The sequence below is a fragment of the Lactuca serriola genome, chromosome 2 (assembly GCF_051521515.1).
Source record: "Lactuca serriola cultivar US96UC23 chromosome 2, Lser_US96UC23_V15, whole genome shotgun sequence".
In the NCBI taxonomy this organism is placed as follows: domain Eukaryota; kingdom Viridiplantae; phylum Streptophyta; class Magnoliopsida; order Asterales; family Asteraceae; genus Lactuca; species Lactuca serriola.
In genome coordinates this window covers 125,239,634-125,311,722 of record NC_136409.1, presented here as the reverse complement: position 1 = coordinate 125,311,722, position 72,089 = coordinate 125,239,634, and the positions used below count along the sequence as shown (strand labels likewise).

General features: G+C 35.8%; 2 protein-coding genes, 2 long non-coding RNA genes and 6 other non-coding genes across 11 annotated transcripts; 3 read left to right on the top strand and 7 right to left on the bottom strand.

Annotated features, from left to right (window-relative positions):
• Positions 1 to 23,000: 23,000 nt before the first annotated feature.
• LOC145086764 (2-oxoisovalerate dehydrogenase subunit beta 1, mitochondrial) lies at positions 23,001 to 25,962 on the top strand. Its single transcript, XM_079024606.1, has 13 exons — positions 23,001 to 23,380; positions 23,667 to 23,778; positions 23,931 to 23,966; positions 24,067 to 24,126; positions 24,208 to 24,265; positions 24,355 to 24,452; positions 24,515 to 24,604; positions 24,708 to 24,776; positions 24,853 to 24,939; positions 25,167 to 25,262; positions 25,349 to 25,426; positions 25,533 to 25,619; positions 25,696 to 25,962. Exons 1-13 carry the CDS (start codon positions 23,175 to 23,177, stop codon positions 25,729 to 25,731), a joined length of 1,113 nt encoding a protein of 370 aa, XP_078880732.1. The 5' UTR covers positions 23,001 to 23,174; the 3' UTR covers positions 25,732 to 25,962.
• A 3,397-nt stretch (positions 25,963 to 29,359) lies between these two features.
• LOC145086763 (uncharacterized) lies at positions 29,360 to 36,634 on the bottom strand. The gene is made up of 5 exons (XR_013700624.1): positions 36,232 to 36,634; positions 31,027 to 35,188; positions 30,646 to 30,719; positions 29,800 to 29,866; positions 29,360 to 29,508 (listed from the first exon to the last, which is right to left on the bottom strand). It is a non-coding gene; the product is annotated as an uncharacterized LOC145086763 (long non-coding RNA).
• On the bottom strand, positions 35,272 to 35,365 carry LOC145090967 (small nucleolar RNA Z221/R21b). The gene has a single exon (XR_013701886.1). It is a non-coding gene; the product is annotated as a small nucleolar RNA Z221/R21b (small nucleolar RNA).
• Positions 35,478 to 35,580, bottom strand: LOC145090966 (small nucleolar RNA R64/Z200 family). Its single transcript, XR_013701885.1, has one exon. It is a non-coding gene; the product is annotated as a small nucleolar RNA R64/Z200 family (small nucleolar RNA).
• On the bottom strand, positions 35,616 to 35,693 carry LOC145091079 (small nucleolar RNA SNORD18). The gene has a single exon (XR_013701967.1). It is a non-coding gene; the product is annotated as a small nucleolar RNA SNORD18 (small nucleolar RNA).
• On the bottom strand, positions 35,776 to 35,855 carry LOC145090952 (small nucleolar RNA Z199). The gene has a single exon (XR_013701872.1). It is a non-coding gene; the product is annotated as a small nucleolar RNA Z199 (small nucleolar RNA).
• On the bottom strand, positions 35,930 to 36,014 carry LOC145091073 (small nucleolar RNA SNORD24). Its single transcript, XR_013701961.1, has one exon. It is a non-coding gene; the product is annotated as a small nucleolar RNA SNORD24 (small nucleolar RNA).
• On the bottom strand, positions 36,063 to 36,163 carry LOC145090959 (small nucleolar RNA R12). The gene has a single exon (XR_013701878.1). It is a non-coding gene; the product is annotated as a small nucleolar RNA R12 (small nucleolar RNA).
• A 4,487-nt stretch (positions 36,635 to 41,121) lies between the features above and the next one.
• LOC145086762 (uncharacterized) lies at positions 41,122 to 48,949 on the top strand. Of its 2 annotated transcripts, none has more exons than XR_013700622.1 (3): positions 41,122 to 41,702; positions 42,472 to 42,615; positions 48,534 to 48,949. It is a non-coding gene; the product is annotated as an uncharacterized LOC145086762 (long non-coding RNA). The 2 variants fall into 2 exon arrangements; XR_013700623.1 differs by lacking the exon at positions 41,122 to 41,702 and adding an exon at positions 42,002 to 42,234.
• A 17,201-nt stretch (positions 48,950 to 66,150) lies between these two features.
• Positions 66,151 to 67,485, top strand: LOC145089556 (uncharacterized). Its single transcript, XM_079027978.1, has one exon. It carries the CDS (start codon positions 66,151 to 66,153, stop codon positions 67,483 to 67,485), a length of 1,335 nt encoding a protein of 444 aa, XP_078884104.1.
• Positions 67,486 to 72,089: the final 4,604 nt, after the last annotated feature.

Here is a 72,089-nt window from a genome sequence, read left to right as displayed (position 1 = left end):
TTTAACATAATAACATGGCTCGAAAAATGGTCGAAAGCCCTTAAACCAACACAAAACCTTTAAACTTGTTTTCTTTCTAAATTTTGTATGTGATTTGTATTTGTGTGTCTACTCAAAGAGAATGACATTTTTATAGTATACTATCCATTAATTGCTTATTAAACATATTATATAAGTTATAAAACCCATCATGATGTGTGATTAATTACTTTGAAAGTGAAAAGGTGTGGGGGTTTCAAATGCATGAGGTGCTTGGAAATTTGTGTGTGTATGTGTGTGTGTGTGTGTGGGGGGGGGGGGGGGTTCAAATGCATGAGGTGATAGGAAAAATGTCTCCTTTATAAGTATAGTATGAGTAGGCGTATTCTCGTGCGTTGCACAATAAAACAAATATATGGTTAAAATATGTTGAAATTTATAATTTCATACATGGTTTTTGGTCATTTTTTTATATATAGGCCTATTAAAATTAGAACCTACGACCCTAGAATATTATAACTAGTCCTGGAACATGTTATGTTGGTTTTTAATATTTTAAAACCGCTCCTAAAATTGTCGATATTGGTCTTCTAATTTTTTATTACGGAATAAATTGATTGACTATTACAACATATGAAAAAATAATTAACCATATAAATTATTGATAATGTAAATAAACGAATTAATGGAAAAGTTAAAATTATAAATAAAAGATGTTTATAATTGATATCAAAATATTTTGTAATAGATTCTAACCAGACTAATAATAATTATTAAACCTAAAGTGAGTTTTATCCTTCATATGTTATTAGAAAACATAAGTTATAAAACAATTAAACGATTTGTATTTTGTGAGAGTCTCGTGCCATTGTGTTTTTCATTAGCATAACATAAAATTAGAGGTGCAAATTGCAATGGCTAAATCTTATTTTGTGACATCCCCAAAATCACGGCCAGAAAAGACCGGTTTGTTTGTGCTTTGTTTAAAATCAGAGTAACATTTTAAATAAAAGTGTTGCGGAATTTGTCCCAAAACAAAATATGATAAAGATTTATCAAAAGCATTTCCATAGAAATGTATTTCATTAAAAGACTTGGGATGTCATGTTCGTACAGATCAAAAGCATAAACAGTACAATATAAGCCTTACTACATTATTTCATATCTACAAGCCTATATCCGTAATCACTCGTCCAAACATCATAACTATGCTCAAGCGCCACTACCTGTAATACATAAAACTGAGTGGGTCAGGCTTGGGAGCCTGGTGAGCACATAGGGTTTTCAACCCACAATAAATAAGTTTATTAACTTCATTAAATTAAACAAACCCGATTACCCGTTCCCGTTATCCTCACATTACGTCCCTAAGCATCTATCATAAGGGACCTATCCTAAGGATTATTATCGGGATGGACACTACTGCTAAGGGGATTCCTCAGCAATAAATGTCCTTAAGGCAACCATGTGGGGGATGGAGTACATCTGGTGAGCACACAGTTCAAATAAACACACAGTTCGAATAAACACCTACAGGTTGCGAGCCTGCTAGTGTTCCACTGGACTGTCTAGAATAGTCTGTGGTCGTCATCTATACTCTGCTAGATGACTGGATCATCAATAACATCTATAACGAGGCCTCTCATCGTTTTATCTTGTCACACAGCAACTATTACATCTACCCATGTTTTACCCAACACATTTTGTAGATATAAAATACATATACAGATTAAATCATTGAAAACATGTATTAAACGTTCATCCAGCATAGATAGCAAGTATTCAGATAATATGCACACATAGCACGTAATTTATATAAAATACTTCATATCTATGTGTAAGCTGAAAGTAACTATGCACTCACTTGTTAAAGTGATGATTCCAAAATCGGGCAGCGCTTGCTTCTAACGATTCTATTTTCCTTCGACGAAACCTAGCATTATTATCGCTAAGTTTTAGTCTAATATTTACCGTGACCAACTATTAGTCTTAGTATTATTATTATTATTATTATTATTATTATTATTATTATTATTATTATTATTATTATTATTATTATTATTATTATTATATAAGCGTTTAAACAATATTTTCCAACCACTATGTACAGACAGGGGCCAGACATAAAACACCGGAGGGCAGGACCATTTTGGCATATAGCACTTCTGAAATCCAACAACCTTATGCGGCCATTTAAACCAGATTCCCCATACCGCGAGTAGTTAAAAAAATATTATAACGACACTTATATAAGTTATAATAATAGCTCAAATATTTATTATATGTTCATAATAACAATACTAATTTTAAATATAAGCTATATTAAAATAAGGTAAGCATAACTTACAAGGGGGTTTTAGCTAGGAGTCGGACTCTGCAGGGGCAGAACTTCGTCGCTGAATCTTTCTAAGAAAGATTCGTGCAGCGCTTCAGCGCTCACCTTCTAAGGAGAGAAAGACTCTTGAATCAAGAGAATGGTGCAAGAAATATGAGAGCCCAAGGCTCTTATTTATACTAATTGAATTTTCAAAAACTACCCTCCATAATTACTTAATGACCTTTTAGTTATATAAACAACTAAATACCCCTCTATAATACTATTTTAAATGGATTTAATGATATTTGTACTAAACTAATGTCGAAAGAACTCAACATTAGTCTTATAATGACCGCATCGTCGATACCTTTCTAATGATATATACATATGTATATATATGTGTACGTATACATGATTTATACTTTATTTTAATACGTAAATATGCTATTATAATTTGTAACTCGTTCATACGAACTCCGTTTTTGACGTTCTTTATATCCACGCGTAGGTGGAGACGTACTCTACAACTTTCGTTTAGACTCCGTCGGCTAATTTTGACTTTATTTTTAAAGTTATATTTTTAACAGGCCGGGACATGATTGATCCGTTAAAATCTCATAACTTCTTCATCCGATTTCCATTTTTGTCTGTCTTTTTATCGTTACGCTACTAATAACGAGATCTTCGATGTACATTTAATCAATTGGTGTCATAAGAACCATTAACTATCATAAGTTAAAAAATTATTGAGTGGTAGTTGTTAATTAGATGTTAGTGAAAAGTTATGTAAGTTTAAATAGATATTAAGGAATCATTATTATAAAGAAATATGAAAGGACATGGAAGTTTCAAATGATTGTGGTGATAGAAAAAATGTCTCCTTTATAAGTATAGTACTAGACGAATGCCCGCGCGTGGTGCAAAAACACCTATATAGTTAAAGTCTTTAGGAATATATATTTTTTTAAAATATAACAATACCGTTGTTGTTAAATTTAATATAATAATTTATATACTAAATTGGTATAATATATTGATTGTTTTGAATAATATGATAATATATACATCTATTATAACTTCATAATCTCAATCGTTTGAATGACTTCTACCCGCGAGTTACATATGAATAAAATTAAATATAATATATGGTTTAATTTTATTTATATTTTTTGTTATTGTTAATTAATTTTTTAAAATTTATTTGCTTAATGTTTTAATTTCTATCATTATTATTTAAAACATCAAACATTATTTTTTGATTTCAAAGGTAACAATATAATCATTTATATAAAGTTATTTTTAACTATTGTTATTGTAAGTTATTTTAAGCTACTTATTTGGAAACTTTTAACGATTATAAAAACTCTATAGAAAATATTTTAGTTAAATTGAGATTACAATTTAGTTTTTGCATTTATCACTACAATTTATCACTTTTAATTATTTACAAAATATTCTTTGATTTTTTAAGTGGAACTGAAATTTATATTTAAGTTAACATTTTAAAGCGCAAAAACACCTATATAGTTAAAGTATTTACAAAATTTATGTTTTTTAAATATAACGATAACGTTGTTGTTAAAATTGATATAATAATTTGTATACTAAAATGATATAATGTATTGATTATTTTGAATTATATGATAATATATACAGCTATTATAACTTCATAATCTCAATCGTTTTAATGGTTTTTACCCTCGAGTTACACATGAATAAAATTAAATATAATATATGGTTTAATGTTATTTATAGTTGTTGTTATTATTAAATAATTTTATAAAATTTATATGCTTAATGTTTTAATTTCTATCATTATAATTATTTAAAACATCAAATATTATTATTTTTTATTTAAAAGGTAACAATATAATCATTTATATCATGTTATTTTTAACTATTGTTATTGTAACTTATTTTAAGCTGCTTATTTGAAAACTTTTAACGATTATAAAAATATCTTTAGGAAATATTTTAGTTAAATTGATATTATAATTTAGTTTGTGTATTTATTACTACAAGTTATCACTTTCAACTATTTACAAAATATTATTTGGTTTTTTAAGTGGAACTGAATTATATTTAAGTTGACATTGTAATCTTATATTTAAGTTAACAATTTAAGTATTTTGTCTAAACTATTCAAAATTTGTAGCTTTAAACTGATAATGGTTTACATATAAAAACATATTAAATCTAATAAATCAAGTATAATGTGTTAAAATTTAAAGACATAACTTTGTAGAAGTAAAGATATTATTATAAAATTCGAATTTAGTTTATTTATGACTACACTTTAGGTTTGATATGTATTTAACCTTATTAACCAACTTATAATCATTATTAAAAAGACATTACAATTTATCATTTTTAACTATTTACAAAATATTCTTCGGATTGTTTAATTTAAACTAAAATTTATATTTAAGTTGACCCTGTAATGTATTATTTAAATTAATAATTTAAGTATCTTATACAACTTGTTCCAAAATTGTATCTTTATAATGATAATGGTTTACATCCAAAAATATATTAAAACTAATAAGTTAAGTATAAAATGTTAAAAGTTAAAAAAAAAAACATAACTTTATAAGTAGAAGTAAATATATTATTTTAATATTGAGATTTAGTTTATATATGATTACATTTTAGGTTTGATATTTATTTAACCTAATTAACCAAATTATAATTATTATTATAAGGAAACTGAAAAGTCATGGGAGTTTCAAATGAATGTGGTGAAAGAAAAAATGCATGAGAGTTTCAAATGAATGTGGTGAAACGACAAATAATTCTTTTATAAGCATATAATGAAATGATAATGAAATGAAATGATGATTAGAAACTACTTGGAAAATATTTTGGGAATTAATTAATAGTTTAATTAATTAAAGGGTTGAATATTAATTAATAAGTAGTTGATTGAATAGGAATATTCCAGAACCCTTTGTGGATTTGGGTTGGACAAATATTACCTCATCCCACATGGGATGAGGAGTGATTTTTGAAAATGCCTCTTGTCCCACATTGGATGCAAGACATCTAAGGAACGGATCCATGGCTATAAATAGCATTGTAGGGATCCAATTATTCCTTTCACTATGGTTTGAAATTTTTTCCAACCCTCTTCCTCCCTTTATAGTGAAAGAATTCCTTATGAGTTTGTCTCTCATCCTAGTTGACTTTTTAGGCTCTTTTTAGTTCTTTGGGTGAACCAAGAGAGGGATTATGGTTTGGATCCTTTCATCTAAACAAGTTGACACGCAAAAGATCTCAAGCTCGAAGGTCATTAACTGCACATGAGGTATAAGGTTATTCCTTGTTTATGTTTTTATATGGTAGTAGTAATAACATGAAACTTAGATCCTTAGGTTACATGAAGACATATGATTTTGTTTTGTTTCCGGTAGCATGATCAATGTGTTTAGATGCGTAGATACCCTAACATAAATGCCTATTCTGCCTTTTTATTCTTTTTTGATTTATTTTTTTTCTTACAATTATTTATAATATAAAAAATAAAATAAAACAACCCCACCTTAACTACTTTATCCTAATCCTTCCCTTCTAAACCCTTTTTCCCATAAATTTTTTGACAGGCAAAATCATCACTACCATCGAACCATCACCACAATCCAACCATCGCCCACCACTGTAACGCCCGTAGATTAGGGCTAGTCAATTTAAAGACAATAAGCGTCAAAAATGACTTTTTGATGGAAGATTATTTTGAAGGAATAATCTTAACTAAGTTGAAGTATATGTTACAAGGATTCCGTACATATAAAGAACGCCGAAATCCGAGTTATAACGAAGAAGTTATGACATGTCGAAGTTTCTCGACAGAACCGGCACGACACAGCAATACGTAAAAAGTGAATTTACGTTAGATCTATATTTAGCCTTAGCGATCTAAAAAAAGTCGTAGAGTTCGTTAAATCGTGAGCATGCATAAAAAGAACGTCCAAATCTGACTTCGTATGAGGAAGTTATGATTTTTCTAAGTTTCGACTTAGTGGTATGCAGTCCGAATACTCGATTTGAGACCGAACGGTTTTTAGCCGAAACAATCTAAACAAGAATCGAAGATCTCTTTAATAGTAGTGAAACAATAAAAAGATAGGCGAAAACGGACGTCGGATGAACAACTTATGAATTTATAACGGAGTTTTCCTGTCCCGGCCTACTAAAAATAAATAATAAAAATAAATTCAAAATTAGCCGACGGAGTCTAAACGAAAGTTGTAGATTGTAGTTTCACCTACGCGGGGATATAAAGAACGTCGAAAATGGAGCTCATATGAGGAAGATATGAATTTTTAAAGTTTATTAAATAATTAAAGTATTTAATTTAAATATAAATTCGATATTATCCGAAAGGGGTGAGTCACCGGCCTTATCCACATTACGCCTAGCGAAAATCGTGAATTCAGCCCCTATATAAAGGGTGTGAGGCTGCCTTATTCCTTTGCTCATTTTCTTTTCTCTCTCTCCCGTTTTTCCTTGATTTTCGTGCAAGAAATATCCTGAAGCCCCGGTATCATTCCCGAGACCCGAAGCGAGTCCCGAGGACCCGAAGATCCCGAGAAGTGAAATTCCCGAGCCGAAGCTCTCCCCGCGAGAAGCCCGGTTTTTGTGAAGATCTTCCAGATCTACCGAAGAATACTACTTCTACAAGTCGTAGTGCTGTCCGAGCATCGTCTAATCAAGTGAGTGTGTAGTTACTTTCTTCTAACACATAAATATGAAGTATTTGCTATGAAATACGTGCTATGTGTTTATATATTATTTGTCTATTTGAGATGGGCGTGGAATTGATGTTTTATACAGGTGATAAATGATTTAAACTGTGTAAGTATTTATATCTACAAAAATGTTGGGTAGAACATGGGTAGATGGGATAGTTGGTGACTATGGAGTTAGCGCCTATTGTATAAACCTTAGCGACGCAGTGACTTCGTGCCTATTTGATGAACCTTGGCGACTATGGAGTTAGCGTACGTTGAGTAAACCTTGGCGACTATGGAGTTAGCGCTAGTTGAGTAAACCTTGGCGACTATGGAGTTAGCGCTTGTTAAGTGAACCTTGGTGACTATGGAGTTAGCGCCTGATAGCTATGGATTTAGTACCTGATAAATAAACTTTGGCAGCAATGGACTTCGTGCCAATTCCTTAGGTAAATCCTTAGGAATAAATGAATGAAGGATAGGTTGTTCTTAGGGTAAAACCTTAAGAAGATAATGGGGATGGGTAATTGGATTGATTGTTTGCTGACTAAATATAATAATTATATTATTGTGGGTTGAAAACCTTATATGCTCACCAGGCTCCCAAGCCTGACCCACTAAGTTTTCTTTTCATTACAGGTAATGGCATCAGGGTATAAGTTGGTGGACTTGACGAGAGATTTTGGATTATAGATCAGTAGTTATAAATAATTGTTATAAGGTCTATTTTATATTGTTTATGCTTTTGGTCTGTATCGGAACATGACATCCCGATGTTTTATTATTTAATGAAAATACATTTTCTTTAATAAATGCTTTTGGTAAATTCTTATCATATTTTGTTTTGGGAACAAATTCCACAACAGTTTTCTTTAAACGATTACTCTGATTTTAAAAACAAAGCATAAACAAATCGGTCTTTTCTGGGCGTGAAATTGGGGATGTCACAGTTGGTATCAGAGCATTTGTTTAAGTGAACTAGGAATATGGATTTATTTCTAGACTTAAACTTAGAATGCTAAGCGATGATTGTGAGTTAAGTGTGTCCATTATATTTTAGGTAGTACACCTAAATTGACACAGGCACTAGGTTATTTTAGGAAAGATGCCTTTAAGTGCTAAATGTTATATGTTTGCCATATATGATATTATTTGTTCGGATCTATGGTCTGTATCCGACCGGGTCTGGAAACCTTATGTGTTTAGGATTCTAAGCGTACGTCTACGATATTAGAACTAGCATGTAACATTTTGGAGTGATAAGGATGATATATGTATCTATCATGAATGAGGATCTAAAATCACCTTATTCGGTGTACAGATCAAGAATGGCAAGAAGTAGAAGCGGAGTTGGAAACGCAAATGAGAACAGGAATCAACCACCAGTGATTGAGCAAATACCTGATGTAGCTACAGCACTCGAGCCAATGACGATGGCTGGTGTACAAGCAATGATGCAGGCGATGTTGGATCGTCAAATGGAGGAGACCAGGCGGTTGCTTCGACATAATCGTGAAGAACTGTCAATTCAAGTGGAAGAGCCCGAAGTAAATGGAGGGCACTTAGAAGGGGGAACTACAGTGGAACCGTTGGTCAAGCCAACCCACCAATAGTTCGCCAAAACAACAAGGATGTAGGAAATGACGGACGTGGGTGCAAGTACAAGGATTTCATGGCATCCAAACCACCGTGTCTTTCTGGGAGCCCGACACCGGTGCAAGTCATGGACTGGATCTCCGAAATGGAGACAATGTTTGAAACTTGCGAATGTAACAACAGATAGAAGACCACTCTTGCAATTCCTCTGTTAAAATCCGGAGTACTAAGCTGGTGGAAGTTACTGGCTGGTTTGATGCCCAAGGGGGAAGCTAGCAAGATGTCTTGGGAAGAGTTCGTGGTGTAACTGAAAATGCAATACTGCTCTGAGCAAGATCTTCTGGAAATCAATAATGAGTTCCAGAATCTGAAGAAGGGAAAATTGAGCGTCATTGAATATGCTACGAGCTTTACGGAGAAGATGAAGCTTATTCCATACCTAATTCCGACTGAACTTTCCAAGGTCAACAAGTTTGTCAATGGATTACCAGCGGACTTTGGTCCGATAGTTAAGCAAGCAACCACTCTGAAGGCCGCCATCTGGGCAACCAAGAATGTTGAGACCCAAATAAGAGAAAAGGGTCTGGAAAGAGCTGAAGTTGGAGAGAAAAGGAAACCTGAAGGATCTTCAATAATCGACAAAGAAAGAAAATTCTCAAAATCTAGGGGAAGAGATGAAGTTAAGTGGTGTGAGAAGTGTAAAAAGAAACACTTCGGGAAATGTAGCGAGGAGATGACTTGCTACAAATATGGGAAGACAGGGCACTATGCCAACAAGTGTGCACCTATCAAGAAGGTGTGCTACAGATGTAACAAAGAAGGGCATATTTCTAAAGACTGCCCAAAGAAAAACACACCTCCACAGCCAAGGACATTCCACATGCTCCTCGATGAAGCAGAAAATGATTGGAGGATTAAAAGATGAAGACTTCATATCTATATATAAAGTCTGTATCAGGAAGTGTAGCCTATTAGAGGCATAGTATAGGGTAAACTTGAACCTTTGTGTAATCGTTTCAAGAAATAATATAAACCTGGGTTTTGTTATCTGATGTGTTGAATGATTATTTGATTTATGTATGGTGACTTGGTTGACTGCGAGACAATACTTGGGACGAGTATGAGTAGGTGTGAATGGTAGTAGAGATCTATACTATCGGAAGCATAGGAATCACGCTTGGATCAGGGAAAGTCACATGGTTACCAAGAAGCTAGTAATTGATTTCGTTTTATTCAAGTTTGTCATTACCCTTGTTTCGGTAATGGCTAATAGGATGATGGTTATTCCGACCCTAGTGGTCATATTAAATTGAGTCCAACTACGATGAGAGGTCATCGCGACACGACTCATTGGTCTGTTACAATAGATAAAAGAATGTATTTATCCTAAGAAGAAGAAGGAGTCCACAATAAGGATTTATTTTGTAACTTAAGGGTTTCGATTGAAAGTCCAACATAATGTGAAGAGCAGATGAAAGATTGAGCATCACGGTTATTAATTAGAATGGAAAGTTAACGTATGGAATCATTGTTCAAGCCCTGTTTCGTTGATGATTCTGGGACGTAATCATCCTAAGGGGGAGATGATTGTAACGCCCGTAGATTAGGGCTAGTCAATTTAAAGACAATAAGCGTCAAAAATGACTTTTTGATGGAAGATTATTTTGAAGGAATAATCTTAACTAAGTTGAAGTATATGTTACAAGGATTCTGTACATATAAAGAACGCCGAAATCCGAGTTATAACGAAGAAGTTATGACATGTCGAAGTTTCGCGACAGAACCGGCACGACACAGCGCAACGTAAAAAGTGAATTTACGTTAGATCGATATTTAGCCTTAGCGATCTAAACAAAAGTCGTAGAGTTCGTTAAATCGTGAGCATGCATAAAAAGAACGTCCAAATCTGACTTCGTATGAGGAAGTTATGATTTTTCTAAGTTTCGACTTAGTGGTATGCAGTCCGAATACTCGATTTGAGACCGAACGGTTTTTAGCCGAAACAATCTAAACAAGAATCGAAGATCTCTTTAATAGTAGTGAAACAATAAAAAGATAGGCGAAAACGGACGTCGGATGAACAACTTATGAATTTATAACGGAGTTTTCCTGTCCCGGCCTACTAAAAATAAATAATAAAAATAAATTCAGAATTAGCCGACGGAGTCTAAACGAAAGTTGTAGATCGTAGTTTCACCTACGCGGGGATATAAAGAACGTTGAAAATGGAGCTCATATGAGGAAGATATGAATTTTTGAAGTTTATTAAATAATTAAAATATTTAATTTAAATATAAATTCGATATTATCCGAAAGGGGTGAGTCACCGGCCTTATCCACATTACGCCCAGCGAAAATCATGAATTCAGCCCCTATATAAAGGGTGCGAGGTTGCCTTATTCCTTTGCTCATTTTCTTTTCTCTCTCTCCCGTTTTTCCTTGATTTTCGTGCAAGAAATATCCTGAAGCCCCGGTATCATTCCCGAGACCCGAAGCGAGTCCCGAGGACCCGAAGATCCCAAGAAGTGAAATTCCCGAGCCGAAGCTCTGCCCGCGAGAAGCCCGGTTTTTGTGAAGATCTTCCAGATCTACCGAAGAATACTACTTCTACAAGTCGTAGTGTTGTCTGAGCATCGCCTAATCAAGTGAGTGTGTAGTTACTTTCTTCTAACACATAAATATGAAGTATTTGCTATGAAATACGTGCTATGTGTTTATATATTATTTGTCTATTTGAGATGGGCGTGGAATTGATGTTTTATACAGGTGATAAATGATTTAAACTGTGTAAGTATTTATATCTACAAAAATGTTGGGTAGAACATGGGTAGATGGGATAGTTGGTGACTATGGAGTTAGCGCCTATTGTATAAACCTTAGCGACGCTGTGACTTCGTGCCTATTTGATGAACCTTGGCGACTATGGAGTTAGCGTACGTTGAGTAAACCTTGGCGACTATGGAGTTAGCGCTAGTTGAGTAAACCTTGGCGACTATGGAGTTAGCGCTTGTTAAGTGAACCTTGGTGAACCTTAGCGACGCTGTGACTTCGTGCCTATTTGATGAACCTTGGCGACTATGGAGTTAGCGTACGTTGAGTAAACCTTGGCGACTATGGAGTTAGCGCTAGTTGAGTAAACCTTTGCATAACATACAAAGTTCTTGGTTTGCATTCAGTACCTCATTTTTCGCACGAATTTGAGCTCTAGTCAACACACCTTCTTGTAGATTACCAATTACCTGTTCTTTTGGATGATTTCGTGTCCATTTCTCGAGTGGTGGAAAATTTGGATCAAATTCTAATGGTGCATCTTCATACATATCTTCATTTTCAGATCCTGCAACAGAAAAGTTATCATTAACTTCATGAAATTCTTCATTTGTATCAAGATTAATTGTCTCTGTTTCATCATGCTCCCCCTCAACATGATCTGTATCTTGATACTCCCCCTCAAAATGATATTCTTGTTGATTTTGCGAATGCTCCCCCTCAATTTGATGTTCTTGTTGATTTTGCGAAGGCTCCCCCTCAACTTGATGTTCTGCCTCCCTACTAACATCTGGTGTGCTTTCACAAGTTATCGTTGATTCATCAGTATGTTTTGATGATTCTGATGTTTGATTATCATGAGCATTATTTTCTACATCAATTGCCCTGTCAGAAATTCCAAAAATTAATTCATAATCAAAATCATTTATTTCAGAATTATCAATTTGAGTATTTGAATCCACAAGTATTGGTTTATTATCGAATTTACTATCAATTTGTTTAAGATAGTAATCATCAAATGTTAAATTGAAAGTTTCTTCAATTTTTCTTGTTCTTTTATTTAGCACTCTATATGCAACTGAATTCTGTGAATATCCTAAGAAGATGCCTTCATCAGCTTTAGCTTGAAATTTGGACAAGTTATCTTTGAGATTCATGATAAAGCACCTGCAACCAAAAACATGAAGAATTTTACATTAGGTTTCCGATTATTGATTATTTCATATGGAGTAACATTAAATCTTCGATGAATGTATGATCGATTCTGAGTAAAACATGTTGTGGACACAGCTTCTGCCCAAAGATATTGAGGTAGATTCGCATATGTCAACATGGTTATGGCCGCTTCGCATAGAGATTGATTTCTTCTTTAAACTACACCATTCTGTTGTGGTGTATATGGTGATGAAAAATTATGCGAAATGCCTTTGCTTTTGAGAAAACTGTCAAGAGTTTGATTTTTAAACTCAGAACCATTATCACTTTTAATTTTTCGTACATTCTTCTTCAGACGAACTTCAATCTTTTTGATAAAATCAATCATCGTCTGAGCAACTTCAGATTTCAACCTGAGAAAAAACACCCACGTAAATCTAGAGAAATCATCTACAACAACTAAAATATACCGCTTTTTGTTTATTGTTGCAACAGTTGATGGTCCACATAGATCAATGTGAAGAAGTTCCAATGGATCAACTATTTTTGAATCTATCACAATCGGATGACCCTTTCGATGTTGTTTTCCTTGTTCGCAAGCTGCACACAAAGAATCATTGTCAAATTTTAGTACTGGTAACCCTCGAACTAAATCATCAGTTACAAGTTTATTTAGATTTCGAAAGTTCAAATGTGACAATCTTCTATGCCAAAGCCAGCTAAGATCATTGGATGCTTTTGATAGTAAACACACAGCTGGTTTTCCCACAATCGGTTTGATGTCCAGTGTAAACATATCACCATATCTTTTGGATTTGAGGAGTATTTCATTCGTCTTTGCATTTGAAATGATACTTCCTTCATCATTAAATACCACTTGATTTCCAGTACCTACAACAAGTTGTGATACACTTATCAAATTATGTTGAAGTCCTTCAACATATGCAACTCTGTTTACTGTGAAGTTTCCATTTGTGACTTTCCCATATCCTTTCACTTGACACTTGTGATTATTTCCAAATTTGACTACTCCAACATTTTCCAAGCTTCTGTAATCTCGCAAATTTTCCTTTCTTCCAGTCATATGACGAGAGCAACCACTATCAATGTACCATTTCATATCATATTGCTCGTCACATATCACCTGCATTTATTGGAAAAATTTAGGAACCCAAGACTTTTTGGGTCCATCATTAGTAGAATGAAACAGATTTTTGGAATTTAAAAACCATGTTTTCACTTTGTTTGTAACAGAATCCATTATATCAACATCATCAGTTCTAGATATTGAAATATAGTCATTCAATAATTTTGAATTTCCATTGATTGTAATCTTATCCTTCACAACATTCGCATTTTTGATAACTGGTTTCCATTTTTGAACTGGAACTTGCGAAGTATGAGATGATGTACTAGCAATTGAAGAATTATTTGTGAACTTATCAAATGCACTTTTGATTTGTTCTTCTGAAAACTTCCCACTTTGATATTTCTTTCCTTTTCCTTCAAACCAATGATTGATCGTACTTATATCATATTTTCCTTTTGTGTATGAAACTTTGGTTGGTTTTGATATTGAAGGATTTGGAAAATTTGGTTGTTTTGGTGAAAATTTCATTTTGGCTTGAGTTGAGTTCTTCAAACTTGATGAAGCATTCGTGAATTTGCCAACATTTTGAGACTTTTGATTATTTGCAAATTTTTGCGAATTCTCAAATTTTCGATTGTTGTCAAATTTGCGAATATATGGAACCTTGTCAACAGAGTTTATTTGTTTATGAAAACTTGATGATGTTTTTGAAATTTGTTCTTTTTCATCTCTTGATTTTTCATTAGACACAACTTGCCAGAATATTGCTTTTCTTGCTTTTCTTTTTGAAACATTATTTTCTGTTGAATAGTTTCCAACCATCAATTTGAATTCATGATAATTTAGTTTCACTTCAACCTTTGGATTTTCATCTTTTTCAAAAATTTTGTTTGATTTTTCACCTTTAACCACCCATTTTTGTGCTGATTTTGTTTTTGAAACACATAAGGATTTTGGGTTAAATTGTTTTCTTCTGTGCTTTGATTTGCGAAAAAACCTTCAATTGTGGACTTTTGGTTATCTTTTTCAATCATTTTATTAAACTCAGGATGAACTTTCTCAGCATTTCCAGTAGTGACAAAAACTTGATTTGGAAAAATGATTTTATCAGTACATACAAAATTTGGAAATAACACAGTGTTAGTTTCCATATAATGTGCGCCTTTATCATTTAAAATTTTGTCAAATTCTTTTGTATCTTCAAACATTTGATCAACCACAACCCTTTGAGGTGTTTCTGTTGAAACTTTCTTTTCTTCTTTATTTACATCTGTGTCATCAGATTTCCAGCTGTCAACTTCCACATTATCAAACTTACAATGTTGCGAAGTTGAAGGTTTATCAATTTCATCCTCTATTATTGAATCAACTATTATTTCTTTACCTTTGATCTTAGATGTGATATTAATGATTGACAATTGAGAACAATCAACCTCTTCTTCCTCTTCTATCTCACTGATTTCACTTATATTATCAGAATTTTCATCAATATCAGCATAATTCAACTGTGAGGAAAGAGTTGAATTTTCAGTCTTTTTTATGATTTTCACTTGTTCACTCTTTGTCAAACTTTCATTGACAATGTTAACCAACTCATCAGCATTCAGAAATTCATCAATTTTGACAATACCATAAGTATATCTATCATCAGGTATTTTGTCAAATTGTGCAATTGTGCTTTCGCAATCATAAGAAACAACATCAACTTTTTCACGTTCATACTCAAGAAAAGGCAAAAGTTTCCTATGTTGTTCTTTGCTAATATCAGAAGAATGATGTAAAGCTGTTAATTTTGCATACAGTCTTTTTGCAGAATTACAATATATGTTTCTTTGTGCTAGTAATAACCTAACATCGTTAGTAAGATTATTCCTATCACAATCTATATTTTTGACTTGCAATTCCAATTTCTCAACTCTGCTCTTCTTTATTTCTAAATCTCTTCATGTCTCACTAAGTTGCACATTTAATTTCTTAGCTTCATTACTAGCAGACACAATAACAGAATCAAAATAAGCCACATTATCATCAAATGAAACAATTTCAGCATCATAAGCAAATAAAGGAATATTAAAAGATTCAAGAATTGCACGTACCTTGGTTGTCATGGGTGACTTGTCAGTGGATTTAGACACAAAACATCTCCCTGAAATGTTCTCTTCACAATCCTCAAAACTTGCGAACATTGCTCCATGTGTGGGATGCCTCATTTCCTCATCATCAGATCCTGAAGACCAGATCTGATAAGTTCCACTTTCTTCTTCAGCAGCTTCTCCCTTAGCAACTAATGACACTCCTTTGGTCTTTGCACGTAATTCTTCAATCTTCTCGGAGTAGTATGCTTCATCTTTGACTTTTTCTTTCTTCTCTTCTTTCTTTCGCAACATGTAGTCAGCTGCGAAATGATTCGCACCATTGCAATAATGACAATAAATTCTTGAATCACCTTTCAACTTTTTCTCTTCATTTGCATTTTTCTGTTTTTCATCAATTTTCTCCATTTTCTTCCTTTCTTCTCCTCCAGTCTTTGTGACAACATTTTTCGCATCATTCATCTTTCCTTTTGGATTAAACGGCTTTTTGAAAAACTTTTTAACTCTGTTGTTTGAATAAAATGCTACAGCTTCATCATCGGAGTTCATCAAAAATCCTTCTTCATCTAAACCATCTTTTTCATCAGTTTCTGATACCTTTGAAACAAGAGCCAAAGGACCACCAATCGCTAGTTTTGATTCTTCATACATTTCTGAGACCCCACATTCATGTGTTTTCAGTTGATTGTAGAGATCATTCAATGTAGTTGTATCAAAACTTTGTTGATTCTTAATCATCATGCTCACACTTCGCCATTCCTTGCGAAGACCCATAATGAAAGTTAAATTGAATTCCATGAGAGATCTAGTGATACCATACCTATTGCAGCGAAACATAAGCTCATTCAGATGATCATAGTAACTTTCGAGAGTTTCTGCATCCTTTTGTCTGAATTCCTTCAGTTCAACCAGACATTGCTTCACATAACTGATCTTCGTCTTTTCGCTACCTTGATACTTTTCTTTTAGAGTATTCCAGATGTCTTTTGCTGTTTTACAACTACGAATGTAATTGTAAACCACAGGAGGTAGAGCACCTCTTAGTTCCCTCATGCACCTCTTCTCATTATTCTTCAGTCGTTTTTGTTGTTCTTCAACATCAGGAGATGCAGTGGATGATCCAAGTTGTTGAACATTAGCAGGAGCTTGTACTGTTCCATCGATACAATTCCAAAGTTCTTCATCAATTCCATTTAAGTAATCTTCCAATCTATCAGCCCACTGATCATAGTATTCTGGAATCAACATCGGAATTTTGGTTGAGGAACCAAGCAAGTGAGAGAAAGAAGTCATTGTATTCATATTGAAGTTCGCCATTGATGAACACAGAAAATATCTGAAAACTTTGAAAACTTGATGAATTTCAGAATTCGATCAAATGAATTGATCAAAAATCACTAATCGATTACTCGACTTAACAATTCAAATACAGAATCGATTCAAATCTGAAGATCAAAAATGATTTTCAAAACCAAAAATGCGCGGAAAATTTTGAGTTAATTTTGCAACTCAAAAAGCAAATGATTCTTATATGAAAATCAGATCTAAGCAGTTTGAATCCTGCTCTGATACCAATTGAAGAGAATTGTAATCGAGAATTAAGAAAAGAAACGATAGATTTTTAATGATGAAAGATGATGAACACACGAAGTAAATATTAATCAGATCTCATTTTCATTAAGACTGATTACAGAATAAGCTGAAGAGAGATTTCGTGTTTTGCTATTCTTCTCTACTTCAAGCCTAAGTCCCTATTTATAGGGAGCATACAAAAAATATACTAAGTCTATACATTGACACTTCGCATACTACACTTCGCATACAAAATTGACTTAGTAAAATAACATACAAATGCGAATCATTACACTACACACTATTCGACTTTTACAACATACATCTACAGGGTCGAGTTGCCGGAGCTGTTTGGGTCGATCAAGACCGCCATGGTCGAGTATTTTGATGAGCGCTTTGCGGCTCTAGCAGAGACAGCGGCAGCCGCAGCGGCAGGGGGAGGAGCTAGTCGGGGCTTTCAGTATCGGGATTTTGACAGCACAAAGCCCCTACTTTTGATGGAGTTCAGGATCCGATTGTCGCTATGAGATGGTTATCGGACGTGGAGGGTTGTTTCTTCACGTGTTCATGCCCTGCGGATCAGAGGGTGAGGTGTGCTCTGAACCTCTTGATGCTCGGGGCGAAGGATTGGTGGAGATTGACCAAGGGGTCATATTCTGATGCACAGCGGGCTACGGTTTCGTGGGATCAGTTCAGGGAGATGTTCAGCACTCGCTATGTTCTGCGAGTCAAAAGGGAGAGGTTAGATCAGGAGTTCCTGGAGATGAAGCAAGATTCGGAGTCGGTGATGGAGATCACCAAGATGTTCACTGAAAGGGCGATGTTTTGCCCGGAGTTTGCTTCGGAGCAGGCTCAGATGTCCCGATATCTGAGTATGCTCAAGAGGGATATCAGGCAGTTTGTGTCTACACAGAGGAGCGAGACCTTGTTGGAGTTGCAGGAGGCCGCCCGGCGGCGTGAGTTGGAGATTGAGTTGCAGATGAGGGAGTAGAGGCAGGCCTCGGCACAGTCGCAACCGGCGCCGAAACGATCCAAGACCGTTGATTCTAGATTGGGAGATCAGAGTAGCCGCACTTGTGGGAAGTGTGGGAAGGGTCACACCGGAGTTTGTAGGTCTGGTGTTTCATGCCGCAAGTGTGGAAAGGAGGGACATTACGCGAGGGATTGTCGTCAGTCAATCCCAGCCCAGGATATGAGGATTTGCTACCAGTTTCATCAGGTTGGTCACATGAGGGCCAACTGTCCACAGCTGATTGGGAGGTCGGTGCAGGCTCCAGCACCGGCCACGTTAAGGATTACGGGTGGAGGTCAGGATGGAGCAGAGCCCCCGAGGGCTCAGGGTCGTGTCTTTCAGCTTACAGCAGAGGAGGTCAGGGCAGTGCCAGATGCAGCTGCGGGTATGTTTCCTTCTGGTTATTTTGTTATCTTGCGATTATTGTGGAGTATTGCATATGCTGGTCTTGTTTGCATGATTTATAGTGTTGTATTGTTCGCTTTTTCGTCTGGGTTACCTTTTGGTAGAGGGTTTTATAGCTAGGAGTTGTTCGCTTTTTCGTCTGGGTTACCTTTTCGTCTAGGTTACCTTTTTGTCTGGGTTACCTTTTCGGGCTTACAATTGTGGTTTAATGTTTTTCAGGTACTTCAGGAGACCGTGGCAAGGCGAAGGCGTGATCATACCGCTCCTCATGTTTATGTTTTAGGATATGGTTCCGGGAAAACTCTGATAATAATTGTATTGAAAACCTTTTTGTAATGATTTAACGAAACTGGGTTGTTTTGAAAAGTTTAAATTGGCTTAAATTTTTAGAGTGTTACACTATATCCATAGAGTTCTAGAAGGCAGATTCACCAATCAACTTTGCTTTTCCATTGCGCCAAACCATTGTTGATTCAGCAGCAATAAGCATATAGGTGAGATCTATAAGGGTCACGTCGCGGTTCATCATATAGTACTCTCTTACGAACTCACTATACGGGTTAGGAAGCGACTGAAGAACCCAGTCAACAGCCAGCTCCTCACAGACAACGGATCCCAACATTCTTAACCTATCAATGTGTGACTTCATCTCTAGGACGTGTGCACACACCGACTTTCCTTCTTCATGTTTACTTGCCAAAAGGGCTTGAGTGAGCTTGAACTTTTCAAGTCTTCGAACTTGTGGGTTAGGGAGAATAATTGGAGGAGGTGGAGGAAGTGAAGCATGATCTCTTGTTCCTCGATCGAATCGTGGAATATCATCTTCATGTGGAAAGCTTGTTCCATGGGATTTAGGAATACCATAGTTGTCATACTTTGACGTCTACGAAACGGGAGAAAACAAATTCAAGTTAGTTGATTGATTGAGTCCTTAATAAATCACCCAAATGAGATATTAATGCTAGGACCCAACACAATACGCTACAACCTAGAAAAGGGATGTCGTAATCTAGTTGCAGAATATTTGAAGGTAAGTGAATGACGATTCACTAATTTTCCACCATGAAAAATGAAAAACAGTTTAAGTTTTAAATCTATTGAAAATTCCTAGATCTTTTGAGATTCATTGAAATTTTCAATGGCATGTTTAAATCTCGATATGCCCCTCTAGTTTGTGACTGGGATGCCGAGGATCACAAAGCGGGTGTGAATAACCATGCAAACTTACATGGTGCCCCCACATGTTACAGTCACCTATTCGATGTGTCGGTTAACCACACACGCTCCACCGAACTATGAGAAACATTGAGTCACCCTTCGCTACCTTTGCTTAGAACCATTTAGTGTGCCGGTTAACCACACACGCTCCACTAACGTCTTCGCAAGGGTACAAAGTGTAATTTCATGGAATTGCATCAATTCACTTTTGCCTAAAGTAACTAAGATTGGGAATTTGTAAAACATTTAGTTACTTTTGTATTTCATTATACTTATAATGGAAGGTTTCTGTCCTATCCTACCCGTTCAGCTAACGACCCTCCACTAGTCAAGAGTGCGGTGGGTAAGAGTGGATACCCATTCAATCGCCATTTTATAGGCAAGTTCCTTAAACACACCTTATAAACCAACTTCGTGAATGAGGCCTACTAATGGTAAGACTGACTTTTACTCATACATATATATAATGTTAGACTTTTAATGTTATATATAGTATAGGGTGTATTTTACACTTTTAAAATACTAGGTGGTCAAATTTAACAATTATACTTTTAATATTAAATTGTGAACCAAAACTTTATGGATTTATTAAACCTCTTTTAATTATACACTTTAATTAATTAATAAAACCATAAGGGTGTGATTTGAACTTTTCAAAACAATATTATGGTTTTAGAATTTAACATTTCTAAATTAAACTTTTAATCAACTTTTAAATTCCAAATACTTGAGGGCAAGTTTTGAAACATTTCAAAACATTAGGGTTTCAACTATTTAAATTTCAAAACCAAAGTTTTTTAAGTTCAAATTTAAACTATAAAACCTAAAGGGGAAAAATTGAAACTTTTTCACAAGTAATTCAAATCTAAATTACAAATAATCAAACTTTATCTAATAAAACAAATGATTAACTAAATTTTGACAATTATCTTCTATTTTGGTAAGGATAATCACCAAATATTGATAAAATTCAGATTTTATAACAAAAACACGTTTATGGTAATTATCCAAAGCCAAAACAGGAAGAAAATGGCGAATATGAGCTGTCAGACGCTTTGACTCGTCGAGTCTGGACCTGGACTCGTCGAGTACAGCTGACTCGGCAAGTTCACCAAGTGACTCGGCGAGTCAAACACTCAGAAGCAAAAAATTTCGATTTTCAGTGATGATTTCGATCAAATATGCATCAATACAATAGAAACCAATCAAGGCTCTGATACCACTGATGGGTTATAAGAACATCCTATGTGCTCATGCAAACCCTAATGCTTGGATTTAGGTTTCTCTATTGTACATGCAATTCATCCAAGACTTTAAACCCTAGATCTAGCATACAATTAACCATATTAACTTATGAATGGGGTTTAGATCTTACCTTGATTGTTATGTAGCAATAATAATCTCAAATCCTCCTTGTAATGACTTTAGAAAGCTTAGAGTCACAAGTGTCACTCCTCTAATGGCTTACAAACACCAAGAGCAAGAGGATGAAGAATAAGGAGAGAGGAGGCTGCCTAAAATCGTCCAAAACCCTAAAGGAACTCTGCACCACGTTTTTGGGGCTTAAGGGTACTATATATACATGTAGGCTATTAGGGTTTTCAACTAGGAAACCCTAATCTGACTACTTAAGCCCTAAGCAGCCCATGGATTCCTTTGGTATATCCCTTGGACGATTTCTAATGGGCTTCCCCATAGAATTCGTCCAACATATATATTATTAAGTAATCCATAGCCCAAATGCAACTATCTTATAATTACAGTTCCAGTCCCTTAAGTTTAATTAATCTCTTTTAGCCACAAAATTAATTATCAATTAATTCTTGACTAATATTAATTAAACAATATGATTTATCATTTAATATATTATTCTTATAATATATTAATAAATCATAATTAATCCTCTCTCTCTCTCCATAATTCATCCTATCAAGTTGCTTTGGTGAAGGCAACCTAAAAGGACCATGCACCATCGGGTCAAGTACATACCAAAATAGTTATGGACTTAGACACTAATCCAACAACTTCATGGTTGTAGATCGTCACTATGAATGGTTAGAGAGGAAAATGGGGAAGGGATAAAAGGGTGGGACCCATAAAATTTAATTAAAATATTTTTATTAGCAAATGGGAAATTAAGTTATCTGACAACAATTTAATATGTATTTGAAGAAATAACCAAAAAAATGTTGTTAGCAAAAATAACCATTTGGATCGGAATGAACATTCTGGACTAAGATAAAACACTTTTTCTAATAAAAAAACATTTTAGATTTAAATTTCGGACCAACATTCCGAATTCCAGATTGAAATTTTGGATTTCGGAAAAAAAAAATTGAAATATTAAGAACAAGTCTAAAATCCAATGAACAATTTCCAAATTTCGAGGAAAAAAAATCATCTTTACTTAAATCTAATAAAAGAAATTAAATAAACATAGTGAATGTGAAAATATATAATATTATATACTTAAATATTTTATTGGAAAACGATAACGTTAAACATTTCAGACGTAAGTGTGATTATTTTTTCAAAAAAAAGTTGAAAAAACAACAAACATTAACTCTATAATTTGAAGATCAAACTCGGAAAGAAACATTCTTTGAAAAAAAGAATGCTCCAGAATATGAACAATACTATTGAACCAGACAAAGAAGGGTTATTTAAAAAAAAAAAAATGGTTATTTTATTTGAAAAGCTCATTTACATAGATTAGATTATTTAATTTCATTTAATAAATTAATTAGACATTAAAAAATAATTGTTTTTTTAAAGAGCATTCTAATCATTTTATGTTGTTACAAACTAAACATTGCAACTTTTAACGATAATCCTAGTTAACTTTTGAATATAAAAACCGAACATATTTTTTGACATATGTATAAAACGATAATCGGTCAAGATTCATGTGCTTATGCTCCACCCTTTCAAAGTATTAGGATAGTTTATATAATTATATACTTACTCCGAAATCATTTACAATCATCTAACAAAAACATGTTATTTTTGTGAATGTCCCACTTGTATCCTCATTTATTTATAACTATCTTGTAATTAAAGCTTACATTTTTCAGGATTTCCCTTCTGTTGACTTCCCATTTCACATGTGCAAGTCTTAAAGGAATCGTAGTTGTTGGGCTTCCCATACCGGAGAAAACCAACAAATAGAACTGATTCCTTCAACCTCCATAGATTTAGTCATCTGTTTGTTATCAAACACACCCAGAAGAAAAAGAAGAAGATGGCTACAAATCTCCGGAGATTTAAGCGATTTGGTTCCGTATTCATCAACAATTCTTCTCCTCTCAGACGATTATCTTCGTCTTCCGCCGTTTTGGGTTCTGTTGATGGTCAGGTGCAACAACCAGGAACTGGAACGGGGAAATCTATAAACCTTTACACTGCAATCAATCAAGCACTTCAAATAGCTTTAGATTCTGATCCTCGGTACCTTTTTCACTTTTGCTACCTCCTTTGATTATAATACTCTATGTCTCAATCTGGATATATTATTCCTTCCTTTTTCCGATTTTGGTCCATAATCATTTTTGTTTAATTACTCGATTCCTATTTCTGATTCTCCACATGTGGGCCGTGTAGGTTTAATAGAATCCCCTCTTCCGAATGGAATCGTAAAATTAGCATGGATTCTTAACTGATTTTTCATTTCTATTACCATATCATAACAAATTAAGCTAAATTGGGAACTAAAAATTCACATTTGGAATCACAGTTCTTATATATTTGGGGAAGATGTGGGTTTTGGTGGCGTCTTCCGTTGCACAACTGGATTGGCTGATCAATTTGGCAAACATAGGGTTTTCAACACCCCTCTATGCGAACAGGTAACTCTATCAAATATCAATAAAAAATCTCTCATTTCTCCAAGATTCTTTCGTTTCAAATCTCTCCATTATTCCGATACAAGTTATTCATGGTTTCCTGCTCTTCAAATCGTTTACTTTTCAAATTTAAACCAATTTGTTATTTACAACAGGGGATTGTTGGATTTGGAATAGGTCTAGCAGCAATGGTTAGTTCCTTAAAATTTTCTACTCCAAAATCCTTTTTTGCATCTTTTCATACAGCTATATTATATTATATAATTATATAATATAATGATTTTGTAACAGGGGAATCGAGCTATAGCAGAAATCCAATTCGCAGATTACATTTTTCCTGCTTTTGATCAGGCATGTATCTTTGAATTCTTTATTCTCCACTATGCTAATTTCTCACAGATTCACATCCAAATCTTTCAACATTTTTTGTAGATTGTCAATGAAGCTGCTAAATTCAGATATCGAAGTGGTAACGAATTTAATTGCGGAGGTAACCAAAATTATCAAAAAAAGAAAAAAAAAACTTTCCTTTTTCCTTTTTTTTTCGATTATCAGAATTGATTATTTGTGGGTTATTAGGTTTAACAATAAGAACACCATATGGAGCTGTGGGACATGGAGGCCATTATCACTCACAATCTCCCGAAGCTTTCTTTTGCCATGTTCCTGGTCTTAAGGTACTCGAACATTTGACCATTTTACCCTTATAAAGAATTTCTTACGAAAATTTTTCTCATAGGTTGTTATACCTCGAAGCCCAAAGGAAGCAAAAGGATTGTTGTTATCAAGTATACGTGAACCAAATCCTGTTGTGTTTTTTGAACCGAAGGTCATTCATTGCTTTATAATTTTATTTATTTATTTATTTATTTATTTTAATTTGTATTTTTATTCATGTGAAGTAAAGTTTTTATAATTTTTTGGAAGTTTAGTGGCTATACCGATTAGCTGTAGAAGAGGTTCCGGAAGGGGATTACATGTTACCTTTATCAGAAGCTGAGGTAATTAATTATATTTATGAATTTCCAAATTTACCCTTTTGGAAATTTAATTTTTTTTTTTTTTTTGGAAAATTAGGTTATTCGAGAAGGTAGTGACATAACCCTAGTTGGTTGGGGCGCTCAGCTTGCCATCATGGAACAAGCTTGTGTTGATGCTGAAAAGGCAAGAATTTTTTTTTTTTTTTTTTGAACAAAAAAATAAATTATTAATGAAAAGGGACGATTTTATTCAACGTTGTTTTTTTTTTCTGATTTTAAGTAGTGCTAAACTAATTGGTTGTTTCTTTTCTAGACCGGATCAATTGTCTGAACAAGAGTAAATGACCATTTTACCCTTATGTTGCAACAAACAATTTTTTAATTTTTTTTTCATTTTTTAAATTTTTACAGGAAGGAATCTCTTGTGAACTTATAGATTTAAAAACATTAATTCCATGGGACAAAGAAACAGTGGAAGCTTCAGTGAGGAAAACAGGAAGATTATTGGTATAAGATTTATATTTTTTATATAAAAAAAAATGTTGATTGTTGAATAATGAATATACAAATTTTTTATTTTTTTAAATTTATAGATTAGTCATGAAGCTCCAGTTACAGGTGGATTTGGTGCTGAAATCTCTGCATCAATTGTTGAACGTTGTTTCTTGAGAGTAAGTTACTTAATTAGACAATATATTTTATATAATTTTTAAAACCAAACATTGAATTTTTTTTTATTTTTATAATTAAAAAAAATGGATACTTTTTTTTTTGTAGTTGGAAGCACCTGTTGCTAGAGTGTGTGGTTTGGACACTCCATTTCCTCTTGTTTTTGAGCCATTCTATATGCCTAACAAGAACAAGGTTAGAATTGTCTTTTGTCTTTTTTTTTTTTTTGACTTTGGTAATTGTTATTGATGTACTTGGATCGTGGGTGTAGATACTTGATGCGATCAAAGACACGGTTAATTACTAAAACGCCCTCGGTGATTCTTCCATGCAAAAACCAGGATGAGAGTGCAACCACCCGTTGTAATATATGTATTTTCTTTCTTGAAAAAAAAAAAAAAAAAAAAAAAAAACATTTTGTATAACTTTTAAATTTACCATCTTTGATCAGCAAAACATGTTAAGTGGCATTGACATGGAGTCCATGTTCTTTTTAATATATTTTCATAAATCTTATTATTATTATTATTGTTATTAACTTATATTGTTCCTGTTTTATTTTTCCAAAAAATAATTAGTGAAACTGGGAAATAAATGGGATATACCTTTTTTAACAAATCATTCATCAATTAAAGACCTAAACTACAAATAAAAATTAATAAAAATTCATAATTTGTTGGATAGCATTTGATATTATCCTTAAAATATACTAACGGGCTATAAAACGATAAACCTTGGGACAAAATAGATTGTCCGGTTTGATTACGTGTCGAGTCAATCAATAGTATTTCTAAATTCATCAACTGCATCTTATTAATCGTTCGAAGTATTTTTTTTTATTTTTATTATGTGTTGTGAAATATAGATATTTTATAAAACTGTTGCGACATTTTTATCATTGTTGCATTTGAGTGTGCGTGGAAAACATTATCCGTGTTCGAGAATGCTTCCTCCAAGTTGGTTATAAATAATTTTGAAGACAAAAGTAAAGTCGGAATAGAAATTTGTATAAAATAGATAAATTACTGTATTGGCCCAAAAGTTACAGTAAAAAATAACTTGTTAAAATGCTTCTCATAATTATTATAACAGTGCTTTATTTCAGAAAAATAGAATTTCATTACTATAGTTTAACACTAAAGAATAAAGAAATAAGAAATAAGAAAAAAAAATGATTCTCATTCCACATCTTTTATTAACAAATGGAAAATGAAATTTTGCCTAGACCGACTTGTTATTTGTATTTTTAATTTTTTTTTTTATGATTTTATTACTATCGTTGAAAACTGATCGATTTTATTTTGCTAATTGCTCTTTGATGATTCTAGCTTCAGTTCCGTGTTTTTTTTTTTTTCCAATTTTCACCACCTAAACATGAAACGAAATTTTGGTAGCATTTTAATGAAGATAAAGTACAATAAAGGTTTAAATTGCAAAATATCATAAAATAACCGAACGTGCTGACTTCAATTTAACATATAAACAACTAGAAAAACTAAATATACCGAATACCGTAATTAGGATTCAAATTCCCGACCATGCATTGCAGACAAAAAAGAACATATTCCTAACAAAAACATGCCCAAAATCGAAAAAATTAAATCCGAAATTTGTAACAAAACGAAACATATACAATACAATAACATAAAAGATGTTGTGTTGGATATGTTTCCTTGATATTCAAATATTGGGTCTATTCCTTTTGGAAATAACTAATCTATAATTTCCTTGATATTCAAATAATAGGTCTATTCCTTGTATCAACAAATGATACAAAACACAAATTGCATATTTTACAAACAAAAACGTGTGTAAATGGGTGTTTGGCTTAGCTTTTCAAACCCCAAAAGTCTTTTTTGGAAAAGTTACAAAAAGTCAGGATTTCCTAACTTTTCCAAAAAATTCATTTTCTTTGTATAAAAAACTTCAAAAGTGACTTTTAAAACTAGTTTGCCAAACATCTTTTGTTTTTTTTTTTTTTCAAAAATGACTTTTGGCTGTAAAAAATTAAGCCAAACACCCCCTAAATTTTGAGCTCGAGCTTTTTTTCATCACCGTTATCTAATAAGATAATGTTATAGGGTATACTGGTCACATCCTCACAATCTATAAGGAAGTACTTATCATTCCACGTCATTGTATTGCTTTCACTTTATAATTTATTTAATTAAAATAATGATCATTGAAAATAAAAATAATTAAAAGTAATTGTTTTTTAGACGGCAGATTATGTCGTTAGTAAGAATCTCTTTATCCATGTTCGAATCTTGGCTTCTACTCCGAGAAGGCGAGAAGTATTACCCTCTACCAATTAGGTTAATCCGGCAAATTAAAAATTTCTTAATAAACTTAAATAAAAATACATAACAAATAAAGAACTAATATTATAATTTTTTGTAACATTTTTTCATGAATTGTCTTTTCTCCACTAACATCTTTTCATGTCTTCACCCTCAAGATCATAGGTCGATATCATCAAAACCTACATATTAGTCGAGACTTATTCATGAAATAATGTTTGTTGCTCACGCTTAGTTTCCTTTTTAAACTCGGTCTTTAGTTTTTGCGATTGCAGATGTTCGTTAAAGTTTTCTTTAAAAAAATGTAACTCGTTTGGTTCCAATACGTTTTTCCCTAAAGATAATGTAGCTCGCCTCTTTTCATCCCTCCCAATCGGTCATCAAAGTGGTTCTTTTGGTGAAATCTCGTTGAGGTCGAATGTAGTTTGGGCATAGTTTTTTGATTTGGATGTCTCAGACCCGTTTTTTGTATCGAGTAGATTGCGTAAGTACATCTATATTAAGTATCATTTTGGAAATTATTTTAGAACTTCTCAAGCTTTGACATGGGTAAATGCTTTACAGGATTCAACTTCATGGCTTAGAGCAGACGACACAATAAAAATGGTTGTGAACGTGGTACTGCGGGTGAAACTTGAAGGTGTATGTACGAGATGATGTCGACGAGCTGTGTGAAGGCGTTGTGATATGTGATGGCAGTGTGCGACGTCGGCAGACTATGTAAGGACGGCGTCGATGGTATATGGATGATAGGAGCGTCGATTTTAAAGATGCGAAGGGGGAGATGAGAAAGAGAGGAACAAGTTTAGGTTAGGGTAAGACGAAGAAACGTGTCTTTTTTTAAATGGGCTTTTACATTTGACTGAATCATGTGTTTTTCTTTTTCGGGTCCTTTATGAAGAGGTAAACAAACAATCTAAACCTGTTCAAATCTGCCTTTTTTTAAGAGTCATTAAATGGTAAACAAACAACCCCTTAGACAATGATCCATGGTGGTGTGGTGGTATTGTTTTCGAAAACAATTTAGTAAAAAAAATGCTTAATTTTTCTGTAACGCCCCGATTCCCGAGTATCAATTTGTGGTTATTATTTCTCATTATTTCAAGGTCTACTCGACGAGTTAGTTGCCTGACTCGCCGAGTAACAGCGTGTTGGTCCACGTGTTTAAGTGACCTACTCGCCGAGTCCAAGAAGGGACTCGACGAGTAGGAGCTGGAGGATGAAACCCTAATTTTGGGGTTTTGCACACTATTTAAAGGTCCTTAACTTTCCTTCCCAGCCTCCCTTGTCACCTTCACGTCCAGAGAAACCCTAATAGCCAGCTAGTCTCTATTCTTGAGTGTGTGAGACCAAAAAAGAGTGTATTGGAGCATTTCTTGAAGAGTTGAGAGCTTGGGACAAGAAAGAGCATGTAGATCCAGCCTTTCCAGTATTGTGGCATCAAGATTAAGGTATAAAGCTACCACCTTTCCTTTTCATTGCTTAGATCTCCAATTTGTGGAAGAAAATGGTCATTTCTAGGGCAAGATAGAGTCATTTTCGGGTTTGAGCTTGTCACAAGGGCAAAGTTTCAGATCTTGACTCCCCTAGGCTTTGTGGTGTAACACCGTAAATTTCAAAACAATTTTTCGCATTTCATAAAAACACAAATTGTTTAACATTCATAAAACATTAATGTTTGAAACTCAATCCATGCTATATAAAAATCCCAAGATCTGATGACATAAAAATCCCGTGTGTGTGTACTGATCAAGCCGGCGCCTTCCCACGGTCATCACTAGTACCTGAAACAAATAACACCAACACTGTAAACATAAAGCTTAGTGAGTTCCCCAAAATACCACACATAACACATATTAGCCACTCGAGGCTATAACTCTGTGGGTCCGTGGACCCTACTCTGTGAACCCTCTGGTTCTAACTCTGTGAACCTTCTGGTTCCAATTCTATAACATGCACAGCATAAATCACATAGAAATAATGCAGTACAACACATAACATACATATAGCATACAAATACTCTGTCACATAACTCTGATTACCTACTCGAGGTAAAGTATAGTAAGAAGACTCACCTCGCGTATCTCGATAACTCGCAAATCCCGAAATCACTCGCGCTCGATCCTCCGAGCTATAATCCCCCTATAACACAATATATCTCTAATTAACACTTTCACAACTAAGGTTGACTACCCCTATCAAGTCAACACTGGTCAACTCTGGTCAACGGTCAACGGTCAACGGTCAACGGTCCACTTTGACCGGACTCGGCGAGTGCACTAGAGCGACTCGGCGAGTCTATACGTGTTCACTGACTCCCTAGGATCCTCTCTTGACACGTCGAGTACTTCGCTGACTCGACGCGTTCCACCTGGCATGAATCGCGGGGCCACCACGACTCAACTCGCCGAGTCTCAAGAACAACTCGGCGAGTTCCAGCTTGACTCAGTCCACCCGTCAACCCTCTCTGACTCTCCCTGACTCACTAAGTCAATCCCTTAGCTCGGCAAGACCACTCGCTGAGTGGTTATGGACAATCTTCATGCTACTCACCGAGTCTGTTCATCGGACTCGGCGAGTCTATGCCATGCATAAACTCAAACTCACTCCTGAGGTCAGATCCGTTCCATTAACTCATAAATCCAGTCCTTCCAAGCACATACATCACGTAAAGTTACAATCTTGGTGCTCATGCAAAGGTCCAAAGGCCTTATTTGATGATATGGTCTCTAGAATGCTATTCTAAGCTCATGGCCTCCATTAACACTCATAAAGCTTGAGGGAAAAGAGTCTCAGGACCTCTTTGGGTCCAGATCTAAAGCATCAACACAAGAAGAGGCCAATTACTCCATGAATCATTCCACAAAGAAACCCTAACTCTAAGATTTACACCAAGGACTGAGAAAGGAACGAATGGTTACCTCAAATGAAGTCTCTGAGCTCAGGAATCACTGGATTAGCACCTTCTTTGGTCTCCTCTTGCCTTGATCCTCTTCTATATGCAAAATCACCCACAAATAATCAAGGATCTTCCTCTTCTCTCTCACAAAACGCTCAAGGACTCTTTAGGGTTCTCTCTGGGGTTGGTGGCCGCAAATGACGGCCATAAGCCCCTTTAAATAGGTCTCATATCCTGGAAATTAGGGTTTCATTAAACAGCATGGACTCGCCGAGTCCACCTTTTGGACTCGCCGAGTCCGGACGCGAACCCTTGCCCAAACCGCGATCATACTCGGCGAGTTTGAGCTCCAACTCGCCGAGTCTCCTCACAAAACACCAAAAATTAAAAGAATAAATAATACCTGGAATCCGGGCTGTTACATGTGGACAGAAAGCCTCAAGCTTTATGAAACTTTGACCCTCCTTCATGTCCAAAACCTTATCTTAATGCTAGTTATGAGTGTTTTAGTTCCATAGATCCTTGCATGCACGTAAAGTTAGCAACTTTACGTGATAACAACACCCTAGGAGCCTAGATCTACAGTTTGGAGCCTTGGTTTCACGAAGAAGCTTATGTATGGATGAAGGACTGAAGGGACTCGGCGAGTTGCATGGTCAACTCGGCGAGTCCGATGCAGATTGTCATGGACTCGGCGAGTTAGATGAGTGACTTGGCAAGTCGGCTAGGGTTTTCCCAACCTTTGGAATGTATGAACTAGGCGAGTTGCAAGGGAGACTCGACGAGTCGGCCAAGGAATTTACGACCGCAAACCTTGGGAACTCGACGAGTCACTCTAGTGACTCGGCGAGTTGGCGAGTTATGCAAGGAACTCGGCGAGTAGCTAAGGGTACTCGACGAGTTGAGGTCAACATGGACTATTGACCTTGACCGTTAACTTTGACTTTGACCAAGGTTTGACCAATTTGACTTTTGAGGATAATTGGTAAGCGGGTATTTATGAATTGGATCATTGATGGTTATAGGTGTTGGAGTTTGGGGCAGTGTTTCGAGAGCGTGATTTCGTGGTTTAGTCCGGCATTGCAAGGTGAGTTATCCTCACTATATCAACAGGGTCTAAGGCACCAAGGTCGACCCTTATCGGATTTGTATCTAGGTATTTGCTTGATATGTTTATTGATCTGCTAGATCTGCATCCTAGTATATAGGATGATGTTATGTGATTGACCGGTTAGGTCGGTATCCTGGTTATAGGATGGTTGTTGTGTTAGTGATCTGTTAGATCGGTATGATTATCTGTTATATATATGCTAGCGTATGATCTTTATGTGCACATGATTGTTTAATTAGTATGGGGGTTCAGTTGAGGCGGGTCCTGCTTCGTGCTGTAGGCCAACATACCCAGGGCAGACCGAATAAACAGCAGGTCCAGGAGGGCACCTAGTCAGGCCGAAGGCCCGGCGAGCGGTCCGCATAGGCTGAAGGCCCCGAGAGGGCGATCCAGACGTGTTGAGGCTCGGAGAATGGGCCAGATAGACTGAAGGTCCGGTGCGGGCGGTCCAGTCATACTGTAGACTCATAGAGTGGACCAGGTGGACTGAAGGTCCGGTGCGGGCGGACCAGTCACATTGTAGACTCGTGATGCATAGTTGTTATGTTATTTATATGTTTATATGATATGGTTATCTGTATGGCGTTGGTATTTTTGGGGTAACTCACTAAGCTTTCGGGCTTACAATTTCAGTTTATTGTTTCAGGTTCAGCGGATGGCCGCGGGAAGACAAAGGCGTGACCGTACACTTCCTCGATTGATGATTATGATTTCTGGAAACTCTGATATTTAAACTATTTTGAAAACAAATTATAATAATTGAATGGTTTTAAACGATTTAAAAAGTTTTAAATTGACTCGAATTTTATGGATGTTACATTTTCACATAAATATCGGTTTTCAAAATAACTTTTGAATTTGTAACAAAATCAAAAGTTAGACAAAACTATGAAATTGGTCCATGTGGTATTTAAAAAACTTTAGATAGGGTCCGAAAAGTTTTCAACTTGCATTGATGGTCCAAAGTCAAGGTTTTCTTTTGATTTTGGTCCCTGGAGAACTTGAAAAGACTGTTTTGCCTTTTTTATTTCTTATTTTCTATTTTTTTTATATTTTCTTTAATAATTTAATAATTAAAAATTAAAAGTTAAAGAACTGGGCTCTCTCTCTCTCTCTCTCTCATGAATAGATGAATGAAAGGGCCGTTGACTTCTGAAGATAATCAACATTTTTAATAACTTTTCGATTTAAGCATATACTAAAAAGGTGTAAACTTAGGTCTTTGATTTCAACAGAAGGGAGAAAGGGATGAAAGGGTGTTCATCTTCACCAAAAAGGACAACCACCAAATTATCAGAACACCGTCGTCGGCCACCAGTCACCTAGAAACCTCTAATCTGAAACACCTTTGATTTTCAGACAAAGACAAAAAAAAACCCTACGATCTGAAAATGACACATAGTCGACAAATAGATCTCCAGATCCTCAGTCGAAAAGTGATATCGCTACCCATCTCGTTTTCGTTTTTGCTTGAAGCTGTTAATTATGGTTTTCGTTCAAGATTTGGATTAATAATCAGTCGTCGCCGCCTAGCAATCAGCCGCCTAAAACCCTAGCAATCAATTGTCGCCCCCATTCCGACGAACGCTAGGGTTTCAAATGGTGATGTCGTCGGATCTATCTCTAACCCTAATCAAAATTTGTCTCCACAACCGAGATCTAAAGACGAAACGAGATTTAAAGGCGGCATATCGATTTTTGGAGTGTATTTGCTTGTTTGTGTTTGAAGGCAAAAAATCAATTTCTTTCCACTGAATTCTAGCATTGATGTATTAGCTATAAGATGAACACAAGATCTTCATTTTCATATTTCCCTTGATTTCTTCATCTTCATCTCATTCCCAAATCTTCATCTTGTTCGGATGATAGTGGTGATATTCTATTTTTCTAAAAACCAAAAGGATGAAGATAGGTTTTGTGGAGAGAGAGATCGGTGGGTGGGGTGGGTGGGGGATAATATATTTTTGAATAAATTATGGAAATCATTCTTATGGTTTAGTCAAAGTTGCAAGTTTGGTTCCTAACTTTTTTTTTACACTCGGATCGTCCCTGTGGTTTGATTTTGTTGCATTTTCCGTCCCTTACGTACATAAAATTAGGGACCAAACGTGCAATTTTGACCAAACCATAGGGACGAAAAACGCAACAAAATCAAACCACAGGAACGATCCAAGTGCAAAAAAACAACGTTAGAGACCAAAATGCAGTTTTTACCAAACCATAAGGACGATTTCAGTAATTTAATTTATTTTTTTATTTTTTAATTAAAATAGTATTAAAAAATTATAAAAAATACAAAAAAAAATAAAAATAAAGACATAAACCTCTTTTCAAGTTTTTTGGATTAAAATCATGAAAATATTTTGATTTTAGACCTTCAATACAATTGAAAACGTTTTTAAAACTCATCCAAAATTTTTTAAATACCACAAAGATTCTTTCCGAAAGTTATTTCGATAAAAACAATGACCCAAAGTGGTGTGGTGGTACATTGTCATCTTAATTATACAAAGATAAAAAGTCGAAGACAATCAAGTTTTTTATTACTTTTGTCTACACATTGTCTACTTCTAGACACTATGCCTTACTCCTTGTATTTGGAAAACAATGTTATATGTCCCCAAAACTTACGAATATATTTTAAAAGAGAATTTGTTTTGTCACCAAAATATTTAGATGCACATGTTCCTCTTTCGGCTTCTCATTCGTAATAAAAATTATATATTGCATCATTAGATATTTTACCTCTAAAAAAAACATTTCTCTCTTAATTTCATTAGAAATTGTGTTTTTAATTATATTACAATTACATGTTTAAACATGTTTATAACAGAATTATGTTGATGAACAAATGATAAGGTATGGATTCAACTTCTCTAACTTCATTTTGCTTATGTTTTAATATCTTGGTTTTAAAGGCTTTATTGATATTATTTATATAACGGTGTGATTCTAGCCATGACATTTATAAATATTGTTGTTATTGACTTGGCTTTTTAGGAAATAGGTTATGGGATAAATATTTAATACGATAGAAAAGAATTAACAAAAACCGGGTAAATTTTACCAAAAATGAAACCCAAATTTGATGAAAAACCCAAATCTGAGATCGAATAAAAACCCTAATTTTTGGAATTAAATTTTTGCCCCCAGAACAAAGCCATCAAGAAATCGATCATAAATCTTTCCCCTTGTAGCCGAAAGAAGAGGCAATATAACGAAACCACAAAGAAACTACAAAATCGTAATCAATTTTTACATAAGAAATCAATCGATAAACCAGATTAAAAAAATATATTTATAATATTTCAATACATCGCGATTTTTTAATCATGAAAATAGAGGACCCATCAGAAACCAAATATTTATCCCCAAATGCTTATAAAAGCTAATCGGTCCGCATCATGGTTTAATTTCTACCAAGAGAAATTCCATCATCTGGATCCTCATTAATCTACAAATTATGATTCGAGATAGAAAAAAAAATACTAAATCAAAACATTTTTTTCAAAAAATAATTTTTTTAATAATAAAAAAGGGCTCAGAAACAAAATATGGGTTATGAGAAAGTTTATCGATCACAATGAATATCAGAGTGGTGCATGACTTTCCTGTTTTATCATCATTGCCCCTTCATGAAATAAATAATCGTATTATATAAGAATGTTTTCAAAATCATAATGAAAGTTCAATCTATTGTAATAACAAAAAAAGAAAAAGAAAAAGCTTGGAATGTTTTTTCACATCTGCTCAGATTTATGAACTTGTAATCTCATTGTTTCCTTTGTTTGAAAGAAACTCTGAAGTCTGACATGTGATAAGTTTCATAATTCATCAAAACAGAATACAGAAAAAGTAAATACGATTGAATATTGAGAATGGAGATCAGAGTTTGGTTAATAATTTGTCGATCACTGAAAATTCAGAAACACGGACCAATAAATTGCTCATCATATCTCGAAAAATCGAAAGATTAACATAAAAGAAATCAAAATAAAAATGAAATAGAAAGAAAAAGAAGATAAAATAAGGCTAAATGTTGAGCATCAGAGACTTATATACTAATAATCACGAACAGTTTGTTCGATCATCTTGTTGCAGTTATTTTCTCATCACTTGACAAACAAAACATGTAAATTAGTTTTATATGAAAAGAATAATTTCAAAAACGAAATTAAAAATCCAAAATAGAAAAGGCCTCAGAGATCTTGGTGGATAATGAATCATCAAATGGGATAATCCCATCAAGAGTAGCAAATATCATTCTTACATCAACGGCCACAACAGTAAAAAAAATCGATTAAATTGATTTAGATAATCGTAGTATAATGAGTCAGAATGGAGTGTAAGATCACCTTCCTCTTCAAATAAAAACTATTATAAAGAGAAAATCATTGGGAATCCGAATGATTTTTTTCATCATGCTCATACTTATAACAACAACAAAAACGAGTTCTTTTTCTTATGGGAGATATAAGAGAGTATGAATGTATCTACCTTGTCACCGAAAAGCCCTAGCTAATGAGGAAGATCCGGAGCTAAAGGTAGCCACATATAGAATTCAAATATATGTGATCGAAATACTTCATTTAGCCTAATGATAGATCCCTTAATCCACCGTTGAAATTGGACTCCGATCAAGGAATTGCAATATCAGGCTTAATGATAAGCCCATTCAACAGACTCAAAACGATGAAGTACAAGTAAATCGAGCATTATTGAAACATAAATGATGATGAAAGGAGGATGCGAGCTATTGAGAAGAGATGAAGTAGCTGCGATTGAGTTGTTTGGTTGCAAGGAGGATGTATTTTATATGCAGATGTAAATTAGGGATGGTTGTTTCAAACCCTAGCTCCTTGTTTTTGCGTTTTTCAGTAAGGCTACGGCCATAGGTCGCTAACGTCTTGTTTTTTTTTTTTTTTTTTTTTTTTTTTAATTAAATAAAACAAAAGGAAGGAAATTATTGATAGAAATAGGAGGGGAAAGAATAAAAAATTATTCTTTGTTTCAGAAAATAAAAGAAAAATTTTAAGTTTTGTTATGAGACAAAAAAAAACAAAAAAAAAAACAAATTTAAAAGTTTTTCTTCACTTCATTTTACTTCCAAATCCGTCCAATTTAAGAGGAAAATTGGGAAATAAATATAGCTTGACATTCTTTCCTTCCTCTGATTTTCCTTTTGTTAATAAAACTCGGGAACACGATTTTCTTTCGATATCCCTCACTTTCCCTTCATATTCATCTATATATGTCTTTAAGTAGAACTCAGGAACAAGGCGTAAGAATGCTACACATCAACTCTCGTTAGGAGGCTTGCTAGGAAGGACTCGTTACACCCAAAGTAAGAAGAGATGGAATGGGGCAAAGGGTTGTGATCGGCTTTTTTTTTTCTATTTTACTTTTTTTTACCAAAATAAAAACTATTAAAAATACAACATCATATGGATGCTACCATTCCTACCTTTTTACAACTTGGATGTTATCATTTTCTCTATCCTATATGGCTTCAAAAACTCATGTGTAGCTTTGAAAAATCTGATGTGGCGGCATGCTAACCATGCTACCACTCCCTCCAATACGGGTGAAAGTGGGTCCAAACCCAGACCGGATGGACCATAACCCGGAAAACCTGGAATCGGTTAACGGAATTTTGTAGGATCGGAAACCAGATCAGTATATAGGAACCGGTTCTGGTCCAGTTTCGGGTAAAGTGGGTCTAGAACCGGAAAACCTGAAAACATCAAAGTGGGTAGGGTGGAACTAGGTAAAGTGGGTTTAGAACCAAAAAAACCGGATTTTTTTGGTAATTACCTAGGGGGTTGAACTTTGAAATTTTCTATATTGATCTCCCAATTTCGGGGACTGTAAGTCATTGAATATGAAACCAAAATTGACAAAACTATAGTTTAAAATCATTTACAAACTCTAAACTATACTCTGAAAAAAACCACATGTCAAGCTGACTTTAAACAAATGAGATATGCATATTTTAAAATTTTCACAGAATACAAAATACAAAACACAAATAGCTGAAAATTTGAAAATTTTCAACTTTGATATCCCGACTTCAGGGACTGTAAATCATTGGATATTAAACCAAAAATGACAAAATTATAGCCTAAACTCATCTATAATCTCTAAAATACAAGTTGAAAAAAACTACATTTCAATCCGACTTCAAACGAATTAGATATGTATGTTTTAACTTTTTCATATAATACAAAAAGAGCTGAGAAATTAAAAACTTTTAGTTTTGATATCTCGACTTCGTAGGATTGTAAGTGATTAAATATTAAACCAAAAATGACAAAATTATAGTCTAAACTCATGTACAAAATCTAAACTAGAAGTCGGAAAAAACTTCATATCAATTTGATCCGACTTCGAACGAATTAGATATGTATGTTTTAACATTTTCACAAAATACAAAAATAGCTAAAAAACTAAAAACTTTCAGCTTTGATATCTTGACTTCGGGGACTGTAAGACAATGAATATAAAACAAGAAATGACAATTTTATAGTCTAAAATCATGTATAAACTCTAAACTACACTTTGGATAAAACTGCATGTCAATCCGACTTCAAACAAATGAGTTATGTATGTTTTAAACTTTTCACAAAAACTTATTCCAATCCGTAAAAATGGTTATGGTTCCTAACACTGGTTCCGGTTCTTAAACCAGTGTACCCAGAGTCGTTGGACCCAAAACTAGATAACTGGAAACCTAGATGAACCTATTCCTTAAAATCGGAACCCGGACCAGTTCTACATATTTCGGTTCCGGTTCCGGTTCCGATTTTCCGGTTTTAAATTTCATCCCTACCCTCCAACCTAGGGGAATGGGGATGAAACGAGGGCTAGCTAACAATAGTGGAATGAAACGGAAACTAATTATAAATAAATTATGATTTAAGTTAGAGGCAAGTTCAATGGGATGGAAAGATTTGATATTTTTTTGTCTTTCCGTCCTCATTATGTATGACTTATTTAATCAAAAAACCGAATCGATCAGCGGTATTCTGTTTAGTTTTCTGTTCTACTAATATTGATTTTTGGTTATTTCATTTTGGTCCGGTTTGGGCCGATTAAAGTTCTAAACACTTTCTTAGATAGTAAACTTCTTAGTAGAATGGAGCTAGTTGGAACTGCTTAGTGGTATTTCGGTTCCGAAGACTTTCTTATATATCACATTTCTCTTAATTTCATTTTTATCATCGTAATTGTAACGTCCCAAAAATTCAGATAAATTTTTTGCTTTTAAATTCATTTCAATCATGCGGTAATCATATAAAATAGTCGAGAGTTTATCATAATACCATATTATCAGAGTACAAATCTCAATATCTCATGATGCGGAAAATCATAGGTGGATGCAGTGCGATCAGGTCGGACCCTTCCCTTTGAGCTTGAATTACTTGAAACATAAAGTGAAAATCATAAGCACAAAGCTTAGTGGGTTCCCCTAAAATATATGTTAAATGTGACTCGAGAATTTGGATGATGTTCATGGAGCATTTAGAGCACTTGAAACTAAATCGAGCACTTGGCGTTCATGGAGCATGTGACAAAGGAACACATCATCTGAGAAATGAATGGATCAACTGACAAAGGAAAGGATCGAGTGTCAAAGGAACGGATCATTTAGAAGGGGGTTAGGAGCAACTAGAAGAAGTTTGGAGCACTTCGAGTGATATGAAGCAACAATGGAGCCTTGTTGTTGTTGAATTAATGTCTAAGTCCATAACTATATTTGGTATGTACTTGACCTTGTTGTAGCATGGTCCTTTTGGGTTGCCTTCACTGGAGCAACTTGACTAGATGATTAATGGAGAAAGAGGTTATTATGGTTTATTAATATATTATATGAATAATATATTAAAGGAGAAATCATATTTGTTTAGTTAATATTGGTCAAGAATTAATTAAGAATTAATTTTGTGAACAAAAGAGATTAATTAAACTTTGGGGACTGAATTGTAATTATTGGATAGTTGCAAAGTAGGTTGAGAAACCCTAGGGATAGGGTGGACGAAATCTTTATGGATAGCCCTTAACATTTCATCCAAGGTAGGGATCCAGAAGTTTTTATGGGCTGCTTGGTGGCTAAGTAACCGGATAATGACTCTGACTGAAACCCTAATCTCACACCTATATAAAGGACCCTTATGCTTCATATTTCGGCTACTACTTGAACCCTATAGATCCAAGAGCCGAATTTGAGCCTTCCCACTCTCTCCAAGATCTTCCAACTTGCTTTGGTGTTTGTGATTCATTAGAAGCATCACATTTGAGGTGCTAGGTTCTCATAAACTAAAGATCTTCAAGCAACAATCAAAGGTAACATTCTTATTAGCTTATTTATGTTGATTCAAAGTTTTGTTGTATGCTAGATTAGGGTTTGCAAGTCTTGGACAATTTTGCATGTACAAATAGAAAACTAGATCCAAGCAATTAGGGTTTGCATGAACACCATAGGAATGTTGTTTTGCTCATAACCCAACAGTGGTATCAGAACCTAGGTCATTTCTCTTTTGTATTTGATGCATTGATAACTTTTTAAGGCTAAAAAGTCGAAAAATCATGCCTCTGACTGATAGACTCGTCGAGTCACCAGATGAACTAGACGAGTCAGGGCTACTCGACGAGTCAAGTTCTGTGACTCAGCGAGTCGAATCGTCTGGTGGCTGATTTTTCGGGATTTTGACTAAAATTGAGGTGGGACAATTACCATAAACTATTTTAACTGATAAAACTCGATTTTTTCAATATGGTAGTGATTATCTCAATTCAATTGAAGGATAATTGTCAAAAATAAGATAATTACTTGTTTTATAAGATAAATATGATTATTTGTATTTTTTATTTGAATTATCTTATTAAGGAAAAGATTAGATCAAATTATGTGATAGATATTAATAATAAGATTAATTAATAGTTTTTCAAATTTGATCTAAAAGTTAGTTTTGAAAAGTTTCAAAATTGTCCTCAAGTTTTAGAATTTAAATTTTTTATTAAAAGTTTAATTTTGAAATATTTAAATTCTAAACCCTAGAAGTTTACAAGTTTAAAATTCAACCCTTATACTATTATAATATTATACGATATATATATATATATATATATATATATATATATATATATATATATACACTATCTTATAAAAGAAAGCTAACTATTTCTAAAAATAGATTAAATATAATAATAATATTTTTTTAAGATATTCAAGTCGTTAAGCTTATAGTACAACCCTTTATAAATAAAATATTATTAAATCTTTTAAAGTTAGTTTTGATCGAAGTAATTCGTCGTCAATGTCGCCCTGTCCATTGATCGAGTCAATTGAATCCTAATATATTAGCAAAAATATATTAATGGCCACTACCCACCATTCATTCACATTTCAGAATTTGAATTTTGCGTTTTTGAAATCCTCTTGAAACTATATCACGCTCTCTTCAAAAGCAATTCCCCCTTCTCCGCCTTACTCTCTCACTAAAACCCTAATTAGTCAACTATTATTTGTCGCCTCCACCACAACACACATACAGACACAAAAACACACCCTGATTGACCAAAAAAACATGACAACCTCTCACCAGAGAAAGAAAGGAAAAGGTATATGCAAATCAAAAAGGGTAATTTTTCTCTTCATTTTATCTGCCAGCTAACTCTTGTGGTTTTGTTGGGTTGTGAGCTCAAGATGATTAAAGTTCTAACCTAATATTTCTTAATCTGTTGAGTTATGAGTTTTTTTTTTTTTTTTTGGGTTTTTGGGTGTTTCAGATTCTGGTGTTTTGTATGGTACTAGGTTTCTTTGATTTGGATTTTTTGGTTTCAGGATTTGCAGCTTCTCCATGGTCAATCAGGAATAAAATTCCTAAGTTATTAATCTAATCTTGGTTCTTCTTGATTTAGTTCTTACTTCTGTTGAATCCTAGCTCATGCCCACGAAGATCAATGAGGTAATAATCAAACCATGATTTCTCCAAATAACCGTCAAATATCCTAATCAACCTCTTTCTTCTCTTATTAGAGGCTTTATATGTATGCTGAAAGTATTTGATAAGATCCATATATATATATATATATATATATATATATATATATATATATATATATATATTTCAGTTTCAGGTTAATTAAATAATATTTCTTATGTTGGTTGATACAGGAGTACATGAACTACATGAGGTGTGTATATATATATATACATATATATATATATATATAAGGCTTGATGGTTCCTCTACCATAATGGAGCATCCGAACTTGGTTGGCTCAAAGTTTGAGAAAGATTCCTTACAACTGCTTTAAATGATGTTGGTACTAAATATTGGTTTCATCTTTCATGACAATAAATTTAAGTTTCAACTTTTATTCTTAATTGATAGCTGTAAAATCACTATATGTGGTTGTAGGTATGATTGGTACAAAGCAACGATGATTTAAGAAAAGAATTCGACATGACAAGATGATTATTCACTACGCTTGGTTGTACGACATTACCTTTTCATTTTGTATTTTGAACTTGATTTCAAATATTTAATTTATTGATTTTACTGAATAATTTTACCTGGTTATTTATACTTAGCTTTACTTAGTCACTTCTTGGTTTATAGGAGTACAATAGTACATAGTTATTTGCTTTACCCCAACTCATTGTATTTCCTATTCATTTTTTTCCTTAAAAGTGAAAGACTTGACATGTCATGACATTTTTTTGTATGACAGATAAGTTGCAAGATGGCTTCCTAAAACAGGACAGTTGCCCCAATGCCTATGCAGATGACATTAAATGTAATGACAAGGAAGCTTTCACCAACTTTTAGCGAAGTATATATGGAACATATATAAGCTTGGAAGTCGTGGATGAAGGTACTGTCTAATTTCTGTTTTTTTATTGCTGCGATTTTTATCTATGTTCAATTTGAGGTGCAACGAGGTTTCAAATTTCACATATGAAAAGAAGTCAAACATAGGAAGCTTATTCATGTTCTAGAAGGTAATTTTGAAAGATTTTGTTGGTATATTTAAAGTAACTTATCGAGACTTGAAATGATGAATTTACATGTCTATATCACATAATCACTTGAGTAACTTAAGGGATTAAAAAATAGGATACATCATGGAATTCAGAGGTCAACACATATTGCAATGAACCAGAGCACTCTTTTAAATATCCCATAACTCTATTTGATAGTTAAAGAATTAATGTTTTTTAAATATCACCTAACTCTATTTGATAGTTAGAGAATTAACATCTTTTAAATTTTGAATTTACCTTTATGTCATGAATGTTCTTAATTGTTCGTGTGAAAAAACTATTTGTCATCATTGCCTCGCAAATATAACATAACATGTTTCCAAATGAAATTAATTGCCTAGAGAAATTGTTTACCGCTGCCGCTTTGCACGGGGCACACAGCTAATGTGTGTGTGTGTGTATCTATATATATATATATATATATATATATAATGCTAGTCTTACCGTTAGTAGGCCTCATTCACGAAGCCGATCTATAAGGGGGTATAAGGTTGTTGCCTATAAAATGGCAGTCTAATGGGTGTCCACTCTCACCCACCGCTTCCTTGATTGGTGGAGGGTCGTTAGCCAAACGGGTAGGATAGGACAACTAATTCCTCATTAAAAGTATAATTATTAATAGTGTAACCAAATGATTTTTATAAAAATTCTCAATCTTAGTTACTTTAGGAAAAATGTGAAATAATGCTATTCCATGAAATTACACTTTGTACCCTTGTCAAGTCGTTATTGGAGCGTGGGTGGATAACCGATACATTAATATGGACTAGCAATCGTGGCAAAGGGTGACTTGATGTTTATCATAGATCAATGGAGCGTGTTTGGTTAACCGGCACATTGATTAGGTGATTTGTAACATCGACATTACCAAGTATATTTGCATGGTTATTCACACCTTTATTGTGATCCTCGGTATCCCAGTCACAAACTTGAAGGGCATATCGAGATTTAAACATGTCATTGAAAAGTTCAATGAATCTCAAAAGATCTAAGAGTTTTCAATACATTCAAAACTTAATTTCTTTTCGTTTTTCATGGTGGAAATTAGTGAATCGTCATTCAATTACCTTCAAATTGTTTGTTGTTTAGATTACCGCATCCCTCTTCTAAATTGCAAATAATGTTGTTGGATCCTAGACCTAATTTCTCATTTTGTCACAACTAGGAATTTTGATGCTTTGTAAACACTTAACAAGGATAACATTATAACTAAAACTTGAAAGCATGTATGATGCTTATTTTTGGGCCATAATGGGCCTAAAATGGATTAGTTTACCTTAATGGGCCTTGTTGGGCCATAACAATCCAATAAGCCCTAAAGAGCCCCAAATCCATTCTTCATGCAAGATTGGGTCGTAATCCACTCCAAAGTCCCAATGGGACGAAAGCTATCAATTTGGGCTTCACATTACGAAACTCAAACACTAAGGCCCAACTCTTTTCTCTTCCTTCTCCCTCTCTCGGCCCAAGTAGAAAAAAAAGGAAAAGATGTAATTAGGGAGGGTTGACCTTGGAGGTGCCACCTCCTTATTACACCCCATATTTCCATGCAAAGATCCAAAATGTATCCATGATAGTCATTTAATCACCTCTCTCTTCCCTTCTATTTTTCTTCTTCGGCCGAGAGCATAAGGAAAACATACACACGCAACATCAAACTTCTTCCAAACTCCCTCAAGTATTCTCCTCCTTCCCACTCTAAAATCTCGAAATTTTGCTTGTGCATCAAGATGATTTCAAGAGAATATCATCACTTCTTGGTAAGTTATACATATCCAAGGATTATATAACTCTTTTCTCATGATTAGATCCCTTCTCTTAAACATTTGTGGTAATCATACTCCTAGAATCACCTCAACTTCGAGATCCACATCAAGTGTTGCTAGGACCAAAAGTCTTCTTCTTATCTTCTTCAAAAACCGAAACAACTAAGCAAGGTGAGTTCATACCCCTCTATTTTCAGTTTTCACATCTTTATGGGGGAGAATACAAGTAAAATGTGTAGATCTATGTGTATGTGTATGTTATCTGTGATTTCTTGTGTTTATGTGGTAAATATGTGTCAAAAATGAAATATATTTCGAGATCTATAGTTCATGGAGGAAAAATATGTGATCTAGGATGTATTACGCTTAACAAGTTAAGAAAAATTATCATCTAAGGTTATAATAAGCATGTTACAACATAAAAGTCATTTTTGGACTATTTTTGTCAAATAAACAAAAGTTGGGAAAAAGTTGTCATTTGCGGCTTTTATAAGGATCAAAAGGGTCGAAACAGTTAAAATAGAAGTTTTTATGAACATTATGCTTTTCAAAGGACTAAAAATTGAAATTGTAGCATATTGGGCTAAAATTTGCGAAAAATATGGGTTTTAAGGGGCTAAAATGGTAAATTTCTCAAAACAGTGGGTAGAAAAGTAAATAAATCTATTTCAGGGGTTAAAATGACCATTTTTGCCAAAAAGGATTAAAAATGTAAAGTTTTTGGATTTTGGGTCAAATTTGTAAAAGTTGCGAAAAGTTTGGATTATAAATGAAAATCTTTTTACTAAAGGGGCTGAAACTGCCAAGAAGTAAACATTGGGCTGAAAACATTATTTAAATAAGTTATGGGCCAAAATGTCAAGAAAAATAGTTTAAGGACCTAAAATGTCATTTTTTTATAAAAAGGGACTAAAATTGTCATTTTTATTAAAGAAGGGCTGAATAGGCCAAACCAATATTTTTGAGTCAATTATTTTATTATTAAGATATAGGGTCAAAAATACCAAATTATAACTTATGAATTTAGAATGAAAAATATACATATATTTTCATAAATTTAAATATCGTTATAAAACAATCGATAAACTTCGTGCCGTTGCGATTTAAGAATTGTTCAATAAGACTTTTCGACAATTATACTATACCTAAAACAAGTAAATATTCAAATTGTTGGGCTTGAAAGATTCTGTTAGGGGTGTCAGACCCAACAAATAAAGGGGTACGATATAGTCCAAAATAATCCCACTATATTGCACTAAAAGGTAGTACAAGGCAAGCATGGTCGATCCACAGAGACACGGGATAATTAGTCTATACCTCTTTGCGCAAGGTACTATGGTCACCAACAGTAATAAGGGGGGCTTAGAATGCAATGACTAAACAAACAAATTTAAAACACGAGTAAACAACTAAACGAATGAATTAAGTTCAGATTTTGTAAGGACTCGAACTCCATGTATGACAATTTAGCAATGTGACTCAAATGTGACACAATATTCGTTCAATTCTATCTAAGTTGGTACTTGAAAGTGCTAATAAGCTCTAACACTTCCCATTCACCACATTAATTAACCAAAACAAGCTCTTTGATTAACCCTAACCTTATTAACCTGATCTAAACAAGCTCTTAGAATTAGATTATAAGATTGCATGAAGCTTTATGTGAATGTTCCCAACAACACCCAATACTCCTCATAAGCTCGGGAGCGTAAAAGTGTATGAATAAGATTTACACTAAATTCATTCAATAGAGATTAATTTAATGCTTGTTACTTGTTCAATTTCACAAAACAATTACAAATTTTGTAAAAGAGATAACTTGAATGACCTAACCCTAATTCAAATGGCCAATAAGAATCACAATTAGGATCAAACATTCGATTGAAGCAAAATCAAATTCATTAGATAGAAATTAAGAACAAACATCATGTCATATGATTGAAATCACTACTAAGAAGTCAAAACATGAAATTGGAGAAGCTAGGGTTCTAGCCACACATGGCTAGAACAAGATCACAAGTCTAAAAGATGAAATTAAGTGTAATTACAACTTAAAAAAACAAGAATTAATGTTTCCAAATGATTGACGGACAAACCCTTGCAAAAACCTTCGAATTCTCCTCTCCAATGGTGCGTGCTCTGATATGTAGTGTGTGTGTAAAAATGACCCTCAACCCGTAATATGAAAGATAGGAAAAACTGCCAAAAGTTGGTTTTTGGGTCGAACACGGCCCGTGTTAAAATAGGCTAAACTGACATGGGTCGTGTTCAGCAACACGCCCCGTGTTGATTTGCACTAAACTGACACGGGTCGTGTTCAGCAACACGCCCCGTGTTGATTTTCACTAAACTGACACGCCCCGTGTTCATCATGGTCAACAACTCCCATTTTTGTCAAACACGCCCCGTGCTCACTTTTCAGTGTAAAATCAACACGCCCCGTGTACTTCTCTGACTCCAATTCCAAACTTGATTTTTCCAACTTTTTTGTTCTTCACCCGATCATCCCGAAATCTTCACCAATGCTTCCCGGCACTTCCCAAAGCGCGTTCCAAGCTTCGGTTTACCTGAAAAAGACATAAAAGTGTGCAAATAAGGTTGTTCTAGAGACTAACATGAATATGATGAAATGCAAGAAAAAGGAAGAACAATTATGCTAAATATATACATGAAAAGTGACTAAAAGGCGTGCAAAAAGGTGCACAAATTGCACCTAACAGATTCCAATCATGCTTATTGGGCCTTCGTAACCCATTAACATGACTTATGGGCCTAACAATAATAATACATGTTTATTGGGCCTCCTGTGACCCAATTACATGCTTAAGGGACCCTCAATGGCATTTACATGTTGTTGGGCCTCAGTGGCCCACTAGCATTGCTAGTAAGGTCCAAATAAATCATATGCGAAGTAGGCCAGCGCACCCTTCGTATACTCGACAGCCTTAGATAATATACGCGATCAGTGGTACCTCGTGGTCTTCTTCTCCTCGTCTGTTAGACTTACCTTCTATTTAAGTAAACGAAAAATCAGGTCGTTAAGCAAGGGTAATCAAATTCATTTGGATTAAGTGAGTAATTACGGGAGACACCATTAAGTGTCGATCGTAGTCTGTAGTTATAATCAAAGTCTCCTGGAGGGTGAGCGAGAGTTTGTGTATAGATCTATACGGTGGTGACTCCACCACACCTAAGTTGTTCGCTACAATTAGACTCGGCCAGTTTAGGGTTACAAAATCTGAAAATCTATTCCTGCGTTCACTAGAATGCCAAGGTAGACGAACTATTCATTATCATGCATGGTTATAACGACTCACATAAAAATCCAATACCATCTAAGTAATCAGGATAAATCATATTTATTCGTTGTGACAATATAATAATACAAAACGATCATATTATTTATCGGAAAACATCGAATTTTTCGAGGGAAATCAATATTATTCACTTGTACTTTCAATAACTATAATGCAAAACTTCTCATTTATACACATATTGAAATCATTCACGCATATACCTGTGGATCTTCACACTTTTTTTTTATAAACAATTGCGAGTTCAGAAAATATCGGATTTTCTGGGTTTTATAAACTACACAAAACATTTTCATATCAAACCTACTTATGAACTCACCAACATTCTTTATGTTGATGTTTTCAAAATAACTTGTATTCTCAGGTAACAGATAAACTGAAGAACAATACCAAGTGTATTAGGATGTTATGTTTTGAAAACTCTCAAACAATTTATGCTATGGAAATGTAATATTTAGACAATGTACTTGATGTAAACAATGTTAGTTGTTATATATTAATGCATGGTGATGTTTATGTTATGTTTCATCTATATTCATTGTGATGATATTTCAATTTAAGTCACGCGATCCCTCGGACGTTTCTGCCGTCTGGTTCGGGGGTGTGACACATTTGGGTGTTTAATTGGGGATTCTTATCTAATCAAACTTTGTCTCTTTTCTATTTCAGATGTCTACTTCGAACAACAACAACGCTTCTGGCTCAACCTCTTCCGGCTCATTCTCACTCATGAATTTGTGTAGGAGGGTGATTTTCGATGGGTCCAACTTCAACGATTGGATCCACAACATTCGAATAGTTACCCGTTACGAGGACAAGGAGTATGTCCTTTACAAGGAGCTGAAAGAAGTTAACGTCAAGACTGTTACTCCCGAAGAGATCGCTGCCTTCGAAGCTCCCGAGCGAGATGCTACGAAAGTCCATTGCATCATGCTTGCGACAATGACCGCTAAACTCCAAAAGTCCTAGTGGACTACTACCCCTATGAGATGCATCAAGATTTGATGGATAGGTACCATCAAGGTGCGATGCATGAAAGGTATGAGATCATCATTGTGGTGATCACTACCAAAATGAAGGAAGGAGAGTCTTATATATATGAGATGGGTTCATTTTTCTTTCATTTCTCTCCTTCTAGCCGTGATCTCTTGCATTCTCTCTCAAGTATCATCCTCAAGAACACCATCTTCTTCCCTTAAACACTCCTTTTATTTTACACCTCTTTGGTATACCACGAAAGGCCTTCAAGCACTTACCAACCACCAAAAATCTTCAAGTGTTCTTCATGTTCTTGGGCCTGGAACCACTCATAGGGCCGTAAACCCTTCAACATGGGTCGTGAACACTCATGTGTTCTTGGGCCGTGATCACTCTTTAGGGCAGTGAACACCATTTTGGTGAGTTATTCTTTTGGTGAACACCGTGATCAGTCTCCTAACTTGCTTCTAACACTCTTTTAGTGAGTTATTCTTGCATCCTTGGTTGCTTCCTAAACACCTTTGTAGTTATATTCACTAACTATATACATATATGTGTGATAATATGCTAATTAGGACTCGTTTGTGTCTCGGGACTTAGTTCGTGGAACCTATCACCCTATATCGAATCTTCAATTGAATCACCACATAAGGTGAGTTCATACCCCCATATCTTTTTCCAACTTTTTAATGTTGTAGGGGGAGGGGGGAATACAAGTATAACACAAGAAATATTGTGTTGAAAAATATCAATTGCTTATTTTGTCTTTCTTACCTTTAAAGTGTATTTAAAACATGAAACTTGTTAAAACATGGAAATAAGCTTATAACCTACAAGTTAGTTTATGAAACAAAGGAATCTTTTTACAAACTTATACGTTAATCATAAAAAGGGTTTTCCGCATTATTACTTGTAAAGTCGTTAATCTAGCTTGTGAGACACGTATTCGAGTACTCACATAAGTACCAGTGGAAGTCTACCCTTACGACCAGAGTCTCATGGAGGGAGAGCATGAGTTTGTGTATAGATCTATACAGGACTGACAATCCCGCACCTCGTTCTTAGCTACAGCCGGACCGGCAGGTCTGCGGGTGACAAATGTCATATTCTTTTCAACGTCTACAATACGTCGTGTTTTACACTAGTCAAATTAGTATGCTCGTAAAACTCACAATAGATACCAACGATGTATTTACTTAGTAATATACTTTCCTTAAACAGTCTCAAGGGATATTAACTATGTGATTACTCAGTATGTACCATAGGGTTAGATAAAACTGAAATCCGATAGACAGTGGAATGTGTGACTTCCGCCTCACTTCCTGTTCCTTGTTTGGTTGTGGACTTGGGGCATATTCACTCATTCAACTGTTTGTTCGGTCTTGGTTATATACAACTCGTATGTATTAAGTGATAATAGGAGGGTAGTATCGTCGTATCAGGTTTTTAGGGTAAACAAGTCTTTATTCAGTTTAACATATCAACAAAACTAGATATCACTGAAGTAAGTACATTGAGTATACTTGTGCTTTTCAAATATTGGAACAACATAGACAACCAATCGGTTTTATAGAAAATATAGGATTTTCTATGGTAAACATCATTCTTTTAAGACAAACAGTTTTTAAGACAAACAGTTTTTGATAGAACTTTCTGAAAACAATAACATTTATTACCGAAATCAATGTTTCATAATTAAGTTAGTGAAATTAGAAACTTATCTATAAAAGGTTTAATACGCATTATTAAACCAGTATAACATAAAGGAGCTTAAATGGTTAACTCTATAATTCCTTGGTGTATACATCAGGGTTATATATAATTAATATCCGATAGGCAATGGAATGTGTGACTTCCACCTTATTTCCTGTTTGTTGTTTGGTTGTGGGCTTAGGGCAGATACATACATTTAACTGTCCATTCGATACTAGATTATATATAGCTAGTATAAACTAAGTGATTATAGAAGGAACTATTATGATTACCATTTTACTAAAGAAAATATATGATTTTATTAAGGAATATTTTCATCAAATATAAAAGAACTATTTCAGTTAATTCCGTAAGCACCTAGTGGATACGCCAGAGTTATATACAATGAAGATCTAACAAACAATGGGATGTGTGACTTCCGCCTTACTTCCTGTTCCTTGTTTGGTTGTGGGCTTAGGGCAGATTCACACAATCGATTGTATGTTTGATATGGATTGTATATAACTTGTATTCCTTAAGTACTTATAGAAGGAATTGTAAAGTCAGTTTTACTTATCATGTTATCATATCAGAAAATGTAGGATTTTTTGGAGGAACATGCGAACTTTTATAAAAGAACTTAGAGTATACTTTTTATAACAAGAATTCTTATGAACTCACCATCTTAAATGCTGATCTACTCTTTCAAAACAACTTGTATTCTTAGGAAACTAGTAGACAGGTACACGCTCAGGGATTCAGAAGATGGAGCATAGTATCTTCATGTCTTTTTTTGTTATTTACTTTTGAGTAAATCTTTTGTGAATCAAATATAATGTATACACTTTAATATTAATGCAATGGTTGTTTGTTACTTTGATTACTATGATGCATGTGTTGTGATACTAAGTATGACGTCCTCCACCCCCGAACGTTTCCACCGTTCCGGTTTGGGGGTGTGACATGTATGAAGAGGGACGTGACATGGGTAGTTGAGAGGTGCTTGACATGTCACCAGGTTAAGGCGGAGCACCAACGTCCACATGGCCCGTTACAGCCTCTAGAGATTCCCCATTGGAAATGGGAACAGATTACCATGGATTTTATCACCAAATTACCGAGAACCACGCGAGGTGTCGACGTGATATGGGTGATTATGGACCGGTTGACGAAGAGTGTTCACTTCCTTGCTATCAATGAGAGCTCTTCTGCAGAGAGATTGACCGAGATTTATGTGAGAGAGGTGGTGGCACGGCATGGAGTGCCGACATCGATAGTGTCAGATCGGGATGTGTGATGGACTTCGGAGGAAGTTGGGACACCTATTTTCCATTGGCTGAGTTTTCTTATAACAACAGCCATCATTCTAGTATTGGTATGCCTCCCTTTGAGCTCTTATACGGGAGAAGGTGTCGGACTCCCATCTGTTGGGGAGAGGTAGGGCAGAGAGTGATAGGTAGCACTGAGATAGTGCTCAAGACGACTGAGCATATTCAGCAGGTCAGACAGAGGTTACTGACAACTCAAAGTCGCCAAAAAAGCTACGTAGATCGGCGATGATCCGAGATAGAGTTCCCGGTTGGAGATTTTGTCCTCCTGAAGGTATCCATGTAGAAAGGGGTGATCCGATTCAGGAAGCAGGGAAAGTTAGGTCGTAGATATATCGGTCCTTTCAGAGTAACTGCCAGAGTGGGGAAGGTAGCCTATCGGTTAGAGCTACTGTTAACACGTTGTCTCACATGTATTAAACAAGTAAATTATCACTGTTGATTGCACTAAAAATAGCACAGGGAAGCAGAGTCGAATCCTCAGGGACACAGCCTAATGGTCAATGCCTTTTTGCATCAGCCACATTCTAGTCAAGAAACAGAAAGTACAAAAGGGGGATTTGAATTAATCTAAAAACTAACATTGCAGTGATATTAAATTAAACAAAAATCAATAATAAAAATGGTTTCAGCTCTGCTGCGACCTTGCTTATCATGCAACTGATCTAGATCTGATTATTTGAAATGCGTTCTATCTAAGCTGGTACTGAGAAAAACTAACAAGCTCTAGCAATTTCTCTTTTACCTAAACTAGCTAATCAAAACAAGCTCTTCAATTAACCCTAACTTTTTACTGTCTAATCAAACAGGCTCTTAATTAAATCATAAAAGTTGCATTAAGTTCTTTGTAAAATTCCCAGCAATACCCAATACTTCTCACAAGCTTTGAAGCGTAAAGATATGATTTCTACAGTTTATACCATAGTTAAATCCCAAAACGGAACCAATCTGATACTTGTTACTTTTACCAATTTATTCGAATAATTACGGATTCTATTAATTGATTAACTTCAATGATAAAACCCTAGCTAGGTGATCAGACTAACAAGAATTCAAATCAAACATTAATTAAGAACAAAATTGAAGAATCTAGATAGAAACACAAATCGAAAACCAGATCTAATGATCAATCATATGAAAAGTACTTGTCTTTGCAGAACTGAAAACTAAGGTTTTAGCCAGACATGGCTAAAATCTGATAAAAACAAATGAAAAGAGACATCAAACAACTAATCTTACTAATCTATTTGAAGGAGATGATCCACAGTCTTTAGATCTTCAGAATTCATTGAAATCGGAGAAGAAACACCTCCAAAATCATATTTTCGTCGTTTGGTACCTCTGTAATTGCCAACTTCGGTTACAGGAATGCTATCAGGGACTATTTATATGTCCAACAGCAAAAACGGCGCACCTGCGATCGCATGTACACAACCTGCAATCGCAGGTGTTGAAGTAAACGCGTCTTGTGCCTTTTTAATGAAGTAGGATGCTATTTTGACACTTTTTGGTCAACCTGTGATCGCATGTACACAACCTACGATCGTAGGTCTTGAATTTTCACTCCTGTATGAATTTTGGGCACTAAAAAACCTAGAATCCATGCTGCGACCTAACCTACGATCGCAAAAATGCCCCATGTGATCGCATGAAGGCAACCTTCGATCGCAGGTTGTGCTTAAATCGTTCGATATTTCGTCTGGTTTTCAGATCATTTTGAATCGCATCTATCGAAGTTACGGTTCTCGAGATATGGTCAAAATACTGACAGGGGGTCAAAGCTGCCAGCAACATCCTTTAACTTTAGATTGTAGATTCTATCTTCGTGTGATCAATTCGATCGAATGTTTCTTGACCAAAGAATCTTTCAAGCATTCCAAAACATAATCCATAAGTTCCAAGCTCCATTTTAAGCTCCAAACGCGCATCCAACTGCTCCCAAAGCACTGTTCCACTTGAACTATCTGAAATTGACATAAAAACATGAGCAGTACGAGAATTCTAACGAAAGACATGAGCTGAACATTATTTAAATAAATGACATGCAAATGTACAAAATATGATCGTAAATACTAATGAAACTACCCTATAATATGCATAAAACGACATCTAACAGCTACCTATAGAGTTGAGCAAAATTCATAACACCTTCCACGTGTCTCAGTTGAGGAAGTGTGTAGCCGAAGAGACGGCGGTGGTACCCTTAAAGGACATTCAGGTAGATGCTAGCATGAATTACATCGAGAGATCGATAGCAATTTTGGATATAAAAGTTAGGACCCTTAGGAACAAGGAGGTACGACTGGTTAAGGTGTAGTGGGAGCACAGCAGGGGATTCGAGTGGACTTGGGAGCTGAAGTCCGAGATGCACGAGCGGTACCCAGAGTTGTTTCCGGAGCATGACTTCGAGGGCAAAGTATGATTCTAGTGGGGGAGAATTGTAAAATCCCGACTTCCGGGTATAATATTTATATATTTATTTATGAGTTGTTTGAGCAACTTGACGATTTGGATGCCCCGGCTCGTCGAGAGAGAGGGATTGACCACGTGGGTTTTATGACCAACTCGACGAGTCAAAGGGACCAACTCGGCGAGTTGGCGTTGTGTGAGGAAACCCTAAATCTTTGGGGTTGGGTCCTATTTAAAGGACCTTAAGCCCTCATTTTTGCATCATCAGCCACCTTACGCCCCTGTGTGAAATCCTAATCGTCTATATTGAGCTAAGAGAGAAAGAGAACTAATCTTTGGGCATTTTACTACACCTTTTGAAGAGAAGAGGAGAGTATCAAGTCAAGGAACGAGAAGAGGCTGTTGGTGATGGGTTTTGGCCATAAGAACATCCTATGTGCTCATACAAACCCTAATGCTTGGATCTAGGTTTCTCTATTGTACATGCAATTAATCCAAGACTATAAACCCTAGATCTAGCATATGATAATCAATATAACATATAAATTAGGGTTTAGATCATACCTTGATTGTTATGTAGCAATAACAATCTCAAATCCTTCTTGTATTGACTTTAGAAAGCTTAGAGTCACAAATGTCACTCCTCTAATGGTTCACAAACACCAAGAGCAAGAGGATGAAGAGGAGAAGAGAAGGAGGCTGCCCAAAACGTATGGAAACCCTAATCAATTAGTTCACACCGTTTTTGGGGCTATAGGGTCCTTTAAATAGTGAGGCTATTAGGGTTATCTAACAAGGAAACCCTAATTTGGATGCTTAAGCCCTAAGCAACCCATGGGCTCCTTCCTTAAAGGCCTTGGACGATTTCTAATGGGTTTCCCCATAGAATTCGTCCACCCCTTTATTATGGAGTCCATTAGCTCAATATTCAACTATCATACAATTGACAGTTCTAGTCCCTTAGTTTAATTAATGTCTTTTAGTCACAAACTCAATTCTTATTAATTCTTGACTAGTATTAATTAAACAATATGATTTCTCCTTTAATATATTATTCTCATAATATATTAATAAATCATATTTAATCCTTTCTCTCCATAATTCATCCTATCAAGTTGCTTTGGTGAAGGCAACCCAAAAGGACCATGCACCATCGGGTCAAGTACATACCAAAATAGATATGGACTTAGACACTAATCCAACAGTCTCCCACTTGGATAAGTCTAATAACTATTCTGCGTATGACTTCAGATCTTGATCTGCAATCGTAGCTTTCCAAAGCCGTTGTCAACTCTGATCTTATCAGATATGTGTGTCCTTAAGATAAGGGATCATATATTCCTCCATTCTAGATATCGTATAGACTGAGACATGGATCTAAATCATTCTCTCTGTCTATGTGCTGTTTCTCGAATTCCGATTTATGACGACTGATAACAGACTACAATTTGAACACATCAAATTAGTCCCGGCTTGGCCAAGCGCTTAGGTGCCATCACTAAATCATCGAGGGGCCCACAAATATCGCTTTTATCCTACTTTGAATAAAAGGAACGGATAAACTTTGACTCAATGCTCGCTTGCACCTACTCACTGAATCACATACAACAATTTGTTTTATAACACCAAGTTACTGGTGCGTTTACATATTATCAATGTGTAACCGACTCGCAAGATACAACTCACACATCTCGGTTTTAAGAATATAAGATGTTATCATCTCACTAATCACTCGTGATACAAATCCATGAAGTGATCCAAGTGAGCGTGGGTTTAATCCAATGCTCAAATCATATTCATAAGCACTCATGAACGTTGCAGCAAACATTTTCTTATGTCTAATTCTTTTTAGACAATCCACACACCAATTCACGATAGTCTTCATTCATATCTACTTCCAACATATGAACGACTGTGGCCCGTTTGAATAATTTGATTGTTCTTAACCAATTAAATTATTCAGGAAGTCAAAACATGCAAAGTGAAACACAAGAATAATACTAATCACATATGGCCTCAAACCTTTGAGTATAAATAAAACACCTTTTATTTATCACCATATCGATTACTCTTTATTTGTTGTTTCGGGTAATCAACTTCTTACTTGAATTATTACAACACTTGTCCCATGCTCTTAGCATGCACACAATGTTTTACCTATGGTTCTTACTTTGTGAAATAGATCAAATGAACACATTTCCAATCATACTCATTTCACAACTCCTAATCCTTTTTCATAAGTGAAATAATATCAAATTCTTGCCACTTATGGAATATGTTAGATTCTAACATTTTATGCAATGATCCTTTCGTAATGTCACTGCACTAAAGTCCCAATGACTATTGCCAATGAAATTACAAATTCCTCTATCGGAGATTGTTACAATTCAATTCCTTAGATATGATGTCTCTCACTCAAAGTATATTCCTTTGAACATCCTTTTGCATAAAAGTTTCTAATCTAGACATAGATTTTCATTATCCAACTCCCAATATGAAATGTTTCCATATTTTCCATATGACAACTCATTCTTGATAGAATATTTTCTATAATAATGTCGATATGGTCCATCCAATATTATACTTCCAACTACTCACAAGCAACCAATCCTCAACGAGCTTTGGATCGTCCTTTGATAGTTGTTTAATTAGTCAAAACTGATTCTTGTCCTTTTCCCTCTAAATGCACTAGACATTTGGAAAATTTTAGAATGGTCAAATATTATAGCATTTGCCATCGATCCTATACCTGAAGCGTATGCGACACGATGCATAATGTCTTACACAAAGATTTGATACTTTATCAATCTTCTGCCATAATATTTTATGTGCTACGTTCTCTCAATTCGAAATATGAAGAGGAATGTCGTAATCATAATTGAAATTTAAGAACACACTATGTATCCTTGACTATATTTATTAACATTCCACAACCTAAGCCTTTATATTTGAAATGAAGCATAATATGCTCTCCCTTAATTATAGCAAAACAACTATTCAACCCTTACAACTTTGAAAAATATGACTCTTGTTTTCTATAATTAATATTGCTAACTTTGCAATACTTGCCTTAATAATCATACAATCATAACATTTATGCTCCCACTATCACGATGATTATTACAAACATAACACTTATGCTCCCACTAGCTTTGACATGTATTCAGAGACAACCAATGCCTATTGAATTTCTTTAAGTTCATATTTCTAATACCCAATGCTTTGATAATCTTTTATCAAGGCTTCTTAAACTTATACACCTTTGCCTTCGATAGTTTATATGCGTGTCTTAAACAATTTATACTAATTGCCAACTCTCATAATTCGAATCATGGAAAGGGATACCGTAACCATAATCGAATTCAAGAATACAATTTCACAATCACTATCTTCTTAAAATCTTCCTTAGTGAAAGCATTTCCTCACAGTCATTTTCATGAAGGAGGGAATATTATGACACTTAGATTTTAATGGTGTATGTGTTCCTATCCATTTGAATTTGTTAAAACCAAAGTTTATGACAAATTCAAACTCATATGGACCAAACTTTCAATCTTGATTTCTTGCCTTATGGTAACACGGCTGCCCACCATGTCTTCCAAGTAGTTAAGCAGCTCACCCTTTCCTATCAATGTACTTTTCATTGATCAAGGTCCTTGCCTTTTATGCATTCAATGGGAATTCATAGGACCCACATGCATAATTAACTCAATTGGAACGGCACAGAAACAAGGTAATGTCAACATGATAGGTTGTAAACCTCTACTCGTGTGCTAGTGATGATCGATAAGGTTTATTCTTGATTTGTTCTTGAAACCTTTCAAGACCATTAAGACTCCCACTGACTCCTTGACATATAAGATTCTTTTGTCAATAAAAATTTCTTTGACAAACAAATATTCAAGAGTTAGTGCAACTTTTTATCAAGACAAAACATTTCATAAAATTGGTCCTAGTTGGTGTTTGTCTTATCCAAGACATCACAACTTACCAATTTCAAATGTGTGAGAATAAGAAAACCTTTTTCCACATTCTACATTTGATGAATGTTATAAACCTTCTTAAGACTTGTTACTCAATGTCACAATCTTAACTCTAAGACTTGTTTTGGAATGAAGTATGATTGACTTCTTGATTTAACCATTTCTTCAATTCTTGATTCCTCTTCTTATACATACACTTGTACTAAGACTCACTTAGAGGATCAATTAAGATATGGTTCTTAATCATTAAGACATAGCATAAAGCATGAAAGGTACTCTCCTTTTGTAACACCGTAAAAATTAAAACAATTTTTCACTTTTGAAAACACATTTTTAAATAAACAATTCGTTCACAAAATGTCATAACATCAAGTTTTCAAATCACAAATGTCTCCCAAGATCAAAATACATCCAATTCCCATATGTGTGTACGAATCAAGCCGGCGCCTTCCCACGGTCATCACTGGTACCTGAAACACATAACACTGAACACTGTAAGCATAAGCTTAGTGAGTTTCCCCAATATACCACATTAATCACATAATAGCCACTCGAGGCTGTAACTCTGTTGACCCTCTGTTCAATGTGTCTCAGTGGGGCCCTCCAGCCCTAACTCTCTATGGGCCCTCTGGCCCTAACTCTAGGGACCCGAAAGTCCCAACTCTGTAACTCTATAATCATGCATATCACATATCACAACAAATCACAACACATAATAACATGCAATCACTCTGGCATATAACTCTATAATACTCTGTCTCTGAACTCTATTACCACACAAGGTAAAGTATAGTGAGAAGACTCACCTAGGGTATCTCGGTAAATATCTGTCTCGGACTAAATGTGATCTAGCCTCCGCCTAATCACACAAAGTAATACACCCATAAATACAACTGAACTCAACCCTAAGGTCAACAAGGTCAACAGTAAACTTTGACCGGACTCGGCGAGTGCACTAGGGCGACTCGGCGAGTCTATACGTGTCCACTGACTCCCTTGGATCCTCTCTTGACTCGTTGAGTACTTCCTTAACTCGACGAGTTCTACCTGGCATGAATCGCGGGGCCACCACGACTCAATTCGCCGAGTCTCAAGAACAACTCGGAGAGTTCCGGTTTGACTCAGCCCCCCCCCCCCCCTTTGACTCTCCCTGACTCACCGAGTCGACCCCTCAACTCGGCAAGACCACTCGCTAAGTGGTTACGGGCAAACTTCATGCTACTCATCGAGTCTGTTCTTCAGACTCGGCGAGTCCATGCCATGCATAAACTCAAACTCACTTCTGAGGTCAGATCTGTTCCATACAATCATAGATCTAGCCTCCCCAGGCATGATAATCACGTAAAATCCAAACCTTGGTGCTCAAACAACAACTATTTGCTCATAAATGATGTTTTAGCCCCATATCTCATAACTCTAGGCCAATACTCTCATGAACCCTCATAAAGCTTAAGGAATAAAGCTTCTCTGGACCTCTATGGATCTCATCTCGAGCCTCATCACCAATAGGGACGAAATGGACATCAAATCTAACCAACAAAGGGGTCAAGAAACCCTAAACCCCCATGTTCATCATAACAACAGAAAATGGAGCCAAAATATACCTCCAAGATGATACTCTGAGCTCCAAAATCGAAGGATGTCCACCTCCCTTGTCTTCTCTTAGCTAGAATCTCCTTTACCTTGCCAAACAAAGCTTCAAAGGTCAACAATGGCCTCTTCTCTCTCCCAAAACGCACAAATCTCTTTAGGGTTTCTCTCTAGGGGTTGGTGGCCGCAAATGACGGCCATAAGCCCCTTTAAATAGGTCTCAAACCCTGGAAATTAGGGTTTCATTAAACAGCGTGGACTCGCCGAGTCCAGCCGCGAACCCGCGCCCAAAACCGCGATCCTACTCGGCGAGTTTTGACTCCAACTCGCCGAGTCTCCTCACAAATTACCCAAAATAAAAGGATAAAATAATACTTGGGAATCCGGGATGTTACACCCTTCTTCTTAGAATAGAGAAACTTTTATCTTTCTGCCTACTTGATTCTTCTTATTCGTTCTGCAATTGATTTAAACCTTTTCAATAATTTCAGAATTACACTTAATCTTATAAGTATAATCATATTTACTAAACCTTTAGTAAATCATGATGAATACTTATGTTACTCTTGTGGTGGACTTAATCAACACACATCTTTGTGTATTCGATCTCCTAGTCCTTCACTTGACCCTTTGTCAACGAATTAGTCTAATTTCCAAACATGAAATTTCTCATTCATCTTGCAACTAAGTTGCATGATTCCAAGTTTCTGTCCAATTGAAACTTGGGTGATGAAAAACTCTCCCTATTTGGTAAATTCTCGACATTTCCATAAACAAACATAATTAAGAATCACATCCACTCGTTGTAGAAATATATGAACATCAATTTTCATAATGATTTCATTGCAAGGAAATAATAAATAAATAAATGAGTCAAATCAAAATTTATCTTATTCATAAAAGCAACGGAAAACATTTGTCCTTACAATGCAAAATCAACTGAAAACTATGTAAAAAAAATCCTAACAACTCTATCATAACTTTCTAAGCTCAAAATCTAATCTTCAAATCCATGCGATCGAGGTCCATTTCTTCGTGATTAGATTTATCTTGCTTTTCCATCAAGCTTCCTCTCTTTTCACTGATCCTGCAAAACATTCAAATCCAATCTTATCACATCATGTATTAAGAATCAACGAATAGGAACTTAATGGAGTTAGATAGTGGATTTTACCTGAAGCGCAACCATACTCTTTGACTCTCCCATCTTCTGGACTCTTCAGGCTCTTAGGGCAGACTTGTATCCAACGCCCTTTCTCTTGGCAGCAAACGCAGGTCGGTTCTCCTAGAACGTCCTCGGAAGCATGGTAGGTTGACTTTCCCAACAAATACGCTCCATTGCTTTGCCAAATCATTTCCGATTCAGCAGCAACGAGCATGTAAGTTAGGTCAATGAGGTTTTCGTCATGATCCATCATATAATACTTTCTTTTGAACTCATTATATGATTCAGGAAGTGATTGCAGAACCCAGTTCACAGCCAACTTATCAGGGAATGATGCACCCAACATTATCAACCTATCGATGTGTGATTTCATTTCTAGAACGTGGGCACACACGGGTTTACCATCTTCATGTTTCATTTCCAATGGGGCTTTAGTGACATTGAACCTTTCAATTCTTCGATCTTGTGGGTTAGGGAGAATAATTGGAGGAGGTGGAGGAAGTGAAGCATGATTTCTTATTCCTCGATCGAATCGTGGAATATCATCTTCATGTGGAATGCTTGTTCCACGGAATTTGAGAAGACCATAATTGTCGTACTTTGACATCTACAAAAACGGGAGAAAACGAATTCAAGTTAGTTGATTTATTGAGTCCTTAGTAAATCACCCAAATGATATACTAGGGCTAGGACCCAACACAATATTCTACAACTCGGGAGAGGGATGTCGTAACCCAAATTGCAGAACATTTGAAGGTAAGTGAATGACGATTCACTAATTTCCACCAACGAAAAACGAAAAAGAAATTTAAGTTTTAAATCTATGAAAACTCCTAGATCCTTTGAGATTCATTGAACATTTCAATGTCATGTTTAAATCTCGATATGCCCCTCTCGTTTGTGATTGGGATGCCGAGGATCACAAAGCGGGTGTGAATAACCATGCAAACTTACATGGTTCCCTCACATGTTACAACCACCTATTTGATGTGCCGGTAAACTTCACACGCTCCACTGAACTATGACAAACATTGAGTCACCCTTTGCTACCTTTGCTTGGAACCATTTAATGTGCCGGTAAACCACACACGCTCCACTAACCTCTTCGCAAGGGCACAAAGTGTAATTTCATGGAATTGCATCAATTCACTTTTGCATAAGTAACTAAGATTGGGAATTTGTAAAACATTTAGTTAGTTTTGTACTTCATTATACTTATAATGGAAAGTTCTGTCCTATCCTAATCGTTCAGCTAACGACCCTCCACTAGTCAAGAGTGCAGTGGGTAAGAGTGGATACCCATTCAATCGCCATTTTGTTGACAATTTCCTTAAACACCCCTTATAGACCGACTTCGTGAATGAGGCCTACTAACGGTAAGACTGACTTTTACTCATACATATATATAATGTTAGACTTTTAATGATATATATATATATATATATATATATATATATATATATATATATATATATATATAGTATAGGGTGTATTTTACACTGTTAAAATACTAGGTGGTTAAATTTAACAATTATACTTTTAATTCAATTAAATTGTAAACCAAAACTTTATGGATTTATTAAACCTCCTTTACTTATAAACTTTAATTAATTAATAAAACCATAAGGGTGTGATATGAACTTTTCAAAACATCACTAGGGTTTTAGAATTTAACATTCCTAAATTAAACTTTTAATCAACTTTTAAATTCCAAAACTTGAGGGCAAGTTTTGAAACATTTCAAAACATTAGGGTTTAGAATTTAAATATACATCAAATTAAACTTTTAATCAAAATTTAAATTCCAAAACTTGAGGGCAAGTTTTGAAACCTTTTCAAATCATTAGGGTTTCAACTATTTAAATTTCAAAACAAAACTTTTAAGTTCAAATTTAAACTATAAAACCTAAAGGGGATAAATTAAAACTTTTTCACAAGATAATTCAAATCTAAATTACAAATAATCAAATTTTATCTAATAAAACAAGTGATTATCTAAATTTTGACAATTATCTTCTATTTAGGTAAGGATAATCACCAAATATTGATAAAATTCGGATTTTATAATGATAGCTTCATTTTATTTACTTCTTTTTACAGTTTATTTTATCACATTTCATTCGCATTTTAGTTAACTTCCATGCATATTTTCCCTTTTGTTATTTTTATGACCATTTCGGGGTACTTTCTAGTTTCTTGAGCATTATTGCATATTTTCTTGGAAACTAGCGGGGCGACACTCTTGGGAGGCGATTGGGCTTAAAGGGAATTGGGGATTTCGTGCTTGATGGCTATGAAGGTGATTCATGGGGTGGACTTGTCAATTGCTTGAAGGCTTGGACGAATTAAGCTTTAAATTTGAAAGACGCGGGAGAATTCTTGAGTGTGCAAGATCAATATTTGGGAGTTTGTGGAAGTTTTGAGTGATGTGGATAGAAAAATTGGGCTTTAATTGAAGAAATATTGAAGAAAAATGGGCTAGGAGCTGATTGGATTCGAACCGGGCCAATGGATTAGCTGTGGGGGCCCAAAACTTGAAGAAGCTTAAGAATGCCGTCAAACCCCGCGGCCCGCGTAAGATTAGCCGCGGCCCGCGTGGATTCCTGACAAGGGCAATTTCGGGATTTTATCTAGAGCTCTATATTGGGAAGGTTGGTGTGCCTCTTCAGCCTTATCTTGAAAGTCCGAGTTTGACTTGTTCTCTCTGGAGTTTGGAGTGCTTTTGAAGGCCAAGAACACCTTAAGAACATCTTGATTTCACCTCTTGATTATTGAAAATGTTTGGTACAATTTCCTCTAACTTAGTTTCTTTGAGTTTAGCCATGCTTGGCTAAACTAATCTTGGTTGACTTTTTGTTGAATCCTTTGAACTTTTGTTGAATGTTGAAGAATCCATGAACTTGTTCTTAAATCTTTATGGAAATGTTTTGTGTTTTATCATATTATCACTACTAGTATGTTTTTATTCATGAGTTTAAATGTGTTTGTGGTGATTAGTTGGCTAATTTCTTGATTAAGTAAATGATCCTCAAATTAGCAAGCAACAAATGATTTTTGTGTTGTTTTTGCTTCACACAATCATAAAAACATTTCCTCCAACATGGTGGTGAAAGCATTTGACCCCTCTTGGATTTGGTGACTTTTTGGTTCTTAATGCTAGCTGACTTTCACTAATTACATGCTATTTGGAATTAGTGACTTTGACTAAGGAAATTGTTATGAGCTTCTCTATCCATTTCAACAATTAAGAAAAGTCTAGGTAATCTCAAGCTCCTTGGATTACTATAGCCAAATTAAGGATTTAAATCAAAGTATTGCACCATTAGATTCTAATGATATGTTCATCAAAAGTCAAAGTGAGGAAACTTTAAGTCAACCATCTCTCCCTTATTGATTTTACATCAAACTCTTATTTTTGTTGCATTTGTCTATTTAAATCATAGTTAATTCTAGTTTGTTTCAAGTATTTCAAAACACCAAACCCCCCCCCCCCCCATTTTATTTTTATTGTTATTTTACAAGTATTTTTACAAAGATATTTTTCATAGAGTTATAAATTGAACCAATCTCTGTGGATTCGATCCCTTTACCACTATACACTATTTTAGTGTGTAATATTTAGGGTTATTATTTGTGTTGGCCTCGACAACCACCAAATTTTTGGCGCCGTTGTCGGGGATTGGTTTATTTTTAATCAATTTGTTTCTCTATGCCTAGATCTCAGCGTACAGGTGACTTGATTTACAACCCATAAATCGAAAAAGAAGCAAGGCGTTTGGCTAAGGAAAAACGAGTTGAACATGGTCAAACTTATAACCCCCACGGGGACCCGGAGGTTGAAACCGCTTCATTAAGTGATATAGAACCCGATTCTAGTCCCGACCCTCGCCAAGAAATTCCCGAAACACCACCTCTACAACAAAACCCACCCATTATTGAACCAATTGCAATGACGGACGGAGGAGAAGTTCCCGAAAGAACTTTGAGGCAAATGATGGAGACCGATGTTACACAAACTCCAACCGGTATCAATTACCCGGTTTTGGAAGGAGGCTCGGAGTTGAAGTCAAGTTTAGTCCATCATCTACCAACTTTTCATGGATTGGAGAATGAAGAACCTCATAAGCATTTGAAGATGTTCCACATTATTTGCACTAGCATGAAGCCACAAGGGTCAACCGATGACCAAATCAAGCTAAGGGCATTCCCTTTTTCATTGGCCGATAGAAAAAGATTGGTTATTCTATCTTCCACTGGGGTCGATCAACTCATGGACCGACATGGCAAGAGCTTTCCTTGATAAATTCTATCCCGCCTCAAGAGTCTCAAGTCTTAGAAATGAGATTTGTGGAATCCGCCAAGGTCAAAATGAGACTTTCCATGATTATTGGGAGAGGTTCAACAACTTGTGCTATAGTTGCCCACAGCACCAAATTCCGGAACAACTCCTCATTCAACACTTCTATGAGGGATTGTTGCCAATGGAGAGAAGACTAGTTGATGCCTCAAGTGGTGGAGATGTCTTTAGTAAAACCCCACAACAAACAAGACAACTTTTCAACACCATAGCCGCAAATTCACAACATTTTGGCCCTCGCCAAGACATGAAGAGAGACACACAACACAAAGTCAATGAAGTGGGAACATCAAATCTTGAGTCTCAAATAAAAGATCTAACCTCTGTTGTCCAAAAGCTAGCCATGGGACAAACTCCACAAGTGATGGTTTGTGGAATATGTGCAATAATGGGACATCCTACGAATATGTGTCCCATCCTTCAAGAAGATGTAGAACATGTGAATGCCATGGGAGAGTTCCAAAACTACCATAACAAACCATCCGGTTACCAAAATGCATATAATTCGAGTTGGAAGCCAAATCCCAACATGAGCTACAACTCAAGACCATTGCCTAAAAATGCATTGGTTAGACCGTCCTATCCACCACCACAACCTCAATACCAACATCAACAACCACACTATCAACCCAAACCGCACCCTCCACATCATCATCAACAACCTCCTCAATCTCAACCAAGTAGCTCCGGAATGTCTCTTGAAGACATTGTCAAATCTCTAGCCACTAGTACCCAACAATTCCAAAAAGAGACTAGGACTAGTATCTCCAACATTGAAGCACAAATGGGAGATATAGTTACATCTATAAGAAAGTTGGAATCCCGTGGTAAATTCCCTTCTCAAACCGAAAAGAACCCAAATGTCAATGTGGTGACCTTGAGAAGTGGCAAACAAGCCGGAGAAAGTAGTTCAAAGAAGAAGCCAAGGGAAGAGGAAGAAATAGAGATCATTCCCATTGAAGAACCTACAGTCAAGAATGATGCACAAGCTGGAGTTCCAAAGAAGTCTACCCCTCTAGTAACATCAATAGCCACTCAACCACCGTTCCCCTCCCGACTTGCCACTTCAGATAAGAATATGGAGGAGAAAGAGATTTTGGACACCTTCCGAAAGGTGGAAGTAAACATCCCTCTACTTGATGCGATCAAGCAAATTCTGAGATATGCAAACTTCTTGAAAGAACTTTGTACCAACAAGAGGAAGTTGAAGGGAAATGAGAAAATTTTGATGAATGAAAACGCATCCGCGGTTTTACAAAGGAAACTTCCACCCAAATGCAAAGATCTCGGAATGTTCACGGTTCCTTGCAAGATTGGAGATTTCACTTTTAGTAGTGCTATGCTTGATCTTGGTGCCTCTATCAATGTCATGCCCTATTCGGTGTATGAATCATTGAATGTCGGACCCTTAAGTGAAACCGGTGTCATAATCTCTCTTGCGGATAAATCAAGTGTCTTTCCTAGAGGCGTTTTGGAAGATGTCCTAGTGCAAGTGAACCAATTGGTCTTCCCGACGGATTTCTATGTGATTGATCTAGATGAGCAAGTGTCCTCCAAATCGGCTCTAATCTTGCTTGGGAGACCGTTTTTGAAGACGGCTAGGATAAAGATCGATGTGTATGCGGGAAGTTTGACAATGGAGTTTGATGGTGAAACAATAAGTTTTAATATTTATGATGCCATGAGATATCCTAGTGATGTTTCATCTTTGTACTTTGTTGATGTTGTCAAGCCAATTACTCAAGAATTGTTCGAGTTATCTAACGGTGATATATTGAAGATGATCTTAAGCAAAGGATTCGATTGTGGGAAGCTAGCCGAGCAATTAAAGCTTTATTCTTTGGATCCGGAAGTTGAGAAGTTGGTAAATAAAATGGAGATGAAGAAATCCACAAGATTAGATGTCAAGCAATTTGAATTGCCCCCAACTCATACAAAATTGCCCCCATCCCTTGTTCAACCACCCGAATTGGAATTGAAGGTCTTACCTCAACACTTGAAGTATGCCTATTTGGGAAAGAATGAAACCCTTCCGGTTATCATTTCAACTCACTTAACCAAATTTGAAGAAAAACAACTCGTCAAGGTGTTGAAGGAGCATAAAGAAGCCATGGGTTAGACGATTGCGGATATCTAGGGATTGAGCCCCTCCACTTGTATGCACAAGATCTTAATGGAGGATGAATGCAAGCCGAGACGGGACGCACAAAGAAGGTTGAATCCGCCAATGATGGAAGTGGTCAAAAAAGAGATTTTGAAGCTCCTAGATGCGGGGATGATCTATCCAATCTCGAATAGCAAGTGGGTGAGCCTGGTGCAAGTCGTTCCAAAAAAGACGGGAATCACGGTGGTCGAGAACAACAAAGGTATGATGGTCCCCACCCGTGTGCAAAACGGGTGGAGAGTATGTATTGACTTCCGCAAACTCAATGAAAGCACACGAAAAGATCATTTCCCATTTCCTTTCATTGACCGAATGTTAGAAAGGTTGGCCGGGAAATCCCATTATTGTTGTCTAGACGGGTACTCCGGTTTTCACCAAATCCCGATGGCACCGGAGGACCAAGAAAAGACAATTTTTACATGTCCATTTGGCACTTTCGCATACCGTAGAATGCCATTCGGATTGTGTAATGCCCCGGCCACTTTCCAACTTTGTATGGTTAGTATCTTTTCGGAATATGTTGAAAACCTAATTGAGGTTTTTCTGGATGATTTCATGGTATATGACAACTCTTTTCAAGAATGTCTGACCAATCTCACAAAAATTTTAAAAAGATGCATTGAAACAAACTTGGTTTTGAATTTTGAGAAATGTCATTTCATGGTGAGTCAAGGTCTCATTTTGGATCACATTGTGTCTAAAAAGGGATTGAGGTAGATAAGGCCAAAATTGATGTTATTCAAAGCTTACCTTACCCAACTTGTGTTCGAGAAGTTCGTTCTTTTTTGGGCCATGCAGGTTTCTACCGAAGGTTCATCAATGATTTTATAAAGATAACGAGACCAATGTGCCAACTCTTGCAAAAGGAGGTTGATTTTGAGTTCAACGAGGCGTGCAAAGAAGCTTTTGACAAGCTCAAAGAGTTGCTTACATCCGCTCCCATCATGCAAGCACCAAATTGGGATCTTCCCTTTGAGATCATGTGTGATGCAAGTAACTATGCGATAGGCGTCGTTTTGGGTCAAAAGAATGGGAGGACCTCCCACGTGATCTATTATGCATCAAGGACACTAGACAATGCTCAAAGCAACTACTCTACCATGGAGAAGGAGCTATTGGACATAGTGTTTGCTTTGGAGAAGTTTCGGTGATATCTACTTGGCACCAAAGTCATAGTGTATTCGGATCATGCGGCTCTCAAGTACTTGATGACAAAGAAAGATGCAAAGCCGAGACTCATCCGGTGGATCCTACTATTACAAGAATTTGACTTGGAAATCCAGGACAAGAGCGGATGCAAGAACCTCGTGGCCGATCATCTAAGTCGGATCACTTCAAATGAAACTCCTCTCCCGTTGCAGGACGAGTTTCCGGATGAGCATCTCTTTTCCCTTACTCAATCTATTCCTTGGTATGCCGATATCGTTAACTTTTTGGTCACAAAAAGGTATCCTGACACATTCACACATGCTCAAAAAGAAAAGCTCTAAAGTGATGCAAAATACTATGTGTGGGATGAGCCTTATTTGTGGAAACATTGTCCCGATCAAATCATTAGGCGATGTGTACCCCAACAAGAGCATCAATCTATTTTGCAATTCTGTCATGAATTTGCTTATGGGGGACACTTTGGACCTAGCCGAACCTTGAGAAAAGTTCTTGAATGTGGATTATTTTGGCCAACCATGTCACGCGACTGTTACTTGTTTTGCAAAAGTTGTGAATGGTGTCAAATGACGGGAAACATTTCGCAAAAGAACCAAATGCCCCAAAATCCAATCCTTGTTGGTGAAATTTTTGACGTATGGGGGATTGATTTCATGGGCCCATTTCCTGTTTCGTTTGGCAACGTTTACATCTTGCTCGCGGTTGACTATGTTTCTAAGTGGGTTGAGGCCAAAGCCACAAGATCGGATGATGCCAAAACGGTTATCGAGTTTTTAAAATCTAATGTGTTTGTGAGACTTGGTGTGCCTAGGGCTTTGATTAGTGATAGAGGGACGCACTTTTGCAACAAAATGATGGAAGCTTTATTGAAAAAGTACAACGTGACCCATCGTGTCTCTACCGCCTACCACCCTCAAACGAATGGTCAAGAGGAGGTCTCGAATCGTGAAGTGAAGTCTATTCTAGAGAAACGGTGAATCCGACAAGGAAGGATTGAAGTCTGAGACTTAACGATGCCTTATGGGCCTATCAGACTGCTTATAAGACCCCGATAGGAATGTCGCCCTTCAGATTGGCTTTGGGAAACCATGTCATCTTCCCATCGAATTAGAGCACCGCGCATTTTGGGCGGTCAAGCAATGCAATTTCAACATTGACGAGGCGGGAAGGCATAAGAAACTTCAACTCCAAGAGCTAGAAGAATTGAGAAACGACTCCTATGAAAACACAAGGATTTACAAGGAGAAAACGAAGCTCTTCCACGACAAGTCCATCACCTGGAAGCATTTTAAAACGGGGCATAGGGTCTTACTATACCATTCACGATTGAAGTTATTTCCAGGCAAGCTAAGGTCAAGATGGATTGGACCTTTTGTTGTGATTAAGACCTTTGACCATGGGGCGGTGGAAATTCAAAGCGAAAAGACGGGACAAATTTTCAAAGTCAATGGGCACCGGTTGAAGCCATTCTATGAAGGTTTCAATGCTAATGCCCTTGAAATCATCCATTTGGATGTCCCGATGTGTTGAAGAAAGCTAGGAAGACGTCTCGCAAAAGACGTTAAAGAAGGGCATTTTTGGAAAGCAATGTGCTTTCACCATTTTTCAAATTCAAATAAATCATTTTGCAAAGCGTTTTTTTTGGGATTCAAATAAATTTTTGAAAGGTTTCACCAATCGTTCCCCGTTTTACTCCAAATTTTGTCAAAATTTTGATACCGGGCCTTACGGGGATCGTTTTGGCTTAAAAATCAAGTTTTTTGGAAAAATCTCATTTTTGATGTGCAGGCATACCCGCGGCCCGCGTAAGATGCATGAAGGATTGCTCGCGGCCCGCTTAGGTCAAAAGATCAGATTTTTGAACAGCACCCGCGGCCAGCCCGCGGCCCGAGCCCAGACCGCGTGGAAGGTTAGAAAGTTCAGAAGGTTTTCTAGCAAGTAGACGCGGCCAACACGCGGCCCGAGTCTAGACCGCGTAGGCCAAAGCTCAAACTTAATTCAGTACCCGCGGCCAGCCCGCGGCCCGAGCCTGACCCGCATGGATTTTCGAAGCACTTGGAAACTTTTTCGAGCAAATCAGTTCCCGCGGCCTGCCTGCGGCCCGTGTTCCACCCGCGCAGATTCCTTTCTTGTTCGCTGTTGGACAAGTCCATTTTTGGGGACTAGACGCGGCCAGCACGCGGCCCGCGCCCAGCCCGCGTGTTGGTCGCTTAACTGTTTCCTTGGAGCTGTTGACTGCCTTGACTTTCGTTGACCAAGAGGTTTAATGAGTTGACAAACATTGACCCGAATTTGACCTTCCTTGACCAAGGATTAAACCCCTCCAGCACCTTTCTTCTTCATTCTAACCTAACAAATTCCTCCATTCTCTCTTTAGAAGCTCAAGAACACTAAACCCACATCTCACAAAAATCCATTTTCCCGGAGTTCTACCGGTCGGAATCTCGCGAAACCACCGCCATTCTTCTCCATTTTTCATCCTCTACAAACCCCACCCAAATTCCGGTCTGATCTGTGGCCGGAATTCAGGGTGCCACCGCCACCCACCACCACCTTCTTTCGCGTTTTCCGGCCAACTCCGGCCACCATTGGAGATTCCGAGCACGGGGTTTTGTTTCTCTCATCAAGAGCTTTCTAACCATACCAATCTTTCCGCAAAATCTCACGAAAAATTTCCATCTAATTCCAGGTGCCGCCACTCCATTCGCCGGAAAGTCATCTTGAAGCTAGTTTGTGGGGTTGTTTTAGCGATTAAAGATTCAAATATAGAGCAAAATTGCAAGCTTGGGGTATGTCTTGACGAAATCTTTTTGGTGGCACTAGTTCATCCCGGGTCTAAGAAATTGGGTAATCTCATTCCTTTAACTTGATTGTTTACATCCCAATTTCCCATTTGTTGTTGGTATTGTGTGCCTTTGTTGTGGCTGAAAGTTATTATTGGTAAAATTTTGTCCCGATTAAATGTCAAAGCGTGCAAAAACGGGGACGGGAGCAACTTCCTCTAAAGGAGGGTCGAAAGGAAAATCCAAGGATCCCCCGTTTCGTTTGTTGAATCACAAGGATCGTAAAACTTATGATTTTCTCGTTTCAAATAAGCGTCAAGTCAAGTCAACAAAATTCATCCATAGGGAATCTTTTGCTAGTCTTGGGGTGCTCGATGGAGTTCAAACGTTATTTAACAACATCGGGTGGGGTCAATTCCTCTATAACCGCGCCGCCACCTATGTTGAACCCACCTTGGAATTTCTTGCCACATTCAATCCCGAGGAGGAAGCCCAAACTGCACCTTCCAAATGCTCGGTGAGAAATGAGCCCTACCGCATCGGGTCGTGAACGCCCTGATGGGCACTCCAGTGGACAACCTATATTACCAACATGACCCATGGCCCGAA

Bases quoted from the DNA above. Each gene is read 5' to 3' on its own strand.
- LOC145086764 (XM_079024606.1), top strand. From the start codon at position 23,175: ATGGCTACAAATCTCCGGAGATTTAAGCGATTTGGTTCCGTATTCATC. The intron at 23,381-23,666 runs GTACCTTTTTCA...TTGGAATCACAG, and splicing joins GCTTTAGATTCTGATCCTCG to TTCTTATATATTTGGGGAAG. The intron at 25,263-25,348 runs GTATAAGATTTA...TTAAATTTATAG, and splicing joins GGAAAACAGGAAGATTATTG to ATTAGTCATGAAGCTCCAGT.
- LOC145089556 (XM_079027978.1), top strand. From the start codon at position 66,151: ATGGGAGATATAGTTACATCTATAAGAAAGTTGGAATCCCGTGGTAAA.